The sequence below is a fragment of the Nicotiana tabacum genome, chromosome 16 (assembly GCF_000715075.1).
Source record: "Nicotiana tabacum cultivar K326 chromosome 16, ASM71507v2, whole genome shotgun sequence".
In the NCBI taxonomy this organism is placed as follows: Eukaryota; Viridiplantae; Streptophyta; class Magnoliopsida; order Solanales; family Solanaceae; genus Nicotiana; species Nicotiana tabacum.
In genome coordinates this window covers 9,588,987-9,661,075 of record NC_134095.1, presented here as the reverse complement: position 1 = coordinate 9,661,075, position 72,089 = coordinate 9,588,987, and the positions used below count along the sequence as shown (strand labels likewise).

The following is a 72,089-nucleotide window of genomic DNA, read 5'->3' as shown; positions in this document are numbered from 1 at the left end:
GGAAGGGAGCCAATACTGCAGCCCATTAGATTAGCCAGCTCCTCCAGATTTGGAACTTCATTCACTGGGTAAGTCATGCTCTTCAACATATTGATGTGCAACCCTGAGATAGCTTCGAATAGGAGTAGTGTCACAGACATGAAGACCTTGCTTAGAAATTAACAATTGAAACAAACAATTTATGAGTTAAGAAAATTTGGGAAGGAGCACAACTGAAAGCATCCTTTTTCCATCTTTAGAGTTTAACTCATTAAATTCCAGCTTGAGCCTATAACTTTTCGTCATGATAACTATTTCTTTTGAAGAAAACATGGTGTCTTTGACATGTTTGAAGGTTACTCAGGGATATATACTCCTTGTTGTCATTGGATGGACCTTGGACTATTTCTTTTTTCTCTTTGGGGCAGGCGGTGAAGTGACTTCTAATGTTAGTCAGTTCAGGCTTTAGTAATTATTATGTGGCTGTAATTTCTCATCTTGTCTAGCAACTGCTGAAGCTGAAATAGTACTAGTTTATGACTTAGGTAGGACTCTATAAATATAACGATGCAAATTGAAAATCAGAACAGTCTAGGCTGGCAAATGCAAATTCTATGTTTATTCTCATCTCCTTCAATTAGCTCTTATCTAGAAATGACTCAAAGTAAGATGGAATTTGGTCCAGATTGTCTCTTAAGCTAGGTTTAGAAAAATCAATCAAATAACTCCTACTTAAGTTGAATGAACCAATTTGCAACTGTACATCGCTATGGTGCAGATTTTGGAATAGCTGGTCATTTTTTGAGCAAATGCTAAATAACATCTATGTTCTTTTTTTATAAGGAACTAAATAACATCTATTTTTTTGTATGAGGAACTAAATAACATCTGTGTTGTTATTTTTCTAGCTTAAAATTTAGGTAAATTTCTTGTTTTGCTTACCATCTCTAATCTTTTTGGTTTTCACATGACTTATCCAAAAAAATATAACACTAAAAAGAAAAGAAACTTTGGCTTGTTCAATAATTATTTTTTGGTAAGTTTTTGCTTGTTCTGTGATGATTGACCACTTTCCATTGAAGATAAAGTTAACTAGGAAGAAATGCTTGAAATTGAGCTACTTTGAATTACCATTTTAGTGCATTTTGTCAATTTATGTCGTCATATGGTGGCTTTGAGACTTCCAATGTGCAAGTTAGCTCCTTTAACTCAGTATATTTGCTAAATTGATCTTATTAGGCCTTTGAGAAACTCTTAGAGGAAAAGGAGTTGGAATTCCACAAGTGGGAGGGGGATGCAGAAGAGTTGTTGCGAGGTGTGCGTGAAAAATTCAACATGCTGGCAAAGGTAAATGCCTAAGATTTTTGTGTCATGGACTTTGTTTCAGTGCTTCAAAGCACCACTCACTGCTTCTCCTATCAATTGCATCTTTATTGCAGCATTGGTCTAGAGATGACAAGAATAAGTGTCTGAGAGAAGTAACCAAGGTATTCCGGTTTATGGGTCAGATTGTTCGGCTGATTATCCTGTAAAAGCCGTTCCAATCCAAAGGTCAAACTTGGTTTCTCAATGGTGAGGTCACTTCAATCCTAAACTAACCGGTTTCTAATATATCTATTTCATTCCACATGTCATGTGACTCTGTTCTATCAATAAGAGCTGATTGGTGTGTCTAGAAAGTAATCTACTATTCATTATTTCTTCTTGTTCAGTTCTACTGGGCTCTATGTTTGGTTCGATTATCTTGTAATAGAGATTATACGTCCTGATGTCTTCTCTTGTGGAATGAACATGTTATCTATGGGAATCATTCTCTCTTGTTGGAGTCAATTTTGGTCGTTTTAACTCTCATAACTGTACTTACTATTGCCAAATTAGAAGGAGCAGTGATTTCATTGAGAGCTACAGCATGTCCTTCAAGGAATGTAGATCGCTTTGAACTTGCGATGCAATTCCCTTCTGCTACTCGGTCTCAAGTACTCTAAAATGTTTTGGCCCTATAATCCTTGTGCATATCTTCATAACTGCTGGAAATCATGTGCTTTAGTTGGCTGATCCTCTTACTAAGCTACTATAATTGCATTTCTCAACTTACTCTGTTCCTAATGGGCGCATCTCCTTTCATGTCAAACAGCTGGCTCACAAGTGTTGTGGTCGCGAACAACTTGTGCATATTTTGCATCAAACTGGATAGATTGACAACTGAGAGGATTGTCGTTGGTCACGTTCATCAAGATGCAGACGGGTGAATATAACTCTGCATCTAGAGGCAGGTGGCTGTACTCTTTTCTTTCCCTGGTTTTCTGGTTTTAACTTGCAGACTCTCCGGGAGCATTCTAAACTTGAAGAAGAGCTGTAATGTGCAGAATCCAGCCATGGAAGCATTTCGATGCATAAACAGAAGAGAGCCAGAGTGGTTTGTGCATTCGAGGAGCTGGAAATCAAGTTCCTTTGACATAACCATTTTAGAGCCATTTATTTGGCAAATGTAACATTTGGGATTTTGATGTGGAGGAAAGACTAATGATAATTGTGTTATTCTTTTTTGCACGTGTAAGTGTTTACATTGTCTCTGAGAAGGCAATATTACAAGGTCTTGGAATAAGGTTATAAGAATCGCTATAATTAGGCATATTTTCTCCAGTTACTTGTCAGCTTTTACTTCATAGGATTACTGATTGAAGAGTTGATAATATAAGTTGATTAAGGTAGTACTTGTCGAGAACATGTCAAAAGTTGTCAATATTTTAACACAACTCAAAAAAAGAAAATAAGACAACATTTAGAAACACTATTTCAGTCGAGCTCTCCCTCAGCATTGTAATGTCCAGCCTTGGCCTCTTTTGCAATACTCCTGTACTTGTTCATCAACTGAGTCTTTCCCTTGTTCAGCAGAGAATTAGGAGACATATAAATTCTCTTTCTGCAACATTTTCTTCTTACATCAGGTAAGAAAATCCGAACGGCTACCTTTCATATTCAGATTTATATAGTTCTAAGCCACTATATCTCATTGCTGCAGGTACAAAGTGAAAGAGTTCATGAAGATACTTGTTTTCCATCATGTGATTTGTAAAACCGTAGCCCAAAAATCTTCTTATGTAATTCATCTGCTTCAATTGTGTCCAGGTACTAAAGGTAAGTCTTCTACCACATAAAGTAATAGTAGCTGTCTTATTGTAATCATCCTCCAGAATTTTCGAAGCATCTTGTTTTGCTCTCTTTACATGCTTCATCATGTCATCTTTCATGTCCTTTGTGCTTGAATATTCTTGTGTTTGATTTGAGAATTTCTCAAGATTACCTTTTTCAAATATTAAAGCAAGCGCGTTGATACTAGCAGCAGTAACATCTTCATCACCTTCCTCTAGTTGTTTTAGAAGATAAGGGATCAATTCTTTCCACTTTTTGTGACCAATTCTCCATGTATTTATATCCGAAAGGAGCAGAGCCCAAGCTGATATTGCTGCAGCAGTCACGTACGTTGAATGTTTGGTTTCTTGATTCATGAATTGCCATATAATTTCCATTGATCTTTCTGTGTCTACAAAATCTCTAGCAGCAACAAGAGTATTGACAAACACTCTAACACTTTGACCGACTGAGATAATTTGGAATTGAGGAGTTTAGGAAGAAAAACCAGTGATTCTTCATAAATCTCATGTGCATTATCTCCTGCACCTAGAGTCAGTACAACTAATCCTATAAGTTGTAAAGCTAGATCAATCTCCAGTGCAGAACCAAGTTTCATGCAATTTTGGCATCGATGTACTAAAGTGACAAAATTATTCTGGGCAAATTCATAACGAACATTGGTCTCGAATTCCTCTACCAATGTCTTTAGCGCGTTTTCTCTCCTGGAACTTTTCTTTTTGTATAATTCTTGTAAATAAGGATAGAGTTTCTTCTTTGGAATTTGTATAGAACCCTGTTTCTCCTTCGTAGCAGCAGAGGCGTCGCCGCCTATTGGCGAAACTTTCCGGTTTTGAGGCCGGCTGAATCTTTGATTTTTCATTCTCCAGTTTTTGGTGGAGTATCGTATTGATTTGTGTTTGCAAGAGTGTGTGTGTTTGTGTGTGTTTGTGTGTGTGTGTTTGCTGTCCAGTGCAATATAAATAGTTGTCTGTGTTTCCTTCTCCTGTTGAATAAAGGATTGGAAGCTTTTAAGTTCTAACCCTTCTCCGTTCAGGAAATAGATTTGTTTTTTTTTTGGAAGTCTGTTCTCAACGGGAAAAGGTAGGGGTGGGCATCGGTTCGGTTCGGTTATGAATCTTATTTGTTTTGCCTATCGGTTATCGGTTTACAAATATCATAACCCGATAACCAAACCGATAAGATATTGATTATCGGTTATCGGTTAATCGGTTATCGATCATTATCAGTTCGGTTATCGGTTTATCCGATAAGATAAAATAACTAAAACAGTTTCACAATGTATAAAACAGTTTAGGTAAAATCAGTGTTTTAAGATCTTCTTTGTTCAAACGACTAGCAGTAACTCTTTGTACATTGATATCTACTTTTTTACTCTAGTACAGCATATTGTATATAGATTAAAAAGTTTATTAGTTATGAAATACAAATTTTATAACAACTGACACAAGATAACTTTGTAACAACTCAACAATTAAAGCACATGACAATTCTCACTTCAACTTTTAAACAAACTAAGAAAAATCCAGAGTCAAAATGCTTTCAAACAAACTAAGAAAAAAATGAAGATGAAGCAACTAAAAACTTACACGAAGAATCAAGATGAAGCTGAAGAATGCGGCTGAGAAATGTGACTGAAAAATCTGATGGATCTGAGAAATGAAGTGAAGATGCGACTGAAGAGTGAAAGAAAGAAGCTGAGAAATGCGACTGACGTCGGCCTGAGTCTTGACGAGCTGACTGGTGAGGGCGTGAGGCGGAGAAACTAAGAAAGAATAGGGAAATCAAATAGTGAACTATAAATTATGAAACCTAGTATGTATATACTTAAGGGTAAACTAGTAAATTAGTTAATTTTTATTGGGTTATCGGTTTTACCCAATAACAGAATTGTCAAACCGAGCCCGAACTGATAACCCAATATAAAAAAAAAATTAACCTGTTACCGAACTGTTAACCCAATAACCCAATACCGATAACCCAATAAATAATTAACGGTTCGGATTATCGGTTTTACCCGATATATGCTCACCCCTAGGAAAAGGTCTCGACATAGAAATATAGAAATTTTCCAAAAATATAAAAGGAGAAATTATTCATTCTACGCGGGGAAATAATCTGACAATTCTATTTTCTACAACCAAATTTGGGGAGGAAAAAAAAAAAGAAGCTTATCAGCTTCCCTTCTTTTCTGCTTTAATAACTATTTCTTTCCGTCAACCCAATTTATAAAGGAAAATTTCACAAACCTTTCGGTGAGATTTTGACTAGCACGTCTCCCTTATTGGACAGTTAAGTGTAACAAAAAAAATCTTGTAACCTAAAAATAGAAAATTTCATCCCTTATAAGTTAATTTGTGTAATAAAACTAACTTGTCTTATTTTAAGTTTAATTGTTTGATGCAGGCATTCCGCATTTATATAATCATTCAAAATGCTTTATAAATATATCACATAAAAATGAAGAAAAAATTAACAGAATAAAAACAAATATATCAATAATTTTGTACTCCCATTTTATGTTTTAATTTTTTTAAAATAAAACTTACCATCTTTACTAGTGTCATTTGTACTTTTTTTTTTACTTATTCAAAAATCTAAGAGTCAATATTATATATGCTATATTAAAAGCACGAAGGCCATTAACGAAATATTGTTTGTCTTTTTTACCCTTTAAATATACAGTTCACAGTGACAAAATAGTTATTTATTGAATATTTAGGATTAGTCATTTAATTATTTTCTATTCCTTTTAGTTTGAGAAGTCCTTGTTTTCAACTCCATTTAAATTTACGAGTACTAAATTTCAAGTATTTCCAATTTATATTAGGAAAGTTTCAACCATTTTATACTATTTTTTTATTTAGGATATTTTCTTTTGTGTAAATGAAATTTCCATCACTTTCGGCTATTAAGTTTTAGGTTTAGGATGAAAAAGGTAACTATTAAAACAGTAAAGGGTTCCATGTCAACAAAAGGGTATAAAACTCAAGCTATATAATTTTGATTTTGGCATTCTACAAAAATTATGTATTAAAATATAAATACACATTCTAAAAACACTATAATTGGATATACATTATCTCGTTATTTACAATTATTACACCCATTAACTCAACATCAAGTTGTAGAGACACTTTCAAAATAACACTTAACAATTGCGCGTCAATTATACGTATTATCATCATCATCATATCATCATCATACTATATTATAAGTACGAAGACTTTTAGGTAAAGTTAATTTACCATAATAATCTTCAAAAATTAAATGAACAAAGTATCCTCTATCTAAAATTAAAATTTCCTACCATTAAATGATATTTTGTACTTAATGCCCTTTTAAAAATTCACAACATTAATCATATATCATATATATATATATATATATATATATATATATATATTATCAATTATATCGTATTATCATCATCATCATATCATCATCATACTATATTATAAGCATGAAGACTTTTAGGTAAAGTTAATTTACCATAATAACCTTCAAAAATTGAATGATCAAATTATCCTCTTTCCTACCATTAAATGATATTTTGTACTTAATGCCCTTTTAAAAATTCACAACATTAATCATATATCATATATTTACATATATATATATATATATATATATATATATATATAATTTATATTATCATTATTATTATTATTATTATTATTATTATTATTATTATTATTATTATTATTATCATATCATCATCATCATCATCATATCATCATATCATCATATCATATCATGTCATACTATACTAAAAGTAGGAACATTTTAAGTTGAAAGTTAATTTACAAATTTACTCATCACAAGTTGAGTGACATTTTTGCCCTTTCAATCACACTCTATTCTAACAAGATTGGTGTACAAAGAGGTAAATATACATTGTAATAAAGATAAATAAATTTGTAAATACGATAAATTAGTTAAATGGTAAATGAGTGATACTCCTTATCTTTGTTTTAAAAGGCAGAACTGGGACTCGCCCGGGGCTCGCCCTGGGGCGGAGCACTCATAAAATGCCCCTGGACTTATGTGTGGGGCTTAGTTCCGTGAGACTTACGCCTTGGACGACGGGGCTTACGCTCCGAACACGCCCGACGACCGACATACTGGGCTCGCCTAATAGAACTTTATGCAATTGTGTGTAACTAACCTTGTAAATCCTTAAATTTTCTTAATAAATCGTTAACTACTCAAAATTACTTTTTTCTTAATCATAAATCAATAAGTTGAGAGTATTTTATGTCATAATTAAAATAATAATTATTGCACGTTATCTACTAAGACTGCTATAATAGTAAATTTTAAGTATATCTTTCATTTAAAAGTATTTATTTATTAACTTTTATTATATCATTATGATATAATAGTCCATAATTTTTTTTACAATTATTTTCCTAAATATTGTTTTTCACGTTTACGAGATACAATACTTATAAATTTAATAACTCAATATTAATTAGTAACTTTTTACAAATAATTAGTTAACAAGGTATAGTTGATGAATTATGTGTCACTTTATTAACTTGTTGAAACTTAAAAATAAGTGATTCAAGAGAATCATATTTAATTTGTGAATTATGTTTTTATATAAATTCACTTTCAAATAGATAGCATATTAAATAAAATAAGTATTTTTTTAAACAAAATATCCAATTATAATATCGAAATTCTCTCAAGATAGATTCATTACTCCTTAAGAGATACATATAACATTTCTCATCGAATTTATTACTTTTGATGTTTGAGTTGTAACAAGGTTGCAACTAATTTGCATATTATGATAATGTCATACTTTTTGTATTATTCATAGTTGAATTATAATTTACAAATATTTTAAATAGATTATTTGTAATGTAATACCTCACATTTAACAAAAGGATAGTTAAGTAATTGGCCAAAAAAAGAAGAAAGACAGAATGGAACAAAAAGGGCCGAAGCCCACCAGAAACAATCTGGCAACATTCAAAAGGGTTTAGGGGAATGAAGCCAAAAGCTTCAAGAAAAAGAAAACAAACAGTAGCAACCGTCAATCAAAGTTTCAAAAGAACGAAAAGAATAGAGTTCTCTCAATAAGGCTTCCAAGACAAAGCAACTGAAGAAGGAAAATTTCACCTCATAATTGCTACCCGTGAAAGCACTCTTCGACTTAAAGGTCAAATTTTCCCCTTCCTTTGATTCTACTTGGGTTTCTAGCGATTTCTTTTAATTTTGATCACGCTGTTTATGAGATTAAATTGGATACTGAAAGTTTAATACCGACAAGAAATATTATAAGCAATAATATTAGTCAAGTTCCTTCTATTTCACATGGTTAATGAGATTGAAGGGTATAGTGAATTGACAATACGAATGTGCTTTAATTAGAAGATAAATTACTTGTTTGAGTTAATTGTAGCATGAGTAGATATAAATTTTCATAGATTGAGTTAAACAGTAATATTTGCAACTCAAAAGTAGTTTGATTCAACTTATATAGATATGAGAATACCCATGAATAATTAGAATCTTTATTCTGAAATAGGCTAAGTAGCAAACAAGGCGAACCGTATCAAATTTATGATAATTTAAGTATGTAGTCAAAATGCTTACTTAACCTGTTGTGCTTCTGTAAAACCATCAAGAGGATATATGATGTATGTCACACCTCCTTTTTCCGCCCCGCGAGGGGTGAAAGAGTTTTTCCAATCAAAGGACAATCGAAACGGGATTTGTTTGTTTATTTCAGAGTCGCCACTTGGGAGATTTATGGTGTCCCAAGTCACCGGTTGAATCCCGAATCGAGGAAAAGAATGACTCTATTTAACAGTCTGCGCACCAGAAATCCGGATAAGGAATTCTGTTAACCCGGGAGAAGGTGTTAGGCATTCCCGAGTTCCGTGGTTCTAGCACGGTCGCTCAACTGTCGTATTCGGCTTGATTATCTGATTTTATACAAATATGAACTTATGTGCAAGTTTTAACTTTTTACCGCTTTCATAATTATTGTTATTATTTTTACAGGGAATTGCAACGTTGTGAAAATGTATTTCGAACTGCGTCACAATCAATGTACCCGTGGTTATCGACACACTTTGACTCCGTTGAGATTTGGATTTGGGTCACATAAATGTGCACCCGAGTTTAAGAGAATTAAATTATTAAAGGCGCGCCTAAAGCGACTAGCGTATCATTTACTTTGGGTAGGGCCGTGAAATTTTGCTAAACGGTCCATCCCGAAGTCTAAGCAATTTTAAAGCAAATATTTACTGAGGGCCCCGCAATTTTGTATTTTTATTCGGCGAGGCTCATCTCATTCTTGTTTTTTTTAAAAAGGAATTTGCAACGTCATGGACACGTATCTCGAACCACGTCACAATCAATGTACCCGTGATTAAAGACACATTTCGACTCCGCTGAGATTTGGATTTGGGTCACATAAATGTGCACCCGAGTTTAAGAAAGTAAGATTAATTAAGACGCGTCCTAAAGAAATTAGCATGTTGTTATTTTTGGGTAAGGCCGTGGAGTTCGCTAAGCGGCCTATCCCGAGTTCTAAGTAATTAACACATACATTTTGTGAGGGCCCCGCAATCTGTGCGTTTTATTTGGCGAGGCTCGTCTCATTTTTATTTAAAAGGATAAACCTACAGTGACTACATTTTTTCTATTAAGTTCGTCTCTAAAATAAAAGAAAATCTCCCGATTAATTACATGCTAAAAAAGACGCAACTTATTAGTTATTAGTTTATGGCTAATGCGAATGGAAAATTGCAATCGAGTTTGTACAAAGAAAGGTTGCTTCCGTTCTATATTCTATTATTTAATAATACTAGAACATGAGATTGACACACCATAATATCAAAACAAATTAACTAGTCTTTGATTAATTTAAACTAACATTATTAGATGAAGAAGTTATACATATGCAACCCCATTACTCATTAATCAGTCAAATACATTTTTATACAAAGAAAGAAAAATTCTATTCAAACACAAATCTAAACAAGAGGAATTCAACAGGAATAAAGCCTGATTAATATTTCATTTTTCGCTTCAAGCCGAGAGTGTACAAATGTGTACCTGGAAATGGTAGTACAAGAAGAAAAGAAGGAGGAGTCAGCAGCAGTAGTAACACAACAACGCAACAACAACACACCAGCAATTTGAACCATAATTAAAACCCAGGAAAATTTGAAGAAAATCAAGCAAGCTCGATAGAACAAACCAAAAAGTTTGTAAAACACTTAAACAACAACAAACCACATCACCACAAACATACTCAAACCCACGTGTATAAACCCGAAACTAAACTTATTTCTCACTTTGTTTTTGTTTTCTTTTTTTAAAATCTCTAACACTCTTGAGATTTTCAGAATGTCTTCCTAAAATCTCTCTCCAAAAATCTCTCTCTAAGTAAGTCTTTCAAGTTCAAGTCCTCCCCTTAAAATGTGTCAAATGACTCTATTTATAACAAGACTCTTGTCTTGAATCCCCAACCCGAAATATTCCCCCAATTGCATGCTTTGTCCCCACTACTTAATGTTTTCTTTATTTTAAACCCTTGTCCCTCATGCATACATGTTTTGTCCCCCACTATATTAAACTAATATATCAACCCCACCCCATTATATCTTGTCCCTCATGCTTAACATAAATAATTACATTATTCCCTCACTACATTATGTCTTGTCCCCCATGCTTAACTTAAATAATTGTTCAAGTGTTCAATTCCAAAAATACCCCTCCGACCTTACTGAAATTACCATTTTACCCCCTGAACGTACTGCAATTTACCAAACTACCCCCATCAGCTATAACCAATTCACTTAATCAATTTCAACCAAAATACAGCAAATATGACCAATTTCTAAATAAATTCAACAACAAATCTCATGAACACAGATTGAATCATACAACTTCAAATTAATGGGAATAAGTTAACCATATTGGGAACCAATCCTGGTTAACTTAGACCAAAATGAATGAGCAAAGAGACAACAATATCAACAACAAAAATACATGATTCAAACTAAATCAACAAATCAAAAACCAAAACAAACTCACATTAAATTACTGGATTAAAAACGAACTTCAAACAAAGAATGAACATGCATTAAATCTATATTAAACAACAAACATGACGGATCCAAATGATTAAACCAACATATTTCTATATTACAACTAAATTCTTTTAAACAAATAAAAACAAACCGAAGAAGAAACAATTATGAATTTCAACTTGAATCTAACAACATTAACAATTTCTGAAAAATACATAAAACACATGAAACAAACTGAAAAATTAACAGAACGATAAATACGAACAAAACAAGAATCAAACATTTACCGCTTTTAGATTCGAGAATATCAAAACAAAATACAAATAAAAGTGAAACTCAAACCCACTAACCGGATCGAAACTACGAAGAACTTGGATGAAAACAAATCTGTCCGGGAACGATTATCGCACCAAGACTGCCAACGACCTAACGGATCTTGAATTCAACGACAAACTCACCTTCCTTTTAACCTTGACGAACTCAAAACAACGAACGACGACCTCGACCAAAGCTCGAATAAACGAAATGGTGAGGTCTCGTTTTGGTTTTAAAACAGCTGCTCGTCGTGGCAGCAACAACGCAGCAGAAGCAAGCGCTGGACATTGCAGGCAGTCGTTTGGATGTGAGGGAGCTGCTGGAAAAGCTGAAGAAACGGCGAGACAGCAGCTGCATTTGCTGGGGTCGCTGGTTTTCGACTGAAGAAGATGAAGCAGTGGCGATGGGGTTTGGTTTCGAACCAGCTGCTTGACGAGGCTGGAGGCAGCAGGAGCAGCAGAAGCAGCTTGGTTTTGCCGGAGGTCGACGAGGCAGCTGGGGAGGTGAAGGAGACAGTCATGGGGGTTTTGTTTGAACGTAGCAGAAGCAGTCAGTGGTGAAGACGACGCTGGTCGTCGAGAAAGAAAGTCTCCATGGGAGCTCGAGCTTGAGTTTAGCGACGAAGAAACAATGGTGAAACAACCATGGACGTTGGTCGTTTTCTGCCATGGACGTCGAGACGGAGCTCGAACTTGACGAAGAAGATGAAGCAATGGCAGCGGGGTCGTTTGGTGTGGCTATGGAGGTTCGACGACTAGTGAAGGGTGGTCGATGGAGGGGTTGTGCGTATGTGTGAAGGTGAGGCAACCATGGTTGGCTAGGGTCCTTGGGGTGTTTGGGATGGTGAAGGAGAAGAGAGAAAGAAAGGGGGCGGATGGATTAGTGTTCGGTTTAGGGTTATTTTCTTTTTTTTTTGTTTTGTTTTGTGAAGTGTAAGGTAGGAAGATAGGGGTGTTGGGTATTTGGGTTATGGACTGGGTCGACCCGGTTTGAAGTGGACCGGGTCATGGGGAAGGTTGGGTATTTTTTTTGGCTTGTGGCTTGAATTTGAAGAAGAGCCCAATTCCGATTTTTCTTTATATTTTTGCTCTCTTTTCTTCTTTTATTTTTCTAAAACTAAATTCTAAAAATCCTTAAATTATTATATAGAACTAAATTAGGTTATAAAAGCGCAAATTAACTCCCAATAATAATTAACACACAATTAAGTAATAATTAAGCATAAAATTGTACAATTGGACATTAAATGCTAAAAATGCAAACGATGCATATTTTTGTAATTTTCATTCTTGTAAAACAAACCTAATTATTCCTAGTTGTAGAATTAAATCCTAAATGCAAATGCGACATATTTTTGTATTTTTTTTATTAATTTAACAAATAAACATGCACAGACAAATACAAATAATTATCCAAAACGTCACAAAAATTCTCAAAATTGTACACCAAGGAAAATCTTTTTATTTTGAATTTTTGGGAGTAATTCTTTTATAGGGCAAAAATCACGTGCTTACAATGTAAACTATTAATTTTTATTCCTTGCAAATTTTCAATATATTTAGAAAAGAAGTTGAAAAAAAAGGTTTGAGATTTGAAAAGGCAAATTTGTGATAGATTATGAAGAAGTAGAATTACTCATAGCTTGGGTAAAATAAGAATAATAATTTGACAAATTGAGAGTCAAATATATAACCCGAGGATTGAGTATTCTAAATTAATTATAGATTAGTCTAAACATGAAAATTAACACTAGAGCTATATGATGTGATTATAGATTGATCGAATGAAGCCATACAGATTGCTCGAAGTGACGAGTTTGATATTTCGACACGAGTTCTGTGAGTAGTAATCTTACCGCAATTTGTGTTTTCATAACCTGCATGTTTTAGACATTATTTTGAAAATAAAATGTGTTACCGAATATTTGAAATTGCATGCGGGACAAGTCTTTTACTTGATATGGTACTGAATAGTTTACTTGAGATGTTTACAGTTATTTAAAATGTTCTCACTGTTACTAGACATCTTTTACTGTTACTAGTGACATGATTACCGTCACCAAAATTAGATTACATGATTTGATAAAAATTGAATGCCCTGTACTGTTTTGAAAATGCTTCCATGTAAAAATTTACTGTTTACAAAGAAAAGTATGAATGGAAGGAGACTTTGAAGGATCTCGTAGCTAACGGCGGGTTCGTTAGACCTGGTGCACCTTGTATTTACTGATTACCGAGTACAGTTAGAGCCCTCTCTAGTGGGAAGGTAGAACTATCATACAGTTACAGTTTTCCCTCGAGAAGGGACATACAGTTATATTTGACTCCTTTTATGAAGGGTCCACACATTGATACAGATTACATGATCCTTTTCTGGAAACCTACCAAATATAAAGATTTGCTATGACACAATATTTACCGAGTTTATTACGGAATTATTAAATTGATTTTTGTTACAAGAAACGCATGGTGAGACTGATTATTGTTACCGTTTTTTAAAAGGGCATTTTCTTTTGTGATTATTATACAAGCATGTTTTCTGACTTGTCCCCTAGTAAAATGGTTGTGGTAAAGTATTATTACTCACTAAGCTAGCAACTCACTCCCCGCTATTATTTTTACAGAGACAGCAGTAGACGCAGGCAAGGATTCCGTTAATTAGAGTACACGAGTTGGCAGTTCCTGGTGAGCCCCACATTTATTCGTGTGGGCAAAGATTGTTATTTATTTGTTATAGTCTCTTTCTTGAAACTCTTAGAGTCACTCTATAGTCATTTTTATGAGTGTCATAAGTATTCATTTATTGATATAGACTTATGATTCATATTAGACTTTCCTATCTTATACTTGGAGATGAAGTTAGTATTATTGTTTTAGAAATACTTTGTGAATGAGGATTATAACTTGTTTGGTCGATATAGGTTGGTTGTGTTGTTATTTCTAAGACAAGTTTATTTTTGGATAGTCCTAAAATAAGGAAAACTCTTTCCGATTTTCTGTAAATTATCGATGAGGCTTACTTGGGAGCACTTGTTCCTAAGCGCCAGTCATGATCCTAAATTGGGTCGTGACAAGTTGGTATCAGAGCCAGGTTTATTCTTGTGACTAATGTAGCACACGTCTGTAGTAGAATATCAATTATGGTTATATAGCCGGCTATTCCCATAATCGTGATTCTACAAGGGCATGATAGGATGTGTCTTGTCTTTCTTTCTTATTCTTCCGTACATGTGTGGCGATTAGGGTTAAATAGCTGAATCTGTCATCATTATCTTTTTCTTGTGTTACTCAGATCAATCACCCCATAATAGAATTTGACTATAGGTTCAAGGACATCAAATGTTGCCATTAGATAGGCAATCGTCTCCTAAAAAAGAAAATTGACAATAGTAGACAAGGCGAATGAAAGGCCTATTTTTTCTCAATGAGAGTCTTACCACTAAGATATGTCAGAGAGTCTATTCTTGAAATTAGTACGAGTTGACCCCTATAGCACCAGGAGAGTGCCACTACAGAAGTACTTACCTTCATTCCAGGTAAATTGAGGTCTCGATGGATATATTAGATAGACAAGAGAAGAATTTCAACAATAAAGGGCTCTAGAAGCCTCATGCATTTAGACTAAGTCAGGAACCAAGATATTTCTCTAATAGAGTTTCTAAAATTGAAGCCACTAAGTTTATCATTTTCTATTAATGTAGAGATTCTTCAGAGGTTCTTGACGAAATACTTAAAGCATTATAAGCTCTATAATATTTCAGTGAGAGGCTTCGTGATCTAGCAACTTATCGACTAGAGTATATGACAAATATATGGAATGAAACAATATTGTTAGGCACGTGGTTAGGAGTGACAAAAATGACTTAGAAATATGTTTGGTAAACTTTTTATGAATTGTTTCCTTCTCGATAGTCAAAAGCGCAAACCTGATAGGTACTTAAGAAATTAATTCAGACGATGGATGTACTGATATATAACTCCAGGCTTTATCAATTGGCTAGGTACGTGATGCCTTAGGTTTAGAGGCTTGTCTAATGGTTGGTTAACCGTTTATACAAGGCAATACTCTCACATACGAAGACTCCGACCTATTATGTGGAAGTTGAACTTGCTAGAAAAAATAATAATTTTAGAACTGGATATGATTGTCATGCAACTAAGAATTCATTTAAGAAGGTAAAGACTAGAAAATCTTAGAGTATGAATTTATTTTTCTTATATGGGACGGAGAGTTGGATAAATAACAACTTGAGATATTATGAGATCCTTTAATAGTTGCCACTTTTATGTAAGAATCTCGTACAGTTGAAACTTTGTATTAAGCTTATCAGATTTAAGTTGAGAGAAATGATACCCTATCTAGCCAAATTGTACTTGACCTTGTTAATTTTGACTTGCTTATAGGTATGATTGGTTATTATCTTATTACATTACCTTTTATTACCATGTGACGGTAGTTAGATTGACATATCTAGCAAACGTAATTGTAAAAAAAAAAGAATCATATTAGTGATAGTCGAGATTATATCATTTATGCAGGCTCTACAATTCTTGAATGAGAGTGGTTAGGGTCTCGTAACTTTCATAAAGAGGTCTAAGAGATGTGAAACTTAGGTTGAAAAAAATAAAAGTATTATAATGAGAGATTTTCTAATATATCTGAGGATTTACAAGGACTACCTCCAATATGAGAAATAAACTTCGGTATTGATTTGATACCTGACGCGTAAACCATATCATATGGCACCAATGAAGTTGATAGAGCTAATGAACAATTGTGAGACCTACTGGATACGGATTTTATCATATCGAGTGTTGCGCCATGGGGTACACCAATATTGTTTGGACAAAAAATGGATGAATCTTTAAGAATGTAGGCCAACTACAAATAATTAAATAAGATAATAATACATAACAAATATCCCTAGTCTTATATAGATAACTTGTTTGATCAATTACAATGAGCCATTGATCTTTAGTCTGGTTATCATCTGCTTAGAATAAGAAAGGAAGATATTTCGATGTCTGCTTCTAGTACTCGGTAAAAATATTATGAGTTACCTGTGATGTCCTTTAGATTGGCCAATGCTCCAATGCATTGTTAAATACAATGAATATGGTGTTCAATGTTGTTTTTGAAAAAATAATTCATAGTTTTTACTTACCATATTCTGGTATATTCTCGTACTCAGAAAGAGCACGAGAATTACTTGAAAAATATGTCAAAGACGCTACAGCAAAATCAATTTTTTTTAAAAGTTCTTCAAATTAGCTGGACTCAATGGTATTCATAGGACATATGATATCTAAGAATGAAAAAAATGGTAGATTCTAAGAAGATAAAAGTAGTTCATAAATGGCCTATGCTCCAAGGAAATTGAAAAAACTCAAGTCGTATTATGGCATTCATGATTTGAAGATGGTCATAGTGGTATTTCCTTTTAAGATTTAGAGACACTATTTGTACAAAGAAACCTATGAGATTTATACCTAGCACAAGAGCCTGAAGTACATTTAAAACCAACAAAGATATAAATATTTAGCAATGCTGGTGAAGGGAACTACTGAAGATATAATTGTATTGTTTTGTATTGTTCGGGAAAGATAAATGTTATAGCTTATACCAAAAAAAATTATGGGTGATTTGGCGCATATAGCTCCTGTAAAGATACTCCTGGACGAAGATATGCATAGACTAGAGGGTACACATATTAGATTCAATGTGAAAAAAATAAATTCAAAAACATTATTGGCTATTGGTCAAGCCCGATGTAGAGTATATAAAGGCTAGCCAATACGAGGATGAACGATTGTTTAATTACCGAGATTAGTTTCTAGCTGGTAAAAGCAAAGATATAGCTGTTAATAGTGAGGGTATTCTCCGACTAGGTAATTAATGGTGTGTAGCAAACATATATGGGTTGAGACAAGCTACTCGTGATGGAGCTCACAACTCTAGATACACTGTATATCTCAGGTCTATAAGATGCACCATGACTATTAAAAAAATCGATTGGTTGGAAAAGAAAGAAGGAAAAGAAAAATTCGTTAACTTTGTTTCTAACTATTTGACATGTCAGCATGTTAAGGCAAACACTTGCGATTCACAGATCTACTACAACAACTCAAGATTCTGAAGTAGAAATACAATAAAATTACAATACATTATATGACTAGATTACCAAACCATTAGAAGTATGATTATATGTGGAAAAGTTGTAAATTGGCTTATAAAGTAGGCATATTTCTTACTAGTCAAAACTTCTTATAGTAAGGTGAAATATGCACAAATATACATGAACATAAAAGATTTCTTACTCAATAGAGCTTTAATGTCCATCATCTCTGATAGAGGATCACAATTCACTTCACGATGTGAAAATCTTTTCAGGAAATATTCGGTACACGAGTAGATCTTAGTACTAACTTTTATCTCAGACAAACGCAAAGTCTGAATGTACTATATAGATCTTGGAGGATATATTAAAAATTAGATTCTTGAGTCCGGAGGTTATTGGGATGCCTCTCTATCTTTAGCTGAATTTTCCTACAATAATAACTTTCAAATCCAGCATTCAAATGGTAATATTACGAAGCATTATATGGTAAAAGATGTTGTTCTCCTATCAGATGATTTGAAGCTGGTGAGACTAATTTATGGGGACATGACCTAGTACAAGAAGCTATTGACAAGGTCGAGTTGATTAGGCGAATTGCTCACAACTAAAAGCAGATAAAAGTTTTATGGGGATACGAGGAGAAGGAACTTAGTTTTCGCAATTGGGGGACAAGGTGTTCCTTCGACTCTGTCCTATAAAAGGCTTGATATAATTTGGATAAAAAAAGTAAGTTTAGCCCGAGGGTTATAAGGTCGTGCGTGATACTCGACCAAGTGTGAGTTGTGGTGTATTGGTTGGTACTTCCTCCCGAATTCTCCTTCATAAATCAAGTATTTTATGTTTCTATGCTAAGAAAATACATATTAAAATCCTCTCATGTGATGGAAGCATCTATTATAGAGTTAAATGAGAACTTATTATACAAGAAAAAGTTGGTAGCTATTATTGATAGACAAGTAAGAAAGTTACGGTCAAATAAATTGTGTTCCTGAAAGTTTTATGGAGAAATCATACAGTTTAAGAAACTGCTAGGGAAGCGGAAGATGCTATGAGAGTCAAGTCTCCTCATTTATTTCAATCTACAGGTACGTACTTGAGTTAAATTAGGGGACCGAATTTCATAAGGTGGGAAAAATATAATACCTCATATTTAACAAAAGGGTAGTTAAGTAATTGGCCAAAAAAAAGAAAGAAAGGAACAAAAAGGGCCGAAGCCCACCAGAAACAATCTGGAAACATTCAAAAGGGTTTAGGGGAATGAAGCCAAAAGCTCAAGAAAAAAGAAAACAAATAGTAGCAGCTGTCAATCAAAGTTTCAAAAGAACAAAAAGAATAGAGTTCTCTCGATAAGGCTTCCAAGACAAAGCAACTGAAGACGGAAAATTTCACCTCATAATTGCTACCCGTGAAAGCACTCTTCGACTTAAAGGTCAAATTTTCCCCTTCCTTTGATTCTACTTGGGTTTCTAGCGATTTCTTTTAATTTTGATCATGTTGTTTATGAGAGTAAATTGGATACTGAAAGTTTAATACCGGCAAGAAATATTATAAGCAACGATATTAGTCAAGTTCCTTCTATTTCACATGGTTAATGAGATTGAAGGGTATAGTGAATAGACAATACGAATGCGCTTTAATTAGAAGATAATGTATTGGTTTGAGTTAATTGTAGCATGAGTAGATATAAATTTTCATAGGTGAGCTAAACAGTAATATTTGCAACTCAAAAGTAGTTTGATTCAACTTATATAGATATGAGTATACCATGAATAATTAGAATCTTTATTCTGAAATAGGCTAAGTAGCAAACAAGGTGAACCATATCAAATTTATGATAATTTAAGTATGTAGTCAAAATGCTTACTTAACCTGTTGTGCTTCTGTAAAACCATCAAGAGGATATATGATGTAAACTATTAATTTTTATTCCTTGTAAATTTTTAATATATTTGGAAAAGAAGTTGAAAAAAAGGTTTGATATTTGAAAAAGCAAATTTATGATAGATTATGAAGAAGTAGAATTACTCGTAGCTTGGGTAAAATAAGAATAATAATTTGACAAATTGAGAGTCAAATATATAACCCCGAGGATTGGGTATTCTAAATTAATTATAAATTAGTCTAAACATGAAAATTAACACCAGAGCTATATGATGTGATTATAGATTGATCGAATGAAGCCATACAGATTGCTCAAAATGATGAGTTTGATATTTCGACACGAGTTCTGTGAGTAGTAATCTTACCGCAATTTGTGTTTTCATAACCTGCATGTTTTAGACATTATTTTGAAAATAAAATGTATTACCGAATATTTGAAATTGCATGCGGAACAAGTCTTTTACTTGATATGGTACTGAATAGTTTACTTGAGATGTTTACAGTTATTTAAAATGTTCTCACTGTTACTAGACATCTTTTACTGTTACTAGTGACATGATTACCGTCACCAAAATTAGATTACATGATTTGATAAAAATTGAATGCCCTGTACTGTTTTGAAAATGCTTCCATGTGAAGATTTACTGTTTACAAAGAAAAGTATGAATGAGAGGAGACTTTGAAGGATCCCGTAGCTAACGGCGGGTTCGTTAGACCTGGTGCACCTTGTATTTACTGATTACCGAGTACAGTTAGAGCCCTCTCTAGTGGGAAGGTAGAACTATCATACAGTTACAGTTTTCCCTCGAGAAGGGACATACAGTTATATTTGACTCCTTTTATGAAGGGTCCACACATTGATACAGATTACATGATCCTTTTCTGGAAACCTACCAAATATAAAGATTTGCTATGACACAATATTTACCGAGTTTATTACTGAATTATTAAATTGATTTTTGTTACAGGAAACGCATGATGAGACTGATTATTGTTACCGTTTTTTAAAAGGGCATTTTCTTTTGTGATTATTATACAAGCATGTTTTCTGACTTGTCCCCTAGTAAAATGGTTGTGGTAAAGTATTATTACTCACTAAGCTAGCAACTCACTCCCCGCTATTATTTTTACAGAGACAGCAGTAGACGCAGGCAAGGATTCCGTTAATTAGAGTACACGAGTTGGCAGTTCCTGGTGAGCCCCACATTTATTCGTGTGGGCAAAGATTGTTATTTATTTGTTATAGTCTCTTTCTTGAAACTCTTAGAGTCACTCTATAGTCATTTTTATGAGTGTCATAAGTATTCATTTATTGATATAGACTTATGATTCTTATTAGACTTTCCTATCATATACTTGGAGATGAAGTTAGTATTATTGTGTTGGAAATACTTCATGAATGAGGATTATAACTTGTTTGGTCGATATAGGTTGGTTGTGTTGTTGATTTCTAAGACAGGTTTATTTTTGGATAGTCCTAAAATAAGGAAAACTCTGTCCGATTTTCTGTAAATTATCGATGAGGCTTACTTGGGAGCACTTGCTCCTAAGCGCCGGTCATGATCCTAAACTGGATCGTGACATGTAATTATTTTGTGATTTTAATGTAATTTTTATAATTATTTTTTATTTTATACTATCTTAAAATTTTTGAAATTAGTAAAATTTTAAGATCCGAGGGACTTACGCCCCATATCTCTGGGCTTACACGTCGCCTCGTCAGAGGTAAAACGCCTCGCCTCACGCCCCCGCCTTTTAAAACGTCCTTATTTGTTTTTATGGCGTTAAATCTTAATTATGACTATTTGGGACCACAAGAGTCGATTCATTAAGCCCTAAAACTATAATTACTTATACGTTTCTGATCCTTCCTGGAAGTCCAAAGTTGTGCTCCTTTAGTATATTCAATATCTTATTTCCTTTCATCTTCCAACACTTATTGTGATATCTCTTGAAATTCTACATGTATAATTTAACACTCGAAAATGTTCTTATCTTAAAAAGTTATTGTCCGACCTTTGCATTATCTCTTTCGAAACATGGAGAATTTAAAGGGTTGCAATTTATTTACAGCTTGTTTGGATGGTTGTTACTCATCATTTCATAATGTATCGTATTGTACTATATTGTATTGTACTGTATCGTTTGATAGATACAATGTTTGGATAGATTGTGTCGTTTGCCATCGTTTTATGATATCATGCACTAACAATATGAAGAATAAACTCGTAATATTATAAAGAAAAATTATGATACAGGATTAAATTACTATATAAAAAGGTAAGGTAAATGATAAAAAATATTATTTAATAATAATAAAGGGTGAGACTGAAAGAAAAAGACAAGGTAACGATACGACCACACCAAATCGATCGTTACATAAAATGGCATATTTCGTCGTTATGTAACGACGGATTTAACGATACGATACAATAAAATTTAAGTAACAATCAAAAAAAACATTGTATTTAAAGTAACAATACGATACAATACAATGGATAACAATCATCCAAACAAGCTGTTAGTCTTTAAAATAAAAGAGACGCGACGCTTTAGCAGAATTCTCCTTTCATGTGGTGATGAAGCAGCGCGAGGATACTCTTAGCTTGATTGCCTACAATACTCTGACTTCTTGACAAGGTAATCCCGATATACAAAGTAATATTAATTTTTAATGTAATATTTTTATATTTGTTTTTAGTGTCGATTATCATCATTTTGGGACAAGAAAGACTTGGTGTATATGGTATTCCAGGTTATGCAGCAACTAACTTTGGAAAAATTATCCTTTATATCTTATCAGTTTATGGAGAGGAGTGAGCTTTTGATGTGCTTTAGGAGAAAATATTATTATTTCCTAATATTTTATTTATTAGAAGTTGATAGTCTTATGTAAAGATGTTCATTCAGGAGAATTTATCATAAATTTTCCGAGAACGATATCATGAAAGTTTTTGGTCAACTTTAATTTTGCTCTTGATACTTCATGTTAATTAGAGGATATCTATTGTACTATTAAAATTATGGGTTCCAATCTAATACTTGCTGGGATTTTACTGAGTTTTAAATATCAATTTATACTCCGTGTTGAAAGTTATGTGTTCAGTTAAATCCGTCGCTGAAAGGCTACATTCGCGTGTATTTATACCTAATACATGTAATATTATTTTAAAAGTTTATACTAATTTATATGGGATATACATGCAACGCACGTAATTAGAAACTAGTATTATATTAAAAGTGGGAAGCCCTCAAGTTAAACGTTAAATTACTAAAATATCCACACAAAAATATTGGACTTTAATACCCTTAGCAAATAAATAAATAAATAATTTCTTATTATACTCTTTAGTATAACTATTCTTCCAATATAAACACAAATGTATAAAAAGGTAAACAGACTCATAATAAATAGCCTAAATCATGATAAGGGCGTTTTGTCTCTTCAATTTCTTGTCATTATTCTGCTATTGAAAATTATCACCTATTTGAAACTACTACAATAAACAGACGGTGCACTCCCATAATGAATATTAATCGCTTGACAATGTTGCTATGTCTTTTCCACTACTCTTAATTAATTAGTACACTGCTTAATGCTCCTTTGGAATTCCAAACTAGATTCATTGAAATGTTTGCTTTATGGGAATGTTCCACATGAAATTGTAACAGTTAGGTTTGATACACATTGTTCCATTAAACCTGAAATATCTCAACAATGGCAGCGGATAGGGGCATGGAGATAAAAGTGGAGAGTTTTGATGTGTTTCTATAGTCCCATATAAATCTTGCTATATACTATCAATAATTAATCTCTCCATATATTTCTATGAAAGATGGATATGGAGCAGTAAAAAAATCACTCGAACTCATAAAAAGAAGTTGCTTCAGTGCTAAGCTGATATAATGATTCAAACAAAGATTAGATGGCAAGTCATAAAGTTGAAGAAATGCATGTAGATAGCAGAAGTAGGGAACCAACTCTATCACTGTTGTGCTAAACTTGGTCTATGCTGAATGACCATCGTCAGATATAATTTGCAACATTTCAGATCAATAATCTGGTTTTGCATTAACATATCGAATGAATTTGGTCTATAATGAGATATGCATTGCAATTCCTCAAATACTCACATGTAGCAATGGACAGAAGTTTGGAGTCGAGCATTACCACATTCTCTCTTCTCTCTCCACTGCTCATACGTAAAATATTAGAGATGAAATTCCGATAGACGAAAAAAATGTAGTGTTGATGAATTTTTATTCCTTTTATCCAAACAAGTTAATTTCTATAAGTTATTAGCATGAAGAGTTGTAGAGGAATTAGGACAAATCTAATAAGGAAATTTTAATGGTGTGCAATAAAATTTGAGTTTTTTTTTATTTGTGTTGTCCAATGTGTACGTATTTAGGTTTTATCATATTATACTACTATTATATCTTTTTTGGATATCAATAAAGTGCATAAATGTCACTGTAAATTTGTTAGTTTAGTTGTTTCTCCTTTAAACTTCCTTGAAGTCATAAGTGAAAAATATGTATACTTTGTTTGAACTCAGAAATAGCTGATTCCTTAGATTCACATCTTTCTGTTAAAATAGCACGGTTTAGTCAGTTTTCATACTGGTCATTCAAAAATAGCCAGCGTTTACCAAGTCAATAAAAAATAGTCACTATGTTGCTGCAATAGAGACCGGTCCAGTATAATATACTGGAGTCCGGTGCACCTATGTATGAACCTCCAGCATATTGTGCTGGACCGGTATACTTTGCTGGCTCCAGTATAATATACTGGAGACTAGAGCACCGGTGCTCCAAACTCCAGTATATTATGCTGGACCGGTATATTATACTGGAACTCTAGTCTAATGTATTGGAGTTCCAGTATAATATACCGGATCTCCAGTATATTATCCTGGAGTATTTTTCCGAATTTTGAACAGTGTTTTCGTTCAGATTTATCTTTACATAAAAAATGGCTAAATATCGATTACTTTTGAAACTGTGGCTATTTTTAAATGATCACTTGTAAATCTAACTATTTTTGAATTTCTCCCAATCTTTCTCTTAGGCACTCAGAAAGTTAAGGTGGCCCCTTCTATGATTTTTTTTATAAACCAATTCTTTTGTTTATTTTTTTTTTCCCCCGCTATTCATGAATTTATAATGGCGTCTTTAGTTGTCTGTCTAAGCTCTTTATATAGAGTACCATAACGAATAAGAGGGAGTAAATTGAAAATTTTTGTCTTGAAATTTTAAAACTATTCTCAGATGTATCAAAAGATTTATTATGGTGCATGTATATAAAATTCTATTGTATTTACTATAAAGATAGTCTTTCATAACAACTCTTAAGTAAATTGCGCATTTATTTTATCTCCCTTTTTGAAACAAACCTCACATTCTTCACAACAATTTCACATATTAAGTGTATCGAGTTAGGGGAAGAAAAAGCATGTCAAGCCAAAGAGCAGTTCAAGACAGTTGTGGCTTCACTGACTAATATTCACTTTGCAAAGTCGTTAAATTTCATACTTCACACACTAACAAGTATGCTCATTTAAATGACATTGATATTCAAAGAATCTTAAAAGATATTTATCCTTTCATGTCAAAAATAATATATGTGTAGGCTTGGGACATTCAAGCTTCTCTTTTCAAGTGGTTTCATCTAAGAAATATTAAGGTGATAGATGATTGAAATATTATTGGAGTAATATGAATACAAGTCAACTTTAACAGTTTCTCTTGTTTCTGTTGGAATTCCCTGTTTTTTCATAAAAAACTATTCACTTTTTATTTGTTTTATTTCGTCACATGTAAATATATTTCTTCTCCTGATAGTCTTTTTCTCAATGGGAAAAAACTTTTCCCATGGAGAAATTTTCCCTTAAAAAATGATTCCTCTAAGGATCTTTAAAGTCATGACAAAGTGCTAACACATCAATATCTTTGCGCAACAACTCAAGTGCAATATGAAGAAGCTTCGAGTTCGAGCCGCTGGACTCCAGACTAGCCCTTAATAAGTCATCAAATTTGGTGCTTTTTGGGCCAATTCCCGAAAGAAATCAAGCTGGCTGGCTAGTTAGTTAGGAATTTCCTGCCCTTGCTTTCCCTCAATAGTGAAACTATGAACAGACGACTCAATAGGAATTCACTAGCCACAAGCAATTACTACTAATATCTCTCAACGTGAAAAATAGACAAATTTGTCTAAAAGAGAATGGTGGTACATTTAAAAAGAAAGCTTATGACTGGCCAGGATTTCCCCTCTTCTTTTTCATTTTCCCAATTATGATCCTAATGGATCTTTAATTTACCTTTTAAAAACTATCCAGCCAACTTCCTATCCAAATACTTAAAACCTAAATCTGTACAGAAAATGATTTAGTTATCAAACAAGGCATTAGTTAAGTGACCCGTTCGATAGTTCTGAATCTGGTTTTTCTTTCTGTTCAATGACAAAGTGATCAATAATTCGCACCGTATTTACAGGGTCCTGCTGAAGGGTCTTAGCTCTCCATTTGCTAGGAAACTTCTGGAGGTAACTCGGTTCTTGTGGCTGTTTCGACTCTCCATCCCATTTTGGATCCAATTTCCACTCTTTTGGAACCTGCAAAATCATGCATTAAGTGTAAATAGCTCATCTTCAATTCTCCTAAAACTAGTTGTTCTCTTCCAGAAAGCTTAAAAAATCAATCAAAAGTAAACAACGCCACAATCCCAACTAGTTGGGATCGGCTGTATAAAAATGTTTAGATACTAGCATTGCTGCCACCTCGCAAAAACTAATCCTTGTAAAGTCACTCCGCTCTGTTATACGCAGCCTTACCCTTGCATTTCTGCAAGCGGCTGTTTCAACGGCTCGAACCTGTGACCTCCAGTCACATGGTAGCAACTTTACCAGTTACGCCAAGGCTCTCCTTCACTTTGCTCTATTATTATTAGAAAATAAATAGGAAATATTGGCAATTGTCTAAATGCTCAACTGCGCCCACAAATTCCTCCAGTAGAGTGAGGTAGTGGCAGTGAGATCTTGTCCGTCCATATTATCTTTGGGATATAAAGATATCTCACCTTATCAACTGCAAGGGTAAAAACTTCAAGATCGCCTTTAATATTGATATGGAACCGTGTAAATGCCTTGTAGTTTGCAATGCGGAGTGATGAAAATGCTTCATCGAAATGTATGTGAAGCCAATTGATGCAAATGTAAAGGTAGCTTCCAAGAATCAAAGAAACCACCGGAGTTGATAATACCCAAAAATAAAGGAAGACAGATGCATAATATATTACAGCACTCCCTCGGGATAGAGAATCCATCCCATTTTTGCAAATATTACTTCTGGTAACCGCCATTACCTGAAAATTGCATGCATGAGATCAGAAAAAGACAGAATATCACAGACCAACTGAATCCTCACGCAGCAACATCCCTTGTCTTATGATTTCTTACCTCAGGAACGTCAAAACCGGACATGAGATACTTGATACATGCTGGATAAAGGCCAAACGTCCATTGTTCTATACGTGGCCTAAGGCCAGTTGGGTCCGGAAAATGCTCACTCTCCACAGACCGGTACCATTCATATAAAGTGTGATGACCTGGATTACAAAGGTTAGAAGTTTAACAAAAAGCAGTATGAATCAAAGAAACATGAAACAAGAAATCAGGGTATAAAAACAACAACCCAGTGTATTCTCACAAGTGGGGTCTGGGGAGGGTAGGGTAGGATGTACGCAGTCTTAGCCCTACCCTGGAAGGGCAGGAACAAGAAATCAAGGTGAGTTCAGTAATTCCTTTTAACGAGTTACCCGGAGAATCTATCTATCAAAGAACAATCAAACGATTAAAAGGCTACTATCATGCCGAAATTGAAAAAAAATAATTCTTAGCTCCCACGTTAATGCCTTGTCAAAAGAAATTGCATGCATGAGTCTAAAGAGTAGACAAATCAATAGAATCACATATTGAAGATGATATACGAAACCTCACCTGAAGTTGCAAGTAACTTATGCCGAATACATGTCTCAACACCTAATTCCATCAAGAGCATGAGAATTAAGGCAGCAGCCAAGTGTGCGGACACATGAAGAATCCCAATAAATAGTCTCTTTTTCCAAGACATCTTCGGAGGCACAAAGGCTATTGCGATTACTAAAAGTAACATAGCACCAGCTACCGATACATATGAGCATCCCACCATATACATAAAAGAATCCCACACTGTGCCAAAGAAGGTTCCCATGTGACCCGAGAATGTGTCGTCCTTTAAAATGTGATCTAGCTGACACTAGAAACAGATAGGAAATGATTAGTCATCCTTGCCCAGCAGCACATCTTTAGGTTCATTAGAAAAGTAAAATATTATACAATACATGCTCCGTTCCTGAAGGAAATTATGCTTAGAACAAATCTAAAAGAACTGACAAAAAATCCCCTAATAAGAAAAAAAAAGTTACCTGGGGAAACATAGAGAACACCAATATGAAATATATCATGCCGCCAATAACATCAAATTGCCAGTTTTTCTTCCTAAATTTCAATATATTTCCCAAAGCAATCTGCAAATGTTAATAAGCATGTAAGCACCCGAATATTATATCTCACGGGAAACTTCTTTCTGACAAGTATCTGACAGAAAAACTTAACAACAACAAACCCAGTGTTATCCCACAAGGGGGGTCTTGGGAGGGTAGTGTATACGCAGACCTTACCCCTGCCTAGTAAAGATAAAGAGGCTATTTCCGATAGACCCTCGGCTCAAGACAACATAATCACAACAGTGATGAAAAGAAACACGAAAAGCAGTGAAAAGAAGAACGGAACAACAACAAGGTTATCTTAACAAGATAATAAGATAACCGAAGCACAAGATCTGACAGAAAAACTAAAATGGAAAATTCAGATTACATACCCTGCTTGAATCTTCAAAAGTTGGGTAAGAAGCTTTGCTCTCATACGATGTTCCATATATTTCGTTGAAATTCCTGAAGACATGCGTAGGGTGCAAAAAAGCACCGCCACAACCATTAACAAGTAAATGTTGGACATAAACGGGCTTATCCGATGGAACATATGAATGACGCATATAGTGATGCACATCTCCAGCAATCCGAAGTCTACACCTTCCCTTTAAATGGTCGCGTATCAAGTAGGTAACATTCTTTCCAGTCACTTGATTAAAGTACCAATCAAGAAGCCAATTAGGCTCATGTGTCATAATGATCACGGAATCATTCTCCCCAACCTGAACAAGAGTATCCATTAAACAAGGATTAAAAGCTTCTGTAACCAAATCCTTTACTTATTTATAAGATAAATAAGCGTGAAAGAACCAATAAGGAGTGCTTAAGTTAACATTTTGAAATTGTATAAAGCATACACAAAAGAATGATATATGCATTGGCTCCCATAAGTGGAAAATTTTGGAGAAATCTGGACAAATATCATGCTCAGTTGTGCACGTGAGAAAGATAACCATCAGTCATTACTAATCCTACTAATGTTACAGTCATTCTTTACAATAGATAATAAAGATTATAGTTTCTTCGTTAGGAACTCTAGAAACAATTAACACCAATCTGCATAAAACATTCACCTTATTTAATTAATAGCAATATATTTGAACAACTAGGACAATATTCCAGCATATTCAGCAATATATGGATAGAAAGGAAAAGCAACATGACGACTACGCTCATAGCAGAGAGGAGATACCTTATCCCTCACTAATTCTGAGAAGAACTTGAATTGGTATATGTCAATATCACAATGGAGAGCAAGATCAAGACCAAATACCCACCACCTTTTAGGGAGCTGCAATGCGAAATAGCTTTTCTTTTGAGGCATAAACCAACCACCCAACCAGCTCTTGTGACAAATGTACCTCATATACGTCTGAAGTCCATCAAACCAGTCTGCAATTCGCGAAAGGACTTTGATCATGATAAAGAACATCAAGATTAAACAAGCCATACTGCTTTATTGAAACTAAAAGAAATAATGGGAAAAAAAGTTAAGGAGGTACAAGCTAAGAAACTACACTGACCGTGGTTTCCAGGGATGACAAAACACTGAGGTCCATCGTACTTCCTAAGTTCATCCACCTCAGGAGGTAATTCAGGCTTACTTACAGCAATATGCTCTTCCTTATACCACGTAGGAGGCTGAAGAGCATATTCAAAGGGACGAAAAAGGCGCTTCTCGTATGTAAACGATGATGGATTAGGATACCTATACAACAGAAAAAAATATAAATAATAATTAGTTTAACAGATTCAACAGCACACTGTCGTACTCTAGTAAGTTCTAATATGAAAAGTAAAGAGCCAGAACAAGTTTCTTTTTTATGAATAAAGAGGCAAAACATATAGAGTTCTCTGGCAAAAAAAAGAGAAAAAAGTATATGTATCGGCGTCACAGAAAGGTTGCTAGGTATTGTGGTAATATGCCCCAAAACTGAGTGGATCACACATTTATGCATCTAACTGCTGAATAAATGAAATTACTTCTATACCAATTTTTTTGATATAATGACCAGTACTAGAGTATCTACATTGAAGATGCCAATCCAATCTTCAGAAAGTTTGTAAAAATGGTTCTTAATAATCAAATATTTTCATTCCCTTTTGTTGCCTTCCCATTATAACTTATAATTAATACAGTACTGTGTAGCACATACAATAATTGTCCCCTAATGTGCTTGTTTTGAAATTATAATGAGCTGGTTTGAATGACTGTCAGTAGCACTTCCTCTTAGCACCTCTGATAGAACCTAGGTTTCTGAATAGTCTGTCTGAAATCCCATCTAATCTCACTTCAATTTCACTCTTCTTATGCTGGCTAAACTTGCAGCGCACATATTCTTACTTTTACCTATCGTAAAACTAGGTCTTTTGTCATTACTTAGTTCTTCATTTATTTTAGAAGAGTATTTTTTCATTATTTATTACTACCATTTATGATAATCAATCTGACTAGACAAACCACACAAAAATACCATATTCTATAAAGATTTCCTCAGAGGATAAAAGGAAAGCATGTATTGTGTAATCACTACATGCTACCATTAGATGGACCAAAAGCTGCATGAAATAGATAGAAAAGCTAGTTTTCATTACCAACCTCACAAAATAATCATAATGTATATATAGCTTTGTCCAAAATGAGAAACTTCTTCGAGTAACATTCCCAAAAAAAGAAACTTCGTAGTGTAACTTGGCAAATTGACAGAATAAGTAAATAACAAAAGCCACTCCAGGAAGTATCAATTTGAGGAAGACTAAGTGGAAATTATGAGCAGAACCAAACAAATGGTACAACAAGATCTTAATACTAGCAGAACATACATAGTGCCAAACACGTTATTACTCCAGGTAAATGACAAGGGAGTAAACTTGGTCAGTGTAACTAATTGTCTGTTTTAAGACATAAGATGAAGCTATACGGGATGTCACAGGATTATGCAAAGACCAACTAATGGTATAAAGAGAACTATGATCTTACGCAAGGTCACCCCCAATAAGAAGCATGTCTCCACGTGGCAGTGTAAGCATTGAACCCTTGACTTGGAGCCGGAGTGAAGGCTGAGCAAGAAGCCGAGCCACAGTGTAGGACGAATTTCCACCATCGCCTGTATCAGCCATGAAGTCAAACCACAGACCATCCTTTTCACTGAATTGATCATACAAAATATCCTCCTGCTTAGCCCCGTCTTCAACCCTGCTCATAGCCGCCTAACAATCGAAGAATTTTAGGACAATTTAAGGTCAGCCACTATATCCATTATAAGCAGGAGAAATTATTGAGATTAATAAAATTCATGGAATAATTAATCTACTTATCAAGCATCTCGTAAGTTGTGGGCCTTGTAACAGGAAATTTACTCTGAAAGTTGAATACATTTTTAAGGAATTTAGAACATCATATATGTTACCTGCATCATTCGCATATCAAAGCGTCCAACAAACAAAGTTACGGAGACCAGCAGGTCAAACATTGTCTTGAATAAATCAGCAGATGTCCTGCAACCCCAGCACCCAGCATGTTATATTAAGAAGATTAATAGAGCTCTTTTCACTATAGAATACTGGCCCCACGGGAGCGAGAGGAGACGTAAGAGGTATAACGAAAGTACATACCCTGAATACCAAGGAACCATATCCAAGAACTCAGGTTTCGTTTGCTTTTTCTTCAATTTGTCAAACTCTTTGAGTGATAAAGGACGAGAGAGAGCCCATCTGTTGATCATTATAGATTGAACTGTAAGAGGACAAGAAACTCTAGCAGAATGGTGCTTACAATTCACTCCAAGCAGGCAAAATCCCAGAATAAAGTCTGGGAACAAAATTACGATCATAATTTACTCAAGAGTTACTTTCTTCCAAAAAAATTACTCAAAAGAGTTGCTTTTATATTAAAGCCTTTCTAATTTTGAATAGGCTGCTGTGCCTTATCGAACCAACCAGGTAGCATTTAAAGCATTAATCATACTAGCAACCAGAATATGGTGACTTGCTTTTCTATAATGACACTACAATACATTTGCCATCATAAGAAAAGCATAGAAGCTCTTTCATCTTCAAAATAATATTTCTCTCATAGACGAAACCCTCAGGGGTTGGCCTGGTGGCAATTGACTTGAGCCTTGGGGTTTGCTCCCTTTCAAGGTCTCAAGTTCGAAACCCACTGGGTGCAAACAATTTCTGAGGGCCATCGGGCTGAGTAAAACCTGAATTAACCGTGGTGCACTTGCGGGAAACTCCTTGTCGAGGGCCTGTGCACCCCGGGATTAGTCAGGGCTCGAAGAGACTCGGACACCCGGTGCAAATAAAAAAAAAATATATTTCTCTCATAGACGAACAAGGGGCAAGCAGCTAATGCCATGGCGATGACAAGCTTAACCCCTAGATCCATTGTGGAATCTGCAGGGCCAAAGCTAAATAACAAAATAAACAGATTTTCTAACATCATATAATCAATCCAGTAAGATTTTTTTTTTTTGTTTTTCTTGGAGAAGTTAATCCTGTAAGAAATTGTTCACTCGGAAAGTTCTTACACGGCGAGCACATATTCACATTGGACCTTCTACATCAAATGCCAAAATGATATCTAAAAATCTGCATCTCCAACAGCTGTTTCACAGGGAAAGATGCCACCGGAAAAGGACTTTATTATACGAACAAATATTCGAACTACTCACCCTGATGACCTTTCCACAACGTAATTTGCAATGTAGAGGCCTATAAAAGTGGCCCACAAAGAATATAGCGGAGAAATTTCATTTGACGATTCTGCACATGAGCCGTTGCAAGTTAACTGAAAGGTAAAAATTCAGAAAGAAAAAAAAAAAGAAAAGAGAAAAAGTATCAGCAGCATAAGATCCTCCATTATATCAAGTAACTAGAAAATATGAGAAACAGGAATTGTGAGAGACAATACCTCTCCATAAATGACCCACTTGGACAAAAAGGGATAATCACTGGCTGAGCCAACTGGAGCAAACCAAGATTTGCAGACTTGGTCTTTCAACTTAGTCATGCCTACGAATTTCGCAAGCCAAGTGTTCCGCTCTTCCTTTTTCCACAACGAAAACCAAGAATTCCTCCGGTCAAATGTCTTTTCCCTTACCACAGCAAGGTTACCACAGTGACTATAAAACACGCAGCACGCTATGCTTAAAACCTACACAGATAATGAAGCAATAAGACAAAGGCCCCAATTATTTTACGTCATCTTAGGAAGTGTTCCGAAAACTTACAGCACAGTTTTGAACAATTGTCAGGATCTCGGGCCTCTTTCCAGCCACGCGAGCAACAAGGCCAAGATACCAAAGCCCGAGAAATATAACATGGAAAACGAGAAGAAACAAAATGGATGAGACAAATAAGGTCAGAAACAAAGACAGGTTCATTCTGAGATCTACTCCCATAGATTGAAAACTGGGAAGATGATAGAGAGCAGCCACAAGTATCCAAACTATATACCTGCAAAAAAGCGAATCTCTCATTACCAGTTTAATCAGTTTATTTACTAAAGAATTAGTGATTATTAAGCCAGATATAGAAAGAAAAGACTTACCAACGACTAAAATTTGAATAACTCGGTTTGAATGTTTTCCCTATAAATGGAGATGAAAAGAAGTAAAAGAATCCGAGCAAACAGGCGTACATTGACCACCATTTGACATTGCTATCTAACTTCTGAATAAGTGTATGCATGTTATCTGATGATATAAAAAATAAGCATCCCACAAACACTGCGATGACCAAATGCCGCGAATGCTCATGTGGATAAGGATAAGAGTGAGTTAAGATTGTCCTAACTGTCTCCATTTTTAGAGTATCAAGCAGACCACTGGACTGCTTATCGGACCCCATTAAGAAAGCAGTATTAGATTAGATCCCAACACACTTCTCTGCATAAAAGTTCTCCGCAATGAATTCTACTTCACAGGAACCAACTGCAAAGAAGAGAAAAAAGAATACATCTTAAATTTTTAGCTCCAATAACCATTACTAAAACATGTAATCAACTAGAGGCGGAGTCAAAATTTCAAACTTATGGGTTCGAAATTCTAATCATATTAAGTTGTTGGATTCTAAATTAACAATTTCAATAGATTTTTTTAGACAAATACAAGGTTCGAACCAAAGTTAACCCGTTCCCGGCGCTCTAGCTCCACCCCTGTAATCAAACCCCCAATTTTAATCAAAATTTGACACTGAAAACTATATCAGAAAGTCAAGCTTTGCAGATGCACAATATTATCCCAAATGAACCAAATTTAACAACTCAATGTAAGTAAGAAGGAAACTACTCAATGAAGTATTGATTTTGAAGTAGTCCCAATAATAAAGATTCAAAATTTAGTAAAATGGGACAATAAATCAATGAAAAACTGACTCCTATTTTCAGGAAAGGCACAAAAACTTATGACATGCTGAAAATTAAAAAGACATTCTTTAAAATGGCAGATGGGTATATAATAATATAAACTCTCACATCAAAGTTCAAAGTTGTGAAACAGAAGGAACAATCAAACAATAAAATCACCAAAATAACTGTCAACAGCAAGTTCATACTATTTTCAAGAACTGAGAAAACCCCACAATTATATTAACACAAAAAAAAGGGAGAAAAAGTTACCTGAATGAAGATATAGTGAGAAGAGAGCGAACGAAAAAATTATGGGTCTGTTTTTATATATGTAATGGACAAAATTCAGTAGTACAAAATTATAATTCTGAGATTAGAAAACCGACATCAGCATATTATCTGAGGATATCTGCAAGTGCAAGGAACCATTTTCTTGCAAAGAATCAGCATATTCTCTTTAACGACTTTTTGGTAGATAATTTTAGAACTGCAAAATTAACGAGTATTGTTGATGTGACTAATAAAACAAAGATTGCTTGTGATTGGCAACTTGAGCAGCCAAAAATCCAACAGTGATTTGTTTTTGTTTTTTTAATTTTAAGGTTGCCAATTTATTTGCTTTTCTTTTCAGAATTGTGCTTTTTCAGACCCGTTGGATTTTAGCTCGCCACGTAGTTCAGCGCGTATTTCTAAGACCAGTAGAATACTTGACACGTGTGTTTGCTGCTGTTTTTTGTTGACTTATTTTTGTATATTTCCGGTCTAGTCCCTCAGTAATTTTTTAAATAACTGTACATCCAATATCTTAAGTCTAAAAATAGCCGACGAATAATATATATACATATATATATATATATATAATATAATTTATACATCGGCAAGAAAAAAATATTAAATTTGGCCGGCTATTTGTATAACAATCTCATTTTTATTCCTCCCAAAACTACACCTCAAACTTTACTTTTGATTAACAAAAGTCCTAAGTTGATATTCAATTGCTAAGAGATCACAATTCAACCTATAGTATACAGGTTCCAAGCAATATAATTTGGTTAGTAATTATTTAATTTAGTATGCCAACTAAATGGAATTAAAGTTCAGTCGGAATTGATACCTGTCTTTCTTTTCCTCAGAGGTACTTATCTTATTTAACATGAATCTTTTTCATTTAATTAATGATTATATGTATTAGTATAGTTTTAAGTCTGAGATTTTGAGAATATTTATAAAATTAAAGTACCTTTATTTGGTTCTAAACACAAATTGTTGAGCATTGAAGTGGGGCGAGTGTTTTTTAGAGCAATTAGAGGGTGCCACGTGTAATTTTTAGTTTCTGAATATTAAACTAACGAGGTGATTTGAGTATCAAAATACAATGACAGATGTACGAATAATACAAAAGTAAAACGAAGGATAAATATAACTTATTTTTAACAGTAAAGCAATAAATTTAACCCTTTTCTATTTTAGATTTAAAGCCATATACTTATATTATTTTCTTGTATATCACAATAAACCTCAATACTTCTCCTAGATTTTTTACTATCATAAATGTCACAAGCCCAATATAGATCCCTTTTAAGGTGGCCAAAAGAGAAAAAAATGATGGTGGTGGATATAGCAATAATGGAGCTAAGAAAAAAAGGAAGTGGTGATGTCAAAGAGACAACTATTTTAAGAGTTAAAGATTTCCTCAACATGGTTGGTACGCTTTTAAAACATTTGCTTGCATTTGTTTAATATAAAGGATGTTGTTTATTTAATTAGTTTTAAATCATTGATAAGCAAATGCATCTTTCGCCAAAGATACAGGGACAACATGACAAATATCTCAATATAAAAAGACCATAAGTAGAAATTCTACACTTGACAAATTTTGTTGCATTTTCTAATCAAACTTTGATTATTTATGCGTTATTGTCAAGTTTTAATACGCAAAAATTCTACACTATTAATTTATCTTTCACATTTATCGTTAATGTATGTATTTACAGTTCTACTCATCAACCAAACACTATAATACTAATCCAAAAACTCATATTTTAAGATAGAATATTTTGCGAGAAACAAAAATAATCTATAGAAATGTCACGACCCTAAACCCAGACTCGGTTGTGATGGTGTCTCTCGTGAAGGCAAGACCAGCCGACACACTCCCAATTCATTTTAAACAATTAAATAATACAAATTAAGTCTTTAACATGATAATAATTCCAAAATAAGGTGAAACAGTACAATTGCGGAATAGACATAGCCTGACATCGGGATGTCACCAGTCATGAGCATCTACTATCCGAATAAAGACAGGAAAAGTTTGCATAGTCTATTACAAAACTAAACAAGGAAAAATAAGATAGGGGAAGAAGCACTAGGCTGCGAACGCCGAGCATCTACCTAGTGAATCTCCGGAATCTGCTGAAAGCTCTCAACCCTCGCAAGCAGGACCTGAAGCGCCTGAATCTGCATACAGGGTACAAGGAGTAAAGTGATTACTCTAACTCAGTGAATAATAATAATAAATGAAGATTGAGCGATAAGAAATCACGTAAAAACACAAAAACATACTATAAAGAAGCAGTATAAAACCAGTAAAAGCAATGGAACAGTGTAAACATGTAAAAACACATAGTTCAGAAGAAGCTTCTTTAAAACACCTTTTTAATAGTTAAAACAATTAAATGAGAAGTAGCTAGAACAGATAAACACATAAAAATCCGCCCCTCGGGCAATATCATGGAACAACACCAGCCCCTCGGGCTATATCTCATATCACAATGGGTACCCGCGCTCACTCGGAGTGTACAGACTCCAGGAGGGGCCCCATACGGCCCAAGCGCTATATCAAGTCATCTCGTGGCATAATCAATAGGCTCTCGGCCTCATATCAACAAGCCACCTTATGGCGTACAATCTCAGGCCCTCGGCCTCATAATCATGAATCAGCTCAATAACCTCACAATACAGGCCCCCGGCCTTACTCAGTCAGAATCTCATAAGCCACTTGGGCAACAGTAAAACATGATGCTTAGCCAAAAATATCATTTAAAATATTATTTAATGTGTTAAAAAGAGTAAACATGGTTGAGTTATGAAAATAGTAAAATATAGCATGATTAAGTACAAGTATAAAGTCAAAACGGTGAGAAAATATCAGTAAAAATCCCATATGGATCCAAATAGTTAGCACGAGACCCAAATATGGCATTCAGCCCAAAACAGGATGATAGCAACTAGTTTTCAATCAAATACGCGGTAAAATAGTCATTCGGGATGGACTAAGTCATAATCCCCAACGGTGCACGACCCTACGCTCGTCATCTGGCGTGTGCGTCACCTCAATATAGCACAACGATGTGAAATCCGAGGTTCCATATCCTCAGGACAACATTTACAATCATTACTCACCTCTATCCGGTCAAAATCTCTAATCTGTGATGCCTTTGCCTCTCGAATCGGCCTCCGAATACTCCAAATCTAACCAAAACCAGTGCAAAACCATCAAAATATGCTAAGGGAACAAAGCTCACTCAGAAAAAATCAAATTACAACACAAATCCCGAAATTGGACAAACCCGACCCCCAGGCCCTCGGATTTCGATAAAAATTACATCAATAGACTCCTTATCACTCCCCGAGTTCATTCATATCAAAAGCATCAAAATCCAACCACAAACGACCCCTCAAATCCCAAATTCTAGGTCTCCAATTACAAGCCCTAGTTCTTCAATATTACGCTTAAATTCTATGATTAATTAGGTAGAATTCACATTAGGATCGAGTATTAAATCCATAAATCTTACCTCCAAGTGTTCCTCCTTGAATCCCTCTTCAATCCTCTTCAAAAAGCTCCAAAATCGCTCAAAAATGGTGGAAGTTAGCCCCAAAATCGCGGACAATGGCTATTTAAACATTCTACCTCCTTCTTCGTGAACGCGGTCAAAGCCTCGCGTTCGTAAAGCACAAACTGACGTTGACCAAAATTTCCTCCTTCGCGAACGCGCCTGACCTCTCGCGAACGCGATGCTTCCAGACTCCAATCCTTTGCCGAACGCGTCTCCCCTTCTCGCGAACGCGTCTCCCCTTCTCGCGAACGCGATGCTCAATGGCCAAGCCTTTCGCGAACGTGGGACCTCCCTCGGGAACGCGAAGGCCAAATATTCAGCCTCATCTGCTAACCCTTCGCGAACGCGAGGGTCCACTCGCGAACGCGAGGGTCCACTCGTGAACGCGAAGGCCAATTGTCTACAACACTCAACGACAGTTTTCTGCAACTTTCAACAACTTGAAATGGTCCGATTGACCACCCGAAACTCATCCGAGGCCTCCAGGACCTCAACAAAATATGCCAACATATCCCATGACATCATTCAAACTTGTTCCAATCTTCAGAACGCTCAAAACAACATTAAAACACCAAATTCGCATCGGATTCAAGCCTAAGAATTCCCAAATCTTCTAAATTACGCTTTTGATCAAAAACTCTACCAAATCACGTCCGAATGACCTAAAATTTTGTACACACGTCCCAAACGACATAAGGGGCCTACTGCAACTCCCGGAATTCCATTCCGACCCCTATATCAAAATCTCACCTATCAACCAGAAAACGCCAAAATTTCAATTTTGCCAATTCAAGCCTAAATCTACTCCGGACCTCCAAAACACATTCCGATCACGCTCCTAAGTCCCAAATCACCTCCCGAAGCTATCCAAACCATAGGAACTCACATCCGAGACCTTTAACACATAAGTCAATATCCAGTTGACTTTTCCAACTTAAACTTTCTCAAAAGAGACTATGTGTCTCAAACATTACCAAATCCTCTCTGAACCCGAACCAACCAACCCGATCACACATATAACCGATAAACAAAGTAATAAGAAGCAGAAATGGGATAAACGGAGCGGTAACTCATGAAACGACTGGCCGGATCGTTACATCCTCCCCCTTTTAAACAAACGTTCATCCTCGAACGAGTCAAAAAACATACCTGAAGTCTCAAACAGGTGAGGATATATACTCCTCATCTCCCGCTCGGTCTCCGAGGTAGCCTCCTCCACGGTCCGACCTCTCCACTGCACTTTCACTAAGGCTATATCTTTTGATCTCAACTTTTGAACCTGACTCTCCAAAATAGTTGTTGGCTCCACATCATAAGTTAAATCATCATCTAACTGAACCGTGCTGAAATCCAAAACATGAGACGGATCACCAATATACTTCCGAAGCATGGAAACATGAAATACCGGATGCACACTCGACAAGCTGGGTGGCAAAGCAAGCTCATAAGCCACCTCCCCAATCCTCTGAAGCACCTCAAAAGGCCCAATGAATCGAGGACTCAATTTACCTTTCTTCCCAAATCTCATAACACCCTTCTTGGCGAAACCTTCAACAGAACCTTCTCACCAACCATGAAGGACACATCCTGAACCTTCCTATCAGCATAACTCTTTTGTCTCGACTGCATTGTACGAAGCCTCTCCTGAATCACATTAACCTTTTCTAAAGCATCATGCACCAAGTCTGTCCCAATATCCTAGCCTCACCCGGCTCAAACCAACCAACTGGAGATCTACATCACCTCCCATATAAAGCCTAATATGGAGCCATCTGAATACTCGACTGGTAGCTGTTGTTATAAGCAAACTCTACAAGCGGTAGAAACTGATCCCATGACCCTCCAAAATCAATGACACAAGCCCGCAACATGTCCTCCAATATCTGAATAGTGCGCTCGGATTGTCCATCCGTCTGAGGGTGAAAAGTTGTGCTCAACTCAAGCTGAGTACCAACTCTCGCTGCACATACCTCCAAAACTGTGAAGTAAACTGAGTGCCCCTATCTGAAATGATGGAAACTGGGACACCATGCAAATGAACAATCTCCTGGAGATAGATCTCTGCCAACCGCTCTGAAGAATAGGTAGTACACACAGGAATGAAGTATGCGGACTTGGTCAGCCGATCCATAATCACCCAAATAACATCGAACTTCTTCAAAGTTCGTGGGAGCCTAACTACAAAGTCCATGGTGATCATCTCCCACTTCCACTCTGAAATATCCATCTGCTGAAGCAAGCCACCTGATCTTTGATGCTCGTACTTCACCTACTGACAATTGAGACATCGAGCTACAAATCCCACAATGTCCTTCTTCATTCTCCTCCACCAATAATGCTGTCTCAAATCCTGATACATCTTCGCGGCACCGGATGAATGGAATACCGCGAGCTATGGGCCTCCTCCAGAATCAACTCCCGAAGCCCATCTATATTAGGCACACATATCCGGCCCTGCATCCTCAACACCCCATCATCACCAATAGTCACATCTTTGGCATCATCGTGCTGAACTATGTCCTTAAGGACAAGCAAATGAGGATCATCATACTGGCGCTCTCTGATGCGATCATATAAGGAAGACTGAGAAATCACACAAGCCAATACCCGACTGGGCTCTGAGATATCTAACCTTACGAACCGATTGGCCAAGGCCTGAACATCAACTGCAAGAGGTCTCTCCCCAACTGGAATATATGCCAAACTCCCCATACTCATCGCCTTTCGGCTCAAAGCATCGGCCACCATATTGGCCTTCCCCGGATGGTACAATATAGTAATATCGTAATCCTTTAGCATCTCCGCTGCCTCAAATTGAGATCCTTCTACTTGAATAAGTGCCGGAGACTACGATGATCAGTAAACACCTCACAAGACACACCATACAAGTAATGCCTCCAAATTTTCAATGCATGAACAATGGCAGCCAACTCCAAATCATAAACGGGGTAGTTCTTCCCATGGGGCTTCAACTAACGAGAAACATAAGCAATAACTCTACCCTCCTGTATCAATACACACCTAATACCAACTCTCGAAGTATCACAATATACAGTATATGAACCTGAAGCTGATGGCAAAACTAACACTAGAGTTGTGGTCAAGGCTATCTTGAGCTTCTAAAAACTCTCCTCACGCTCATCTGACCATACAAATAAAGCACCCTTCTGAGTCAACTTGGTCAAGGGCGATGTGATAGATGAGAATTCCTGAACAAATTAGCGGTAATAACCCGCCAAACCAAGAAAACTGTGAATCTCTATGGCTGAGGATAGTCTGGGCCAACTCTGAACTGCCTTTATCTTCTTCGGATCAACCTGAATACCCTCACTGGACACCGCGTGCCCCAAGAAAGCCACTGAACTGAGCCAAAACTCATACTTGGAGAACTTCGCATAAAGTTTATCCTCCCTCAATCTCTGCAACACAACTCTCAAATGCTCTATGTGCTCGGAATATACCAGAATATCATCAATGAAAACTATGACAAACGAGTCGAGATAAAGCCGAAATACGCTGTTCATCAAATGCATGAATGCCGCTGGGGCATTGGTCAACCCAAAAGACATCACCAAGAACTCATAATGACCATATCGGGTCATGAAAACCATCTTAAGAATATCCGAATCTCTGATCTTCAACTGGTGATAACCTGAACGGAGATCAATCTTGGAGAAACCCTCGCTCCCTGAAGCTGGTCGAATAAATCATCAATGCGAGACAAAGGATACTTGTTCTTAATTGTTACTTTATTCAACTACTTATAATCAATGCACATCCTCATTGTGTCATCCTTCTTCTTCACAAATAGAACTGGCGCACCCCAAGGCAATACACTAGGTCGAATGAACCCCTTATTAAGGAGTTCCTGAAGCTGCTCCTTTAACTCCTTCAACTCCGCTGGTGCCATATGATACGGCAGAATAGAGATGGGATGAGTGCCCGGCAACAGGTCAATACCAAAATCAATATCCCTATCCGATGGCATGCTCGGCAGGTCTGCAGGAAACACATTGGGAAACTCCCTCACGACTGGAACAGAATCAATACTGGGAGTCTCTGCACTGACATCCCTCACAAAGGCTAGATACGAAAGACAATCCTTCCCAACCATCAAGAATGAGATTATTCTACTGGGAACATAATCAGTCAAACCTCACCACTCAATCCATGGCACACCCGGTATAGCCAATGTCATTGTCTTAGCATGACAGTCCAGAATAGCACGACACGGAGATAGCCAATCCATGCCCAAAATAACATCAAAATCCACTATACATAATAATAAAAGATCCACTCGGGTCTCCAGACCCCCAATAGTCATCACACATGACCGGTACACACAGTCTACAATAATAGTATCGCCCACCGGAGTAGATACATGAACAGGTGAAATAAGAGACTCACGGGGCGTATCCAAATAACGAGCAAAGTATGATAACACATAAGAAAAGGTGGAACCGGGATCAAATAATATAGAAGCATCTCTGTGGTAGACTGAGACAATACATGTAATTATAGCATCAGAAGCAATAACATCGGGTTTAGCTAGAAGTGCATAGAAATGGGTCTGACCGCCACTTAACCGACCTCCCCCTTTAGGGCAACCCCTAGCTGACTGACCTCCACCCCTAGCTGGTTGGGCGGGTGGTGGTGAAGTAACTGGTGCTGAAGCCGATGGCTGACTTCTCTGCTGAGATGAACCCGCAAGACGACAAGGACACTGCCTCCACATATGACCCATCTCTCTACACTCAAAGCAACTCCCGGGTGCTAGAGACGGAGACTAAAGAGAACCTCTAGCACTGGAATGACTAGCAGATGCACCTGCATAGAAGAGCCCTGAATTGATAGAGCACGAGACAAACTCTGAGATGGAAGGGCACTAAGTGATGACTGGCCCTGATGAGAACTGTGAGAACCATGACCTGATGACGCCCCACGATAACCTGGGGGAGCTGGCTGAGCATACATGAATGGAAGGCCTCTGTCGTGCTGAAACTGACCTCTCGAAGGAGCACCACCATAACTACTAGATCTTCGAGGCCCCTTGGCCTCCCTTTCCTCTCGCTCCTGGCGACGAACAGTCACCCTCTCTCTAGTCATGAGAATACGAAGCTGATAAGTGAGGCCATCAATAAACCTCCTAATTCTCTCTCTATCTGTCGGAACCAACCAAATCGCATGATGAGCTAACTTAGAGAACCTCATCTCATACTGCGTCACAGTCATCTCTCCCTGACGCAACCACTCGAACTATCTGCGCAGCTCCTTTCTGCGAGACTGCAGCACATATTTCTCCAAAAAGAGGACGGAAAACTACTACCAGGTAAGGGGTGCTGCACCAACAAGCCTACGCCTCTCAAAAGCCTCCCACCAAGTGAATGTAGCTCCAGAAAACTGATAAGTAGTGAAAGCGACCCCGCTGGTCTCTAGAATACCCATTGTACAAAGCATCCTCTGACACTTATCCAAGAAACCCTGGGCATCCCCGCCCTCTGCACCACTGAAAGTCGGAGACTGAAGTCTACCAAACCTCTCCAACCTGCTCAACTCGTCTTCTGGCATGGCAGGAGCTACATAGTCCTGAGAAGCTGCAACCGTCTGGGCTAGATGCGCCCTCGGTGTCTGAAGTCCCTGCACGACCTGCTCAGGTGTGCGAGCGGCGAGAGTCTGAGTGCTTCCCCCAACCTGAGAAGTAGTTGCGGTTGTAGTAACTGAGACCGCTTGAGCTAGGCCAGTGGATACTGATAGAATCTGAGCCAAGGCCTCCTGAAGACCTGAAATCATAATGGGTACAGCTGGTGCTGCTAAAGCGTCCACAACTAGGATCTGATCCTGAACTGGACGGTTGGTGGATCTGCAGGTGCTGCCCTAGCTGCTGTGCGGGCCACACCTCTGCCCCTACCGTGACCACGACCGCGTCCTCGGCCTCTAGTGGCCAAAGCTGGTGGTACTAGTGGTCGTCCATCCTAACCGGTAGTGCGTGTCCTCATCATCTGTGAGAGAATAAAACAATAGAAGTTTAGTACTCGCATTAACAGATTCGCACGACAAGAATTTCAAGAATATGAAGTTTTTCCTAAAGGTTCTGCAACCTCTCGAGGATAAATATAGATGTCTCTGTACTGATCCTCGAGACTCTATTAAACTTGCTCATGACTCGTGAGACCTATGTAACCTAGGCTCTGATACCAACTTGTCATGACCCTAAACCCAGACCCGGTCGTGTTGGCGTCTCTCGTGAAGACAAGGCCAGCCGACACACTCCCAATTCATTTTAAGCAATTAAATAGTACAAAATAAGTCTTTAACATGATAATAATCCCAAAATAAGGTGAAATAGTACAATTGCAGAATAGACATAGCCCGACATCGGGGTGTCACCAATCATGAACATCTACTATCCGAATAAAGACAGGAAAAGTCTACATAGTCTACTACAGAACTAAACAAGGAAAAATAAGATAGAGGAAGAAGCACTGGGTTGCGAACGTCGAGCAGTTACCTAGTGAATCTCCGGAATCTGCTTGAAACTCTCAACCTTTGCAAGTAGGACCTGAAACGCCTAAATCTGCACACGAGATGCAGGGAGTAAAGTGAGTACTCCAACTCAGTGAATAATAATAATAAATGAAGACTGAGCGATAAGAAATCACGTAAAAGCACATCAATATACTATAAAGAAGCAGTATAAAACCAGTAAAAACAATAGAACGGTGAAAACATGTAAAAACACTTAGTTAAGAAGAAGCTTCTTTAAAACACCTTTTTAACAGTTAAACAATTAAATGAGAAGTAGCTAGAATAGATAAACACATAAAAATCCGCCCCTCGGGCACAATGTTAACAGAATCCGCCCCTCGGGCAATATCATGGAACAACACTAGCCCCTCGGGCTATATCTTATATCACAATGGGTACCCGCGCTCACTAGGGGTGTACAGACTCTGAGAGGGGACCCTTACGGCCCAAACGCAATATTAAGTCATCTCGTGGCATAATCAATAGGATTCGACCTCATATCAACAAGTCACCTTGTGGCGTACAATCTCAGGCCCTTGATCACATAATCATGAATCAACTCAATAACCTCACAACACAAGCCCTTGGCCTTACTCAGTCAGAATCTCATAAGCCACTCGGGTAACTGTAAAATATGATGCTCAGCCCAAAATATCATTTAATGTGTTAAAACAGAGTAAACATGGCTGAGTTATGAAAACAGTAGAATATAGCATGACTGAGTACAAGTATAAAGTCAAAACAATGAGTAAATATCACTAAAAATCCCATAGGGTCTAAATAATTGGCACGAGGCCCAAATATGGCATTCAGCACAAAACAAGATTGTGAGCACGTGATTTTTGTTTTACGCGACAATCGCTCCAAAAGAAATAAAAATAATAACAAATGGTTCTGCTGTACAATTTTTGGATTTTACATGGCACTATGTTAATTATTTATGATTTTTGCCCATTTTATTTTATTAAAACAAAATACAAAAATGTATGTGTCATGCGTAATTTGAATCGCAATCCGTTTGTTAAACAGAAAATCATAAATAAGCATCTTTGTTCGTGATTTTTGTTTTGTTTGATTTTACCTGCTTCAAATATTTTAATCCGTGTGTGCAAATAATTGTATTAAGTGTTTATGTAATTTTAATTTGATTTACTAGGGTTTTGTTTTAAAAATAAAAATAAAAAATAATAATAATAAAAGAGAGTGCAGAATTGGGTTGAAAATCAGTTGGGCTTATTTTCATTTTAAATTCGAGGCCCAAAACTCAAACCCAAAACCCCTGTGTAACCCGGTCCACAACAGCCTACACCCAAAGCTTCCAAACGACACCGTTTTAACCTGGTCTGATCTGGGCCGTTGATCTCAGATTGATCAATGGCCAAGATCACTTCCCCATAACCCATAAACAAAACCCGACCCATTCTACCCGGACCAACCCAAATCCCTCTAGTTTTGAAACGACACCGTTCCTATTAGTTGAAGGATCCTGGCCATTCATCGTGTCTCATCCGACGGCCAAGATCCATTCATCCACTCCATATATAAGCTCCCACTCGTACCCTGCCCCCCCTATCCAATACCCCAGCTTTCATCATCTTCACAAGAACCCCGGAACCCTAGAGCCGCCCCTATCTACTTTCACCATGAAAGACGGCGGCATGGACGCCGGTGACCCCATCCTTAACACCATAGAACCCCCTTGCCACCTTGAACATGGATCTGTTAACCACTTAGCTCGAATCCCCTCCCACCTTCTCGAATCTTCATTTGAAGATTCGAGTCGGAACCTAACCTACACCGATTAACCCCAGTTTCATACCAGATAGTCCCCGGACCCCCTCGTGACCAAACCATGCTTGGTTTGGTCCGAATCTGACCAGGGAAACACAAATCCCAGATCTGATGTTTTGAACCCTAGGGTCATCGTGTCTGTTCCTTGCTTGTTCCGTGCCTGTTCCGTGCCTGTCCTCGTGCCTGTTCCGTGCCTGTTTTAAACCAAGAGATTAGGGATAACCTCATGTTTGTTCCGTGCCTGTTTAAACCAAGAGATTAGGCTTAAACCTCGTGCCTGTTCCGTATCTGTTTAAGCCACAAGAGATTAAGGTCTAATGGACCTTAATCGAAGTGTTTCTCATCTGAGAAACACTTCGATTAAAGTCCGTTCAGCCTTAAGAAAGGCCTGTTCGAATCCAAGCTAAGGCTCTTTGATTTTTTGGGATTTAAGGTGAGTTTTGTTTTCTTTTCTTTTCTTTATTCCATATGCTGATTAAAGGTCTGTTCATGTTTTTGTTTTAATTCGTGTTTTTGAATTTTACCAACTGTGTCCTGTCCACCTTGCCTAAACCTCTGTGTTTGATCGAGTCTTTCCTCTACTTGTTACTGATAATGTGTATATGTGTATGTGCTATGCGAACAATTGAACTTCAAATTTTGACTGATCAACTGATTCCTCGAGTACAATTTTGCTTAGTCAGTACAATTCAAATCATGTGTTCGATACTGTTAAATGTCTGATTTTGGCTTCGATTGTATGTGTTTTAACTAGTATAGTCGAATCGATATACGTCGTCAATTGGTTTCATGTTAGAATGGTAGCAATTTGACTCAGGATTTTGTAATTTACTGAAGCATTGTTGAATCAGATTAATGTTGTTGCCACTCGGTATTAATTTGTTTAGCCAAATCAGAAAGACATTTAAAGGATTGATTTATTAGCTAGGTTTCAGATTTTAATTTAGTTGATAACATTGTTTACTCATCTCTCAGCTTTGGGCAACATGTGCATTACAAAGTAATGGACAGCATGTGCTGTCAGAATACATTCTGCTGCCCATATTCTGCTTTAGTTTCAGAAATAATAAGCATTACTCAAAAGGTAAGCCTGTCAAGGGAATATCATGGGGTTGTGTTCTTATTTAAATAGTGAGTGGAAACTGAAAAGGGGTAGCACATGGGAGGGTGTTCCGATGGTCTAAACAGGCTGTTAAAGGGGTGATTTGAGGATTATAAAAGGGAAGGACTTCCATCAGTTAAAAAAAACAGAGACACCTGAGATTAGAGAGGGATTAAGAGATCTGAGGAGAGGGAGGAGATATACACATATATACATAGATAGGCACACAGACCTGAAGATAGAGATAGATACACACACACAGACAGAAAAAGAGAATACACACAGAAAATTTAGTTTGGAGATTGAGAGTTGAAGTGCTGAAAAACAGAAAACTGGAAAAGAATTTTGTTTGATAACACAGACAGACAAAACTAGAAATTGCATTCTTCTCTGCTGTCTTGATTTCACTGGTCTTGACCTGTTTGTTCAATACTGATTTTTCTAAATCCAATTGAGTCCGCTGGTTGTCTGTTTGGTTTACTCTGGAACTTGGTCTAGTTGGGTTCTTGATTCTACTTGCTTCGCTTGTTGCTGCTGCTGCTATTTTGCTTTCTGCTGCTGCTGACCCTTTTGCTTCCACTTCTTCTTTGCATTTCAGTATTCAGGTACACATTTCGAGTCCCATTTTGGTGTTAACTGTAACAGTTCGAAAGCATGAAATGAAAGGAGTTTGAAGAAGTTTAAATGTCTGTTTGTAATGCTCATGGTATATTGACTTATTTTGTATAAATTGATTAGTGCGTAATTCAGTAGCAAAAGATTAGTTAGTTAATACTTAACTAAGTTTAGCCTCTTGCATCTTAGTTTATAGTGGTTTGTTGGTACGAGGCGTGTAATGGTACAGTACGTAGAATGTACGGATAATTAACATAGCGACTGACCGGATTCCTGTTTAACTATAATGACATGCATAGGATAGAATATTTCCACCTTACGCAATGATGTTCTGTTTTATTTTAGTTCTTTTATCAGGACCCGCTAGGCGGTATATAGGAGCACGTTCGAATCCCCATTAGTAATAATGCCTAGTGGTTAATTCCCTTAATCTAGCCTAAATAAGTCTAGTTTAATTCAATTCAAGAAATGTTTGGATGCAAGTATAGCATTTGGTCAATCTCGCATGTTTCACAAGGTATGACGTCTCTCCACTTTGTAAATAATTAATCAAAAATTGATAAGAATCCGGATTAGGCCAAAGCATATAATTAAATTAGCATGTACCTTTTTCTTCTAGTTTTAGAGACAAATGCATTAGAAATGTAGCCACTTTAGGATATCCTTTCTAAAATAGAGACGAGCCTCGCCAAATAAAAATGCAAAATTGCGGGGCCCTCAATAAATAACCATAATAAATATTTAGAATTCAGGATAGGCCGTTTAGTGAATTTCGTGGCCTTCTACAAAAATAATAACGCGCTAGGCTCTTTAGGCGCAACTTAATTAAATTACATTCTTAAACTTGGGTGCACATTGATGTGACCCGAATCCAAATCTCAACGGAGTCGAAATGGTCAACAACTACGGGCGCATTGATTGCGACGTGGTTCGAGATGCATTTTCACGACGTTGCAATTCTATAAAAATAAATGATAATAATAAAAGCGGTTTAAACTTAATAAAAGCACATAAGTCGCAACATGTATTTAAATCAGATATTTAGCCATTATAACAATTTAAGCGACCGTGCTAGAACCACGGGATTCGAGGGTGCCTAACACCTTCCCTCGGGTCAACAGAATTCCTTACTTAGAATTTCTGGTTCGCAGACTTCATTTGGAAAAGTCGAAAATTTCCTCGATTTGGGATTCAAGATAAAACCGGTGACTTGGGACACCAAAAGCCAAACCTTTCCCAAGTGGCGACTCTGAATTAAATAAATAATCTCATTTCGAATATTGTCACTTAAATTGGAAAAACTCCCCTCGCGCATCTAACCCTCCGAGGCGGGCGCGCAAAAAGGAGGTGTGACAAGGATGATAACAACTAGTTCTCAATTAAATATGCGGTAAAACAGTCGTTCGGGATGGACTAAGTCACAATCCCCAATGGTGCACGACCCCACGCTCGTTTTCTAGCATGTGTGTCACCTCAATATAACACAACGATATGAAATTCAGGGTTTCATACCCTCAGGATAATATTTACAATCATTACTCACCTCTATCCAGTCCAAATCTCTAACTCACAATGTCTTTGCCTCTCAAATTAGCCTTCGGATGCTCCAAATCTAACCAAAATCAGTGCAAAACTATCAAAATATGCTAAGGGAACAAAGCCCACTAGAAAGAAATCAAATTATAACACAAATCCCAAAATCGGCCAAACCCGACTCCCGGGCCCACGTCTTGGATTCCGATAAACATTACAACAATAGACTCCTTATCACTCCCCGAGCTCATTCATATCAAAAACATCAAAATCCAACCACAAACGAGCCCTCAAATCCCAAATTCTAGGTCTCCAATTACAAGCCCTAGTTCTTCAATATTAGGCTTAAATTCCATGATTAATTAGGTAGAATTCACATTAGGATCGAGTATTAAGTCCATAAATCTTACCTCCAAGTGTTCTCCCTTGAATCCCTCTTCAATCCTCTTCAAAAAAGCTCCAAAATCACTCAAAAATGGTGGAAGTTAGCCACAAAATCGCGGACAACAACTATTTAAACATTCTGCCTCCTTCTTCGCATTCGCGGTCAAAGCCTCGCGTTCGCGAAACACAAACTGACGTTGACCAAAATTTCCTCCTTCGCGAACGCGTCTGACCTCTCGCAAACGTGATGCTTCCAGACTCCAATCCTTCGCGAACGCATCTCCCCTTCTTGCGAACGCGATGCTCAATGGCGCAACCCTTCGTGAAAGTGGGAGCTCCCTCGCGAACACGAAGGTCAAATCTTCAGCGTCATCTGCTAACCCTTCGCGAACACGTGGGTCCACTCGCGAAGGTGAAGGCCAATTTTCTGCAACACTCAACAGGAGTTTCTACAACTTTCAACAAGTTGAAATGATCCGATTGACTACCCGAAACACATCTGAGGCCCCCGGGACCTCAACCAAACATGCCAACATATCCCATAACATCATTCAAACTTTTTCCAATCTTTGGAACGCTCAAAACAACATTAAAACACCAAATTCGCATCGGATTCAAGCCTAAGAATTCCCAAATCTTCTAAATTACGCTTTTGATCAAAAAGTCTATCAAACCACGTCCGAATAACCTGAAATTTTGCACACACGTCCCAAACAACATAACGAACCTACTGCGACTCCCGAAATTCAATTCTGACCCCTATATCAAAATCTCATCTATCAACCGGAAAACGCCAAAATTTCAATTTTGTCAATTCAAGCCTAAATCTACTCCGGACCTCCAAAACACATTCCGATCACGCTCCTAAGTCCCAAATCACCTCCCGAAGCTATCCGAACCATCGGAACTCACATCCGAGCCATTTAACACATAAGTCAACATCCGGTTGACTTTTCCAACTTAAGCTTCCTCAAAAGAGATTAAGTGTCTCAAACCTTACCAAATCCTCTCCGAACCCGAACCCGAACCCGAACCAATCCGATCACACATATAACCGATAAACAAAGCAATAAGAAATAAAAATGGGGGAAGCGAAGCGGTAATTCATGAAACGACCGGCCGGGTCGTTACAAGAAAATTCTCATGTACGATATTTTTACGTGTTACCTTAAAATTTTGAAATCAGACCAAATACAAATTCAAATGACCACTACTCCTTTGTTTTAATTGGTACGACTTAACATAAGTATCTAGTAAACGTTTGTTATTCACATTAACATATCGCATAGAAATTTTAGTGATGTATGATGCAGTTGACATAGCATAAATGAATTAGATACGGCATTCAGGACTATATAAGTTCAAGACCTAACTACTCGCGTTCCCAACGTAAAATCTTACTCCCTCCGTTCACTTTTATTTGGTATGTATATTAAAAATAGATTTTCATTTTTACTTATCACTTTACGCATATCAAGAGAAGATAAACTTTTTTTCTTGTTATACCCACAGTATTTATTACTCATTTCAAATCATTTTCTCAAATCCAATAAAATATGAATTAATTAATATAGATATCATGATAAATTATACACTTCATTTATTATTTCTTAATGGACGTTAAAAGTCAAAATATACCCAGTAAAAGTGAACCGAGGAGTAAATCTAAAGTAGCCATGCATTTAATATTATAGCCTAATTAATGTGATAGCAAGAAAGAAGCAATTGAATTTGAGTTTTTGGCACCGTCATTCAAATCATGACCAATAGATCACTAGGCTGTCCATAGTTGACATAATTATGGAAAGTCAAAGTTCATAAATATGGATAGCGATGCTGTTATAGCTCAAAATTTATTGAATGTTTCATTTAATAAAAAAAAAAAAAGGAAAGAGAAGAGTTCTTTTTTCTTTTCAGTTTGCTGTTTTTATATATTTAATCTAAGTTTAATCATCACACTTTCGTTACTTTTTAGGAGGCATCCGTCCCAGATAAACTACCCACCTCACAGTGTCTCGCCTCCCTCCGAATGATCGATGCGGCGGTTATACACTAGGGTCTCATTTGTTTTTATTAAGATTAAGACGTCTTAATTTGGATACGCATCTGAATATTAAGATGTGCATTAAAATTTAAACGTTTGAATCTAAATAGACATTTGAATATTAAGATGTTATATTAAGAACTGAATACTAATTAATACTATTTATTTCCTCAGTATCTGAATGTATAATTTTTTTTTTGTAATTAATATTATAGATTCAATATAAAATACTAATTAATCTAATGCTATATTAATAAAATACTTTTAAAATATAAATGGTGATTGGTGGTGATGATGGCTAACCGTGGCGGTTGTGAGTGCCAACTGGGGTAGTGAATGGTGGTAGTGTTGGCTGATGATGGTAGTTGTAGATAGTAGTTAGTGGTGACGACAGATAGAAGTAGTTGTTAACAATAGTGGTTGATGTAGGTGGTGCCTAGTAAGAGTGATTAGTGATATATAGTGGTGGCTGAATGTGGTAATGGTCAGTAGTAATTGACGGTTGTTGTGGTAATGGTAGTTGGTGAAGATGGTAGTAAATAGTGACTAGTGACAATTACACCTACTATGATGATTGCCAACAGTGATGGTCGTGACTGAAGATGGTGGTTTTGAGTGGTGGCGATGGGTAGTGGCAGTCTATAATTGTGGGAGGCTGCGGTAATTGATAATGGTGGACAACAACGACACTACATGATGGTGATGGTTAGCCATGAAAATGTATGGAGTAGTATTGAAATGCCATCTTTGCATAAATTATTAAATGTATAACATCTTAATGATACTAAGACATTGTTACAAATCTTAATCATTGATGACAAAGTTGGCTATATTAACATGACATGCATGAGCGTTAAGCGGTTCAAGATTCCGTTTTTCTTATCTTTGCCTTTTCTAAAGATGTGTATTCAATTTCTTAGATAAACACATTGATGAATATTTAAAGTTAATTCGTTTGCAATAGCAATTACAACTTGGTTGGAATTGGTTTAAGGGCAAAGCTAAATAAAGCGCCAAATATGAGAGATTTTTTCAATAATTGATCCCATTTTTCGCATACAATATATCTTTTGTGAAAATTGTGTATTAATGAAGAGTTTCCTCGAATAATTTTTAGTAATTTCCGGATCAATATCCGTTTTTCAGAATCAGCAGGTGAATACTTTATTGAAAAATTGTTATGTGCAAACAATGTTACATATGCATGCGCAGAGGCGGAGCTAGCCTTTGAGGCGTGGGTTCGGTCGAACCCAGTCACTTTTGCTTAAGCATTGTATTTGTACTAGAAAATTCATTAAATATATTTAAATATTTAATTACGAACCCAGTAACTAATACGAGTTATGATTTTGTGGTAAATTTAGAACTCATAAATTTTAAATCCTGGTTCCGCCTCTGTGCATGCGTGTATATAAGTAAAGCTATTATATTGAGTTAATTTGCTCCAATTGATCATTTCTGGATTAAAGCTGATAAAGATAAAATAAAATCTCAACTTTTTGCCAAATCAAATTATAAAGCTTGATATGGCAAAAAGAAGAATCTTCTGAGTTTTGATTACAATCTGTTCCTGCTGAATGTATATTTGGCCTTTGGGAAGTCTGAAGTCTCCAAACAAGCCAACGTGTGATTATTAAGAAGTTTATGTGATTAAGGTTAAAAACACTTCTTCAGGATGTTAACCAAACATTTTGCAAAGCAGAAGTTTTGGGCCTGGGCCGATTAAAGATGCACGCAGGGGCAAGTGCACAAATAGCCATTATTTATTTTTTTTCAGAAATTTTAAATTAAAAATCTTAATTTAAGGGCAATTCAAGACATTTTCATCCTGTAAATTAAAATTCAGGCTAATTTCTAAATAGAAGCCTTTTAAGTGGCTACCTTATGTAATTTCTACATGTGCGCATAAAACCCATTGGCCCTTTTGGTAATTGGGCTTATGGAATGAGTCCACTATGTCATGATTGATATGATTCGCTAAAGACGGGAGAAATTCAAATATAGTAAGATCTACAAGTTTGTCGGTCAAAAATAGCCACTGTTTCAAAAGTAATTGAAACAAAGATAAATCTGAACGAAAATACTGTTCAAAATCCAAAAATACTCCAGCATAATATACCGGAATTCTAGTATAATATACTAGACTTCCAACATAATATACTGGAGTTTCAATATAATACACCGGTCCAACATAATATGCTGGAAGTTCATACACAAGTGCTCCAATTTCCAGTATATTATGCTGAAACTTTCCTCGTGTTGGAGTTCCAGGTGCACCGATCTCCAGTATATTAAGCTGGAACTTTCCGTGTTGCAGCAAAATAGTGGCTGTTTTTCAATGACTTTGCAAATGCTGGCTATTTTTGAATGACCAGTCCAAAATTTGACTAGCTCGTGCTATTTTTACGCTAAAGACTCCTTCTTCATCACTAGTCCAACGGTTTTTTTTCACTTTTAGCTCCCCCGAAACTATTTACATTTGCTAGACGAAAAAATATATAAAATTTGTATAATTTTTGTATATAATATACAGAATGTATATATATACAAAAAATATACATAAAATACATATTTTTCGGTTATTATTTTGATCAAAGTGACTATACAGTGTCATTTTTCCTAGTCCAAGGGAGGCTACTGATATTAATTCGATCTCAATATTCCTTATGTTTGATGAAATTATTAGACTCGAATGAATATCAAGATCAGAAAAAAGTCTTGAAACCGAAAGGTAATATGTACTCTGGTACGCAACGTCCAAAGTGCTTGTACATGAAATTTTTTTCAGAAAAAAACAACTTTAACCTAATTCCCTCAACTTCATTACTACATATCCAATTGCCCTCCCAGAAAAAGATAAAAGAAAGCAGAAGGCAACTTGGAAATGTGTAACATTTGACTAAATGAGTACTAATATGCCAGCCTTAAGAAAAAAAAGGGACAATCCGGTACGAAAAAACAACTTGCATTCACACAGGATCCGCGGAAGAACCGCAACCTAAGTGGTGTAATGTAAGCCTAACCTAATTCAAACAATTAGTAACTTACTTTCATGATTCAAACCCGTAACCTAGTCACACGAAGACAATTTTACCGTTCACGGTACTACACGAGCTACTACTACCTAGGAAAGTGCATATCCTTATCAGACAAAATCATGATGTAAAACAGAAAAAAATGAATGAATGTCAAATACCCAAAGGAATAATAGAGAAAAAGTGTCCGTTGTTTATGGGATTCTACAGTTGAGTTGGATTCAACTTCCCCAACTTTGGGAGCCAACCAGGCAAGATCCATTTAATTCACTATTGAAGAATCTTCCTTTAAGTGGAAATAAATTAATACAAAAATTATAAAGTTTGAAACAAGTAGGAATCTTTGAGAAATTATTTGACTAAACTAGGAAATTATAGCCTCCTGTTTAAAGATAAATGACCAGTTTGTTATCTTTTAGTCCCCACTCTATATGATAGAATTACTCCACTAAGCAAAGCCCATTTCGAAGTTGTTGCTCCCACTTTAATTTGTGTTTTTCAACGTTTTATGCGTGTGAGCTTGTTCATAGTGCTAGTTCCACACTTAGATAAAGAATCGACGTACATAAATTAAAATGTATCACAAAACTAATTAATTTATGATGAATCCTCGTACTCACTGGTAGAGCCAAAATTTTTATTAAGACAAGTCAAGATATAAATAAGTAAGCACGTGAAGAAATCAAGGAGACTCGACATATAACACATATACATAAAAGTTAAAATTTAACCTATCTACGTAGTGTGATTTTTCGACGAAGTAGTGTCAATTGACTCCCCTACAAATGAGTGGCTCCGCCACTACTCGTACTCAGAGTCGGACGCACACTAAAGATTGAGGGGTCATCGGCATCCGGAAACTTCGATAAAAACTCTATGTATACTAGTAAATATCTTTAAAAAATGGTTAAATATTAGTATATGTCATCGTACTAATCTTTATGAGCAATGATAAATTTATATTGAATGTGATAGTATTCCGCAACCGCGGAATCCTGGGTCAACCTCGGCTTGTACTATAGAGTACGTCGATCGGACCCTATCTTGCTTCGATGCATATTTGTTGTTGTAGTATCAAGAAGTTCTATTTTTTTTTAAATCAATAATTATCTAACACCAGTTGTACGTTTACATGTTGACCAATAAGACAGATCAAAATTTTGGGTATATACGGCGAAAATCAAGAAAGACATTTGGGTATATATATATATATACTTTTTGTTTTCTTCTTTGTGAGTTACTAGCTATATTTTTTCCGAATTAGGAATGATTATCACATAAAAATTAGACTTAAAAATAATACACCTTGTGAAATCACATTTAAAGGACCTTTGACTCGTGGGTGCATGAACCAACTTGACAACCAACAAAGATTGTGGTCGACTGATAAATACTCGTTCATCCTTAATAAGAAATCTCAGGTTTTCGAACTCTATGTATGACGCTATTTTTGTTCGGAAAACTTTATCCCCAATATGAAACTTTACGATGTGAAGCTGAATTCAATATTACTTAATACGGATATAAAATATGGGATGAAAAGAAGAAAAAAGAGGAGCCAACTTGACTATATGAGCACATGGAAAATTATTGTACTAGTATGGTGGACATACTATTTGTGGAGGCAAAAATTTCACGAAACAGTCCCTATATATTGGACTTGTACCAGAAATGTCTCTCTCAATGCAAGTTAGTGGGGGTTTCTAGTATTAGTAAGCTCAACACTAACGTCTAAAACTTGATCAAAACACCAACAACATACTCCTTTACTTGTACCTCTTTTCTATCCTATGTACTTTTGCTCTAAATTATTTGCACTCCCACAACTTGACATTGCGGCCGTTGGCTCCGTTAACAAACAGCCAATATGATCTGAATTATTGAACCCAGTTACTAATAATAGAAACTTTCTTTAAAAAATTTTGTTGGGTTTTCATCCAGTATCCATCACTGACTGGCGCAACTAATATGGTTTTGCGTCGGGTAGATCCACTAATTAAGGAGGTAAAACACTCCCTATGTTTCAGGAAGTTATTCATTCTCAAAGCTTAAACACAAGATTTCTAGTTAAACATAAAGCAATCTCAATTAAGGCAAAATATGTTTTGTATCTGTATATATTATATTTTGAATCTCTTTAATATAATTGAAAAGCATAGTTCATTGGTTAAGAAGGTTCAAAATCTTTGTAAGATTGCTAGTTCAATTCCCATTAGTCACAATTTTCTTTTAATTTTTCTAACTCTTTTCTTTTTCGAACCCTTTAGCAGAAATCATGCCTCCGCGCCACGGCATATGGACTAGCTAGGGTAACTTGCACATGTAAAATTAGTACAAGGAAGGGTGACAATATAATAATATAATGTATCTAAAAAATATCTATTGGAACAAGAGAAAAAGGAGATAAAGTTAGATTATATATTCAATTGACACCTTTTGCCTTATCAGTGGTTATTTCATATGTGGTGGCAAAGTTCCATTTCGAATACTCTCTGTTTCCCCTGAAACTTTTAGAGATCCATTTCATAGAATCTGCGAACCACTACAAAAATATATATAAAATCATGGGTAGAGTGGCAAAATCAACTGATCAGTATTCAATAATCCGCTCAAATTGTAAAGTTTATATAACGAGTTAGGTTATGACTCGTTATTTGTTGACTTGACTAATTAATTGGTTGAACTCGAATATACCTATTGGATTATATCGGGTCAGAACGCATCAAAATAGTATTACTCACGACAGATCAAAATGTAATCCAAATCGAAACATACAAAATCAAATGTATGGAGATGGAGAATTATGTAAAACCGAAAGAACTTAACACAAAAAAGAGAGAGGAGGTTGGGTCATGTTGCACGGATTGAGCCATGACCCATTCCTTAATTTGACCCGTTTTAACTAGCTCAAATTTGACCAAACTCGTCCCTTTGCCACCTCAATTCATCCATTCTTTCTTTTCAATATTTTCCAAAAGCTCCTTGGCTCTTAAGACTATAGCCCCTTGCCCAGAGGCGCATGTACTGTATTAATGACAGATTCAATTTGAACCAATAAGTTTCGACACAAAGTTAAAATTTATATATAAATTTTTTGAATCTTTACAGAAATAGTTGACCATATTAATTGTTTATTTTTTCTAGCTATATACATAGATTATATATTGATTATATATAATTATGCATATATAATACATAAATTATGCATATATTATAATTCTATCGACTATTTTTAGTTTAAGTGGTTAACTGGGCGGCTATTTAGATTTCTTCTAAAAATTTATTAAAATTATAAAAATAGAACACATAACTCTAAAAATATAATAAGTTCAATGCTAAAAAACTTAAAAAATGAACCCATAGAGTTTAAATCCTGGATTCACCTGTGTGGCCTCCCTCTATATATACCTCAAAGGAAAGGAGAATCATCTACAAGTATCCTACCCACCAAAGCAAGAATATTGAGAGAGAGAGAGTTAGGAGTTTCTTTAGGGAAATGGCTGAAGCAAAAGGGGTGTGTGCTTGTGTTCTCTTCCTAGCATTAATAATCATCTCCTATGAGATTTTATTGAGTGAGGGAAGAGCCTTGAAAACAGAGAAGAAGAAAAGCTTCACAATAAGCAATGGAGAAAATAGCCAAAGAAAAGTGGAGAACCTCAACTTTGTTCATGATCATAACAATATTCATGTCAATAATGTTTCAGAAGGAGGTCCAGGCCACAGCCCTGGTGTTGGTCATGCAGATGGACCTACATAAAAGAATAGTCTGGAATTTTAACGTCGTGGGTGCTCAACTGCCTGTAATCTAAAATTACTTGCTAAGGTTGGGTGTTTAATCAATAGCTTTCTATATTATTACTAGTCTTCAATTTAAAATGCCATGGAAACAACTTCTCGCAGAAATGCAGATTAAGACTGCGTACAATAGAGCTTGTGGTCCGACCCTTCCCTGAACTCCGCATAGCGGAATCTTAATGCATCGAGCTGCCCTTGTTTAGTGTGTGGGTAAAAAAAATGGTGCTCAAGCACGAGTAACGTTAATGTAGGTCCGCCACTGATAATCCATTACCAAATTGTGTAGAAAATCTTTATACAGTTAATGTGTATAATTAATCCATTTACGTAATTGTGCTTGAATTTATTGGCTTGGAAGTTGGATATAGTAGTATTATTCTCCTTTCTGTAACCTAGTTTAGCTTAGATTGTAGATAAATTAATATTTGTCGTTAGAATATCTCTGTTGTGATTCAAATCATCAGTTTGTAAATTGTCTTTAAATAGTTTTTATCTTACTTTAATTTATTGGTTTGTAAAGTGTAAATTTTAGTATGCCTTAAAGTTTTCATTTAACTGTTTAAGCTTCAAACTGACTCTTATTAATGAATGAGAAAAATAGGATGAAATATATGTTCATGTCTAAGAGCCCGTTTGGATTAGCTGATTTGAAGTAGTTGATAAGCATTAGGTGCTGAAAAATATTTTAAATGCTGAAACTGATTTAATAAATAAGCAATTACATGTTTAGGTACAAATACTGAAATTGATAATAAGAGGGTGTTTGGCTAAGCTTATAAGCTGGTCAAACTGGCTTATCTACGCGTTTGGTAAAATTAAAAGTGCTTATAAGTTAAGTGTTTATAAGCCAAAAATAAGCCAAAAACCCAACTTATCAAATTTCAGCTTATAAGCACTTTATGTTTGACCAAAATATTTACTATTCTATCCCTAAAATACTTCTTTTTACAACAAAACTCTTCGTATACCCAATTCTTTAGCTGTTTATTATTAATTTCAGCACTTTTATCCAAACACGTAACTGCTTATTTTTTAAATCAGTTTCAACACTTAAAGATATTTTTTAGCAGCTAATGCTTATTAGCTACTATAAATCAGCTAAGCCAAACGGGCTCTAAGTTGCTGCAGTATTTGATAAAAAAGTGCTGATAAGCTCCTTTTATGTTAAAATGGCTTAAATAACCTTAGAACTGTTTACACTTATAAGGGCATAATTTCTTCAAAATTTTAGATTCCAGATCGATTCAAATACAAAATATTCTATTTATCATTTTATTTTAAATACAACTGTGCTTACATAAGATAATGTTTATGATAAATATAATTTATTTTATGATAAATATATAATCATTAGTTATAATAATTAATAAATTGACAAAATTCTCAGTAAAAAATAAATCAAAATAGGACAAATTATTTGAAGAGAAACAAACATTGTTTTTATCACCACAACACTTAGAAAGCAATACAACAAAAATTTGATATGTCCTCATTTATTACATACAGTTCAAAGATTAATACACAATCACATAAATATAAATATGCTAAGGAATAGAGAATTTGCTTATCTTAAATAGTCAATGAGAATTGCAGACTTAAAGAGGTGGGGGAGGGCGATTTAGGTTGAACATTTGAGGCAGCGAGTATCGATGTAGGAGTTTTGTTTTAAAAAGGAATATTTTAAGAATAAAATAGTAAAAATCTTGGTCAAACTTAAAGTGCTTATAAGCTAAAAATTCATAAGCTGTGTCACAACAGCTTATGACTTATTTTTGACTTATAAGCACTTTTAACTTTATCAAATACGATAAGCCGAAAAGTACTTATAAGCTAGTTTGACCAGCTTATAAGCTTAGCCAAACACCCTCTAAAACGAAAACAAAGAACAAAAAAAAGAACTATATTATCATCCATCAAAGACCACAAAAGCTAATTGATAATTTCTTATCCGTTAGATTAGAAAATCACCATTGGTTGGCCATTTCTAATTGTAGTTAGTAAAATTTTAAAATCAGAAAAGTCAACACATATTCTTAATTTACTTTATAACTCTTGAGATTAAATTACTTTGTGTGGTTCACGCACCAAGTGTAAGTAAGCATTTTTCAATATGGGAAAGAAAAAAACTTATAGATTTTTCTATTTGGAGTGTTAGTCATTAAAGAGAGCTATTGCATGTGAATGTGCATTATATCATTAATAATTCTTCTATACCTTTTTAGGAGTAAGAGTATTCTAAGCATATCTTATAAAATTCAGTTGACTAAAATCATTCAAATCTATTGATTTATCTCTTTAGATTTTATCAAGAAATCAATAATAATTAATGCTCACAGAAGACATGGATTGAAATTCAATGATCAATCCAAGGACCCATTTAATTAATGCAGTATTTTATGTTAGATAAAATGATGCATAAATCATTACTTCATCTGGTCCAAAATAAATGATTTTTTGGTTGTTTTCACATATATTAAGAAATTCACCTTTTAACATTAATTAGCAATGAAATTGACCATATTAACCTTTATTATCTCTTCACATACACACTTCTAACACATACTCCAATATTAATTGCTCCAAAGACAATGTAGGAAAAAAAATAATTAATTCATTCTTGAAATCTGGAAAAATTACTTATTTTAGACCACAAGAAAAAGTCAAAAAATTATTTATTTTGGACAGGAGGGAGTATTATTATTATCAACTATATAGATAATAAACATTTCATTATTGACTGTAAAACAAACAACAATACCAACAACAAAAAATTTATTGTCATTTCACGAGTGAGGTATAAAGAAAGTAGTGTGAATACATGCCTTATTCCTATTCTCTTAAGATAGAGAGATTGTTTGTAATAGGCCCACGCACAATATGTGTAAAACTAATCTGTAATTTAAACAATTGTAAAAGAAATGTGTTATTTATTTATATGACAAAATTAAAAAGTGAAATAGTAGTAGTGTGTCACTACTTACCAAAAGACTGTCAAATCCAACAATATTCCTACAAGTACTATAAATGGCACTCATAATTTTCTGTCATATCTATCACTGTAAAATCTATCAGAGGTAAAATCAGTAACTGTAAAATCCTAAGGAGGTTAAAAAAGACAAAAAAGATGATAACCCAAAACTGGTGGCCGACCAAATTTATACGAACTGGGTAAAGATTTAGTAAGCAACATTCAGTTCGTATATATCCAAAACATTCTGAAATCAACGGTAGATATTAAATGACCACCGTTTAATCCAACGGCTGATAATTCATACAGGGCTTCACTGAACCCGTCATCCTCCCCCATAAATCCTCTCTTTCTTTTAGCCTCCATCCTCTTTTTCTCTCTCTCAGATTCACCTATACTTACACACTCTATATCTCTATATTTTTATAGGATTATTATTATTATATAAATAAAAAGTGTGTATTTTTACGTGTGTTTTGTTTACTCTAGGGTTTGTTTGAGGTAAAGATGCAGAAGAATAACGGTACTGAATCTCAAGAAAATAAACAACAACCGCCGCCGCAGCCGTCACAACCTACGGCTTCACAGCCACAACAGCAGGGGGTGAGTGGGGGAACGGTTGTACCAGTGGTGGCGGCGCAACAGCAGCCTTGGGTAGCGATGCAGTACCCGGCGGCGGCGATGGTAATGCAGCATCCAATGATGCCGGCCCCACATTATCCGCCACACTACATGCCGTATCATCCACACCACCACCACCATCTCCTCCACCATCACCCGCCGCCGCCTCACTCGCCGTCGCCACACCAGCAGCAAGGTGGAGGAGGATCTAATAATAATAACAACAATGAGAACCGAACGATCTGGGTCGGTGACCTTCTTAATTGGATGGATGAGGATTATCTACGTAACTGCTTTGCTTCCACTAACGAGGTTGTTCTTTTTTATTTTTTCTCATTTCATAAAGATGCTTATTTATATGGTACTCTGTTTTTTTCAACACGTAATTCATGTTTTTTCTAAATGTATCTTGGGTGTTATGTTTTTTCGTTGATTAATTACAGTTGCCAAATGTGAATCTAGACTTATTTAATTAATGAATATATTGAATATTTAGCTAGCTAGCTAGCCGCCGTCACTCGGTTTTAATGTAAAATTTGCGCCTTTTGTTAATTAATTGTACATGTTTTAAATTAGTGGCAGACGTGTTGATATTTTGGAGTAGATTGTTTGCATGCTTAGTCCACGCTTTAGGCTATGTTATCTTCCTTATTAATTAGGGCATAAATTGCAGATTTATCGAAGTTCATATAGTCTTGCCTGCATGTTATCTAGAGAACATATTTAAGGCTAAATTACAGGTTGCATTAAAAAATGGGGTAATTAAGGTAATTATATTATTTTTACTAGTAATTCTAATTTTAGCATATCATTCCTAATAAAGGAGCCTACCAGAAACAGTCTCTATGCCTGGTTCCCAGGTAGAGGTAAGGTTTAATCATTGGGTATGTTGTTGTTGTTGTTGTCTCCAATAAAGGAGACAATGCATCTTGATTTGAGTCAAGAACTCAAAGTTGGCAGCTTCTCTATGACTGCAGGAGGTTAGTTTTGGGATTATTATAAAAAGCTTGTGTTCAAGGTTGAAATTTTTGCTACTGAATCCAAATTTTAGGATCCAGAAAGCTGTCAGCATTCTAAATTTCCTCTTGTTGAAAATTGAAACATGCTTTCGTGTAAATACACATAACCTCTCTGATAATTTTCGTGTAGATACTACAGGATATACACATAATTTTTTGGTCCATATGGATTCATCGTGTAAATCTCTATATAACCTCTCTGATCTGGTTAACATTAATGTTGTTTGAGAGGGCTAGACAATAATGCAGATAGCCAAAAAGTACAAGTTTAACATTGTAATGTCTAAGGTTTCTAGGTAAGTTAGTTGGAAATTTCATGTTATAAAATTTTATTTTCATTTTTGAAGTTTCGAACTTTGGTGTGTCAAAGCTTCTCTAAACTCTCTATTTATGTAAGCTGGAATTTTCTTAAAAATACATGGAGTTATGAGAAGATTATAATATAATCTTCCTTGAACAATTGGGTTGTTTTCAGAAACTCGGTCTTGCTGGAGTATAATAATCTTAACTATGTATTACGTATTAAATTTCCAAGTTCAGCTGTTAATGTCTCTTCAATAAGCAAGTTTAGTGAGGAGATAAATAAAAGCACAAGAATTTTTTTGTTGAAATGTCATTTTTTTCTTCGTTGTTGCCTTTTCGATATGTTTAGCAAAATTTGGATGACAACCATGAAAAATGCTAATTGTATGTAACTATGATGCTATTGAGAACCTTCTGAGAAAGCACTTCCACCTGTCATTCTTTTGCTCATTAGGCTACTCTATACTGAGAACACAGCACACAATAAAGGTTTTTGTCCATGTAAAGAACAGGACAAATCATGCATCCAAGTTAGTGAACATTGATCCACTCTGGTGTTAAAATTGAATATCAAGAAGATACTATTAAGTAATAACAGCACATAGATTCCTGGTAGCAGTTTACGATATATTTATACCTGAAACAGCATCAGCAACTCTTGCATGAAGATGAAAACCATTTTTAATTTTATAATGTATTTGGAGATCAAGTATTGATGCCTGGCTCAAGCCAAACTTGACTCTGCCGTATCGGGGAAAAAAAGGAACGAACTGAAAGTCTTTAATCACATGATTTTCTTGTCAACTGATATGGCTCTTGTTTGTGCAGGTTGCCTCTATCAAGGTAATTCGCAATAAACAGACTGGTTTCTCCGAAGGATATGGTTTTGTGGAATTCTTCACACACGCAGCTGCAGAGAAAGTTCTGCAGACATATTCTTGCATGACAATGCCTAATGTGGATCAACCTTTCCGTCTGAATTGGGCTACATTCAGCATGGGTGACAAGCGAGCTAACAACGGTTCTGATCTTTCCATCTTTGTAGGAGATTTAGCTGCAGATGTTACTGATACCTTACTGCATGAAACTTTTGCGACAAAATATCCTTCTGTTAAAGCTGCTAAAGTTGTCTTCGATGCCAACACTGGTCGTTCAAAAGGATATGGTTTTGTAAGGTTTGGAGATGATAATGAGAGGTCTCAAGCTATGACTGAAATGAATGGTGTGTATTGTTCAAGCAGGCCCATGCGAATTGGTGCAGCCACACCACGGAAATCATCAGGATACCAACAACAATATTCTTCTCAAGGTAATGACCGATGTAGTTTTAGAAATCTTTGCTGGCATAAGTTGTTGATATTCTCTCAAGTTTCTTTTATTTCTGAACAATAAACAGTCACACCGTTGTGAAGGAAAGAAAAACGAGTTGCCTAGTTACATCTTACAGCTGTTTTAACCGTAAAAAGGGTGATAAGGAACTTTGTTCTTACACATTTTCCTTTCACGAATGCTGTGAAGTCAAAAGTTGGTTCTTTCTTCTTTTAATTTTCTAATTTAGTAACTTCTAAAGAGTGTCACTGAATTTGGTTCCTCTAATCAACTTCCCCCTTTGTCTTTGATATTTGTTTACTCTTTCAGAGTGATGATTTGGACATAAAAGTGCCTAGCAATATCGTGCTTCAAAGTCAACCTTGAAGCATGCATGTTTTTCTTCATTCTACATGGTTTAGCTGACAAAATTAATTCTTGAAGAAGAGATAAAAGAGATGAACTCCTTTCTCACTCCAATTAGCAAGAAACACACGCTTCTTTCTTGAGGTTGTGTTTGCAACTGTCATCTTTGTTTGTAACGGTCATCTTTAGGTGAAATTTTCACGATAAAAGTGATTGCTTTAGTTGGTGGCAGTATGTATCAGGTTGTTATTTGGCATGTAAAAGTGAAAGCATGAATGAGATTTCTTGTAACTTGATAAGTCATTTGTGTTTTCTAGAGCAGGAAAGTAAATTAATGTGCTCCCTTCCTTATTAATACATTAGGTTGTGTTTCCAATTTCACTTCATCTGCAGTTTTCCATAAGTTGCAGGTTGTTGGTTGTTTTTCTTTTGCTGTTTTGTCGTAATTATAGTGTCAACTTTCAGATCATGGTTCGTTACTTCAAACAATGACTGTGGATGTTGTGGTAGTCATGTTGATGGTTCTTATGGTATTTAATACTTGCGTCTAACTGCATTTGATAGGTGGATACTCCAACGGTGGACCAGCTCAAGGATCACAACCTGATGCAGATTCTACAAATACAACAGTTTGTTAACTAGTCCATTCTTTTTTCTTTCTTCTTTTTTAATTTTCTAGTCCCTTTGGCTAATCAATATTATCATAGATTTTTGTTGGAGGTCTAGACCCCAATGTCAGTGATGAAGATCTTAGACAGCCTTTCGTGCAGTACGGTGAAATAGTTTCTGTAAAAATACCAGTTGGGAAAGGGTGTGGGTTTGTGCAATTCGCGAACAGGTAGCTTGTTGGTTTTGAGTTTTCTCTTTGTTAGGTATCTTATTAGAGAGTAAATGTTCAGTAACAAATCTCCATAATTTGTTATGCCAGGAATGATGCAGAGGAAGCCTTACAGAAGCTGAACGGAACTTCTATTGGCAAGCAAACAGTGCGTCTTTCTTGGGGAAGAAACCCCGCAAATAAACAGGTATTCTTTCTTTCATCACCTCTTTATCTCTTCTCTGTTGCTTCTTTGAAGTTTTTGTCTTTGGATAAAGTAGAATCTCCAAGACAGCCGAGCAAATGCCTAGGACAAGTCATGAATGCAGTGACTAGCACCAGTCACGTCTCATAGTTACTCTATTATCCAGTATTTGCTTGACTTGAACTCCTAGTTATGCTTGTCGGTAGAAGTAGGAATATCTATTATTCAGTAAGGTTATCAAAATTTTAATTACTGTTCCCTCCCCGTCTTCTGAGAGGCTTTTGATATGTGTAACCTATGATAAATCGTCTGCAACCAAATAAGCTGCTTTGCACTGGATTCTTTTTGTTGCATGACCTCTGTTGCTTCTTTGAATTTTATGTCTGGAGAAAAAAATCTCCAGGACAGATGAACTAATGCTTAGAACTTCTTGTTACCCGTGGCTAGCATCTGTATCTCTCATAGTTATTCTAGTGTCCAACATTTGCTCGACTTACAGAAACTTTAAGTTATCCTTGTTGGTAGAAGTGGGACTATCTATTATATATTGCATACGGTATTGAGAAAGCACTAGGGTGTTGAAATAATATATTGTTGATAATATTATATATTATCAATTTTCTTGCTCCCCCCTCCCCCCCTTCTTCTGAGGGTGGTGGGAGGTTATTGATATGTAATCTCAGACAAATTGCACCTATTAAGATGTTATGCACCAGATTCTTTAACATGTCTCGATCTTTGATTGTATTACTCAATCTCCACCTATGGAATATTGCAGTCGAGAGGTGATTTTGGAAACCAGTGGACTGGGCCATACTATGGGGGACATTTTTATGATGGTTATGGGTATGCATTCCCACCACAGCATGACCCAGGGATGTACGCTGCAGCTGCTGCTGCCTATGGGGCTTATCCAATATACGGGACTCACCAGCAACAAGTAAGCTGAAAGTCTGCACCTGAGTTCCTCTGCTTGAATGGTGAATGTGCTCAATCTCTTTGTTTCAAGCAAGGAATGTGGAATTTAATGATTCCCTCCAAATGAGGAGTGGAACTGAATTTTGACTTGATGTGTTAGTCTCCTAGGGATTCTATTAAACATTAATTTAGAAGTTTGGACTTAGACATGAAACTTCTTGAATGGAATAAATGATCTTACAGTGGCATGTTCTGTACTCAAAAAGCAAAATGGTGCTTGCATCGTACAGGGAAGACCATTCTACTTGATAGAATTTTGAGTTCGGAGTTGAAAGTATGGATAATAAAAGAGTAGTTAGTTGAATGTACGGACACTAAAGTGTATATCAACTCTATACACACGTCTTACGTCTATGTATAGTAATTTGAGCCAAACGTCGCAGGTTCTAAGGATAACAACTGATGGGGAAGTATATAATATTATTATACTGTCTTCAACCAACATCACTTATTAAATGCTTGGTTTTGCGCACCTGTTAACAAGAGAGGACATCTTATTGTCTTCAACCTATTTGCTGTAAGGATATAATTTCACTCAGCGATATGCATCACATAGTTTCAGAACTCAAATTTCACGGATGAGCTCCTCTTTTTTCATTTTTCCAGTGATTTACGTTAGTAAATAAATAAAAATGAAAAAAATGAACTCAGAACAGAAGTAGAATTAGCACAATATACTGTGCGGATGACCACCTAAGTCGCTTTTGGTGGAGTGTAAGTATTCATTCATTCTTAATTATAGATTTCAGATTTGATTTCAAATTTTTCTAGGAATGGAGTCGCTTAACTAGGGAGTGTTTTACCCCAAAGAAGGGATGTATATGAATCTGGTTGGTTTGATTATTATCAAAATCAAACCAAATCAACTTATCGGTTTGGACTGGTTCGATTTTGTCGGATTTTTAGGATTTTTTCGGATTTTTTATTACTTAAGTATTACTTCAATTACTTCATTAAATTTTTTATAAGTAAACATATATTTGGTAAAAATTTTAAAAAGAAAAACATATTATTTGTTAAAATATTCTTATGGGAGAATTTTCTTAGTAATATGTAATAATTATTTTTTTAGTCGACAATAATTTTTCATTGATGTATACTTTCAAGTTTAATCGAATTTAGTAATTAAACATAAAAATCAATATGATACCTAAATAATAATAACCATTTCAAATTCGAAAAAGATATAAAAATTTAATAGATATTGACATATAAATATGGAAGAACAAAGAGATTGATGCATTTCAGTACGTAACATTTGAAAAGAAAGTGATCATACAACCTATTATTTAAGATTAGTAAATATGGAGCACTTCATATTCTATTAAATATTATATCCCATAAGATAATCCCAAATATTTCTTGATATTTTTTAAAGAAAATTCTATATAAAATCTTAAACGCATATAAATAATTATATATTTATATGTCGGTTTGGTTTGTATTTTTTACTCAATACTAAACTAAATCAAACCAAACCTAGTCGATTTTTCTAATCCGTTTGATTTGATTTTTCGGTTTGGTACGGTTTTTCGATTCGGTTTGTACATCCTTACCCCCAAAGTAGAGCTTTCTGATGCGAATCCATACTAGTCTAGTCGTAAAATAGGTATCGGACATCAAACTGAAAATTAAAAAAACAAAAGAAAAGAATGCGAATGGAGGAATAATTGGTGCAATGCAATGACCTTCATCCGGCAACAGGGAAAAAAGAATTACCACACCGGTTAATTATAAATCAATTGCTCTATATTTTACCACACATAACGCACTAATTGTCATCACAATGTGGTATCATGAAACAACACCCGTTAAGAGTGTGTTTGCCATGAATTCTGGTGATAAAAATATGCACACCCACCATGGCCATGGGTGCGTTTGCATTTCAATTGAGGATTTGACAATGAAGTCTTGGAGGAACACCCGAAGTGCCCATCCACCATGGTTGGGCTATAAGTTTTTACAGTTATTTTCTTATTGTTAAAAATTTATATAGTTTATATTCTAAGAACGAAGAATAGAAAATAAACAGCGACGGCAAGCTATTCGTATAATTTTTTTATTTTTAAAATAAGAACAATTTATATAGTTTATACTCTCAAAACGAAGAAAACAATAACTACTACAATGGGTTTAATTGTTCATTTATTCAATTTTATTATGAATCTTCATTTCAACAACATCGTCACGTGATTAGACGTATCTAATAACAAACATAATTATTGTGGCGCCTTCCCGAAATTCTTTGGAATGACGACGTAAGGCTAAGCAACTGATGTCAGTGCATTTACTATCCGTCAACTGAGGTCCCCTCCGTACGCTAGACAAAATTGTCAGTGCCGGCGTACGGAAAACCAATGTCAAGAGCAATTGAGAGAACATAAATGAGAATTGAGAATGAAAGAAAGCTTGATTGCATTAGTGAAAGCTATTACAGAAAAACAACATGGTGCCGAGGGGTAGAGACACCAGTACAGAGAATTGCTTGCTTGCTATAAAGTTTGATTATTTGATCCCCCCTAATAGTGCATAAAAAAAATAAACCAAAGTTACAATATTGGACCTAACTGAGCTAGAGGAACATAATGGAAGTACATGAAATAAAACTACTCTATATTTACAATGAAAAGGACTTAGTTTTCTCCAAGGTAGAAACAGGTCCGTTGTCAGCAACCTTATCTTTGGTATCACAATTTGCGCGCGCGGCGCTGTTGGCATCTGCTTGCGGCTGGGCGCTGGCGAGGAATATCAGAGGGGCGACAGAGGCACATGCGCGCTTGTCACGTGGCGCGACCAAGACTACGGGGCCGCCCGTGGCGCTAGGCGTTGGGAGGCTTACTAGGACGTCACGGGGCGCGTCCAAGGGGTCATGAGGCATGGCTGGAAAGCCGCCCAACATTCTGCCCTACCTGAGTTGGCGACGTCCTCGACGCCTTACTTGCAAGATAATCATCAATTAGGCTCTTGAAGGCTTTGAGGTTTGTTCCCCTCTCCCAAGTATTCTCCTCTGCATCAAAGCCCTGCCATTTCACCAAAAACTATTGGTGATCTTTCCTTGAGGCGTGAATCACTCTATTATCAAGAATAGCTTTCCTCGTTGAATTAGGGCCTTGAATACTTGGTATTGTGAGTTGGTTCCGTGAAGGATCCTCCATGTATTCCTGAAAAGGTTTCAGAAGACTGACATGGAAGACAGGATGGATTTTCGACCATGCTAGGGTATCCACCTGGTATGCAACTTTCCCAATGCGCCTTTCAATGGACAAGGGTCCAATGTATTTTTGTAATTGGCGATGGACCCCCGCAAACAAGTATCGCTTTGGAATTTTGACCATCACTTTGTCTCCTACTTGGAATTCAACAAAGCGACGATTTTGATCAGCATGCCTCTTCATCCACTTTTGGGCTTTGATAAGACAGCTCCCCACTATCTCCAAATTTTTCTTCCATTATTTTGAGAAACTAGTAGCTCGAGGAGATTTTGACATGTTTGGTGCATTCACGGTATGGGAGTAGCGGTTGCTGTCCGGTAACAATTTCAAAAGCGCTTTTGTTTGTGCTAGAGCTCTTTTGTGAATTGAAACACAATTGAGCATCCAGTTCTTCTGCGATCCGGTTACAAAGTGGCGAAGATATTCCTCCTGTGTGCCATTGAACCACTCCGTCTGGCCATCAGATTGTGGATGAAAACTTGAGTTATCCTCAGTTTTGACCCGAGGCACTTAAAGAGTTGGGTCCAAAAGTTGCTAGTGAAGCGCGAGTCGCGATCACTAATAATGTCTTTAGGCAGGCCCCAATATTTGAAAACATGAGAGAAGAAGAGTCGAGCTGTATCCTCTGCTGAGATGTATTGTGGGGCTGCAATAAAGGTAGCATACTTGAAAAACCGATCCACCACAACCAAGATAGTTGTGAGATCTCTGTCCTTGGGCAATTCGGTGATGAAATCCAGGGAAACATTTTCCCAAGGTCTCTTTGGGACAGCTAGTGGTTCCAAGATTTTTTCTTGTGTCAGACAATTTGACTTGTCCTTCTGGCATACTAGACAAGTCTTCACATACTGAGCAACGTCATCGGCCATTTGAGGCCAATAATATGCACGACGAAGTAATGCCATGGTGCGGTCTTCACTAGGATGGCCGACCCACAAAGTATCGTGACATTCCACCAGAAGAGTCTTTACAGATCTCCTCCTTTAGGAACATAAAGTCGGTCTGATTTCACTTTCAGGAAACCATTTTCTATATAGAACTGGAAAGTCTTGCCTTGTCCTACCAAATCGACCAAATACTGTGCAGTAGGATCTTTCATGAGTAGATCCTGTATCTAGCCTTTGATGTTTGTGGCTACTTTGCTCCCTATTAGGGTGGCCAGTGGGCACACTGATGCTAGATCAGCTCTCCGACTGAGCGCATCAGCAACATGATTGGTCTTCCCACTTTAGTACTCCAAGT

General features: G+C 36.0%; 3 protein-coding genes and 1 pseudogene across 5 annotated transcripts in view; 2 read left to right on the top strand and 2 right to left on the bottom strand.

Annotated features, from left to right (window-relative positions):
* The window catches only part of LOC107773431 (putative inactive heme oxygenase 2, chloroplastic), a 6,374-nt gene extending 3,606 nt beyond the window's left edge, over nt 1-2,768 (top strand). The window contains exons 3-6 of one of the 2 annotated variants that reach the window (XR_012699930.1): nt 1,219-1,326; nt 1,419-1,551; nt 2,114-2,252; nt 2,346-2,529. Coding sequence is in view for 1 of the 2 variants with exons in the window: in XM_075232586.1 (XP_075088687.1) it covers nt 1,219-1,326; nt 1,419-1,511 (201 nt within the window). In the remaining variant the exon portion in view is untranslated. Of the gene's footprint in view, nt 1-1,218; nt 1,327-1,418; nt 1,552-2,113 lie in introns of both variants that reach the window. The other variant, XM_075232586.1, reaches the window with a different exon arrangement.
* Nucleotides 2,769-2,773: 5 nt separating this feature from the next.
* LOC107773623 (uncharacterized) lies at nt 2,774-4,151 on the bottom strand (annotated as a pseudogene).
* A 21,505-nt stretch (nt 4,152-25,656) lies between these two features.
* LOC107811114 (uncharacterized) lies at nt 25,657-34,963 on the bottom strand. Of its 2 annotated transcripts, none has more exons than XM_016635983.2 (16): nt 34,655-34,963; nt 33,587-33,968; nt 33,267-33,492; nt 32,948-33,190; nt 32,709-32,824; nt 31,648-31,746; nt 31,443-31,530; nt 31,013-31,242; nt 29,556-29,740; nt 29,225-29,424; nt 28,422-28,754; nt 27,967-28,068; nt 27,500-27,797; nt 26,960-27,108; nt 26,581-26,865; nt 25,657-26,116 (listed from the first exon to the last, which is right to left on the bottom strand). In XM_016635983.2, exons 2-16 carry the CDS (start codon nt 33,883-33,885, stop codon nt 25,910-25,912), a joined length of 3,060 nt encoding a protein of 1,019 aa, XP_016491469.2. In that variant the 5' UTR covers nt 33,886-33,968; nt 34,655-34,963; the 3' UTR covers nt 25,657-25,909. The 2 variants fall into 2 exon arrangements, with proteins under 2 accessions (XP_016491469.2, XP_016491471.2); XM_016635985.2 differs by lacking the exon at nt 34,655-34,963 and adding an exon at nt 34,157-34,188.
* A 27,545-nt stretch (nt 34,964-62,508) lies between these two features.
* Nucleotides 62,509-67,823, top strand: LOC107807386 (polyadenylate-binding protein RBP47-like). The gene is given in 8 exon segments (NM_001325805.1): nt 62,509-62,951; nt 64,790-65,270; nt 66,200-66,264; nt 66,343-66,437; nt 66,440-66,457; nt 66,459-66,473; nt 66,564-66,660; nt 67,436-67,823. Coding segments are annotated over 8 exon segments (1,368 nt in total). The 5' UTR covers nt 62,509-62,525; the 3' UTR covers nt 67,607-67,823.
* The last annotated feature ends 4,266 nt before the right edge of the window (nt 67,824-72,089 follow it).

Bases quoted from the DNA above. Each gene is read 5' to 3' on its own strand.
- LOC107811114 (XM_016635983.2), bottom strand. From the start codon at position 33,885: ATGGGGTCCGATAAGCAGTCCAGTGGTCTGCTTGATACTCTAAAAATG. The intron at 33,493-33,586 runs GTAAGTCTTTTC...GCTTTTTTGCAG, and splicing joins TATTCAAATTTTAGTCGTTG to GTATATAGTTTGGATACTTG. The intron at 27,109-27,499 runs GTGAGGTTTCGT...TTTGTAATCCAG, and splicing joins TAAGTTACTTGCAACTTCAG to GTCATCACACTTTATATGAA.